This window comes from Haemaphysalis longicornis, unplaced genomic scaffold (assembly GCF_048455015.1).
Source record: "Haemaphysalis longicornis isolate Haplotype H1 unplaced genomic scaffold, Haemaphysalis longicornis Haplotype H1 scaffold_9, whole genome shotgun sequence".
NCBI lineage: Eukaryota > Metazoa > Arthropoda > Arachnida > Ixodida > Ixodidae > Haemaphysalis > Haemaphysalis longicornis.
The window spans coordinates 49746058-49815711 of NW_027526460.1; the positions used below are offsets into that span (position 1 = coordinate 49746058).

General features: G+C 46.2%; 2 protein-coding genes and 1 pseudogene across 3 annotated transcripts; 2 read left to right on the plus strand and 1 right to left on the minus strand.

Moving 5' to 3' along the window:
- Positions 1-5587: 5587 nt before the first annotated feature.
- Positions 5588-34076, minus strand: LOC144153868 (vezatin-like). Its single transcript, XM_077685598.1, has 13 exons — positions 33882-34076; positions 33538-33681; positions 29659-29733; positions 28648-28778; positions 23813-24085; positions 21094-21252; positions 18436-18577; positions 17395-17479; positions 15164-15383; positions 12048-12208; positions 9191-9303; positions 7538-7603; positions 5588-6272 (listed from the first exon to the last, which is right to left on the minus strand). Exons 1-13 carry the CDS (start codon positions 33921-33923, stop codon positions 5718-5720), a joined length of 2166 nt encoding a protein of 721 aa, XP_077541724.1. The 5' UTR covers positions 33924-34076; the 3' UTR covers positions 5588-5717.
- A 2530-nt stretch (positions 34077-36606) lies between these two features.
- On the plus strand, positions 36607-56204 carry LOC144153012 (translation initiation factor eIF2 assembly protein-like). The gene is made up of 11 exons (XM_077684635.1): positions 36607-36940; positions 37170-37238; positions 37648-37690; positions 38951-38986; positions 40728-40930; positions 41583-41719; positions 42762-42884; positions 43849-43877; positions 46210-46314; positions 47407-47547; positions 55993-56204. The coding sequence occupies exons 1-11, from the start codon at positions 36867-36869 to the stop codon at positions 56044-56046; spliced, it is 1014 nt and encodes a 337-aa protein (XP_077540761.1). The 5' UTR covers positions 36607-36866; the 3' UTR covers positions 56047-56204.
- A 1618-nt stretch (positions 56205-57822) lies between these two features.
- On the plus strand, positions 57823-58553 carry LOC144153013 (peptidyl-prolyl cis-trans isomerase pseudogene; annotated as a pseudogene). The gene has a single exon (XR_013319270.1). The product of XR_013319270.1 is annotated as a peptidyl-prolyl cis-trans isomerase pseudogene (transcript).
- The last annotated feature ends 11101 nt before the right edge of the window (positions 58554-69654 follow it).

The window sequence follows — 69654 nt, forward strand, 5'->3', positions numbered from 1 at the left end:
ACTATCAAGATTCACGTGTTTAGATTTTCCTTTAGGAAAGAGACTAATAAGTTTTCTTATCAGCTATAAAGTACAGTCGAGCACGATTTGAAGGTTATCGCGCGAGCATCGAGCGGCCAAGCGTGCTACCTGCCTACGGTTTCGTTTCAGAACCTTGAAAATCAAGATTTCGCACTCTTCTCTCACTTGTTGGCTGTTCCATGCTACAACAATGGCCCGCACGACTGAATTGCCACCCTTTAGGTTTCAAGCTTAACATTCGTTGTTATCAAGCATCACTGACTAGCCAGAGTCACTGTAATTATTAATAATGACTCTGGCTAGTCAGTGAGCGGAAGCGGTTTGGCCGGTTGGGTAAAAATCAAGACAGACTGCTCCCATCCAGTACGGCAATCCTCCCTGGTGTCGTTTTGCAACAGCAAACGGATCAGTCTGTCTTGATTTTACCCAACCGGACAAACCGCTTCCGCTCACTGGCTAGCCAGAGTCATTATTATTAATTACAATGACTCTGGCTAGTCAGTGAGCGGAAGGGGTTCGGCCGGTTGGGTAAAATCAACTATGACTGCTCCCATCGCCGCCATTATGCGACACTAATTAGACCATTGCCCCTTTTATCTACGCTGACGATTACGAAACTGGCATCAGTGGCATGGAAGGTTTGCTAAAGCTGGTGTTCTGTGTGCTTCGTTTGAAATAGTAGCTTTCCCGCGATAACCTTCGAATCGCACTGGACTGTACGTGCGGCGCATCGTATATTATGGAAGTGAAGCTAACAAACGTGCGTCTTCGTCCTTAATAAGTAATCACCTTTTCGTTATTTTTTTTTTGTGCTAGTGACGTGAATAGTACACTTACGCTTAGCGGAAAACCTTACTGCACTGCTGTTGAATGCTGAGCTTGTTGCACGAAGTTGAACAGCGCAGGGACTGAGTGCAGAGGTGACAAACACGGGCGCTGTCGCCTCTGCACTCAGCCCCGTCCCTGCGCTATTCAACTTTATGCAATGAACCAACTAGCCCAGTTACAAACCCTCCTTGTTGCACGTTTCTTAAATTTCATTCTATTTCTAGCCGTTAAATCGAACAGACATGGCTGTTTCTAACCAAGAGGGAGGTCAAGGAAACAATGGAATAGGGACAAAAAGACAAAGCCCTGCATTAAAGAGAATTGTACAGTTTTGTTGATGTGGTGGAAATACAAGATGGGGAGAGCAATATGCTTTTCATACAGCAGAAATTATGGAACCGCAATAGTCAACGAAATGCGTTATCGGTAGAAAAATAAAGATATCGAGGATTGATAGTTGACTGAACAACATACAGTGACATGCTCTGTCATGTTATTACACTTTCTACCAGTGTAAAGACAAGGACTGCTGACACGCTAAAGTCCAGACCACATGTATGCCTAAGAGGCTTCTCCTGCTGTTCCGCCATTTCCCGGCCGTGCTGTTCTGCCAGCGAAACAGCGGGACTGCCTCGATCGGTTCGCGGCAGGTTATGGATCAGACGTTGACGTAGCCCTTGTTTTCAGCTTTATATAAACAAGAATGTCCTTAAAACTGCAGGTTCCGCACTTGCAGGCGACTTCAGGCGGTTCTTTAGGCTACTTGAACCGCACCCCAGCCTGGCACGAAACATTTCGGGGGGGGGGGGGGGGGGGGGTGCTTCCTCCCCCCCCCCCCCCTCCCCTGGCTACACCCCTGCTCTCTATCACACGTTCCCACCTCTTATGCCCCCCACTACTGCCCTGGTGCGACACTCCTAACACGTACTACCCTACACATTGATCTGGATCCACTTGAAGACCCCCCCCCCCCCCCACCCCCTACTTTAGAGCGATGGGAGAGCGAGTTGCGCAGCTACCAGCTTGAAGACATCGCCTGAAAACTAGGAAGCCCTTACCTCTCAGGCAAAGGCGGCTAATAGGATGGCCATCCATCACTCATTTCACTTACCACCTCCCCTTTTCTGGATAAACATTTTGAACTAAAATTTTTAACGCAGAGTATTAAATTCCCTGTAGTGCAGTGAAGCGGGCACCGTCGGCAGCGTTGATCGTGATTGCAAAATCCCCTAGCGCCACTCACTGAATCCCTCCCGGGATCCAAAGGCGCTGTCCCAACAGATATGGTGTGCAAGCAGGAATAGAGTTTTCACCGCTCGTGGGCACAGCTAGGGGGTACAGTGATATCAGCGCTATGGTGCAATACATAGTAGTGCACTCGCAATTGGTGATGGATGCGCTGCCATATATATGTGTCGGGCACACTAGTTTTTATCGCCAAGTACTATAATGCTATCGCATCCCTGGCATAAAGGTGAAACTTAATCGTCCTTCAATTTTTTTTTGCCATTAGCAACTGCTAGCAGATCTTATTAGCTTAGTTTTCTTTCAGAAATAAAACAGCTATGAGCATGTGTCATCAGCAACTATAGGGTGCACAACGATAAATGGGACACTAAAAATTTTTCCGGAGCAAACATATTCTCTGTTCGCACTCAAACTTTACACGAAGTTCACATTTTGGGACCTATCTTGTTTAACACCAAAAATAAAGAAAGACGACGCTTACCTGGTTATTTAGAAAATAAAGATTTTTACGTATGGAAGAGCAATTAAAAAGCGGCCAGCTAAGCTTGGATGCAATGACAATCTTGGATGGGTGGTGCCTGAGGTGTCCTGAGGTATCAAGACACAGAATGTTGTTCTCAAGGCATCATGTGTCAGTGGATGCTGTCGCGTCCGCTCCTAAGGTAGTGGTGACACCAGCGAGAGTGATGCCAGTCTAATGCAGCTCTCACCCAAAAAATCCCTGACAGTCGATTTTATACGTCTTCAGTGATCCCACATCCGCCCGTGCAGCCCAGTGCATAGTACCTTGCATTGTGAAAGAATAAAGATAAGCGATAACAAATAGTCCCCAGATGGCGCCACCAGTCCAAGATGGTCATACATGGAGGAAAGAATACTGGTCATAACATCCAAGACCACCGCTGACTTTCCCATAGACTAAGATCGTTTTTTTTTTTTTTTTTTTTCAGATCACGTAAGTGCTGTCACCGTCCTTGGTTGCAGACGAAATAGCCCACAAAATGCGACCTTCATCTAAATTCATGCGGTTTGCTCAGAAAAAAATATTTTAAAAGATGCATAGTGCATATATTCTGGCACCCACTTCGTTGTTAGCGCTTTTGACGACAGTACATAAATGGGTCACATAGGTAAATACATAAATCCGTACCTCCCCCCCCCCCCTTCCAAACACGCACGTGCGCATGGTGTGCCGCCTGACTGCAAGAAAGGCTAAAAATGCAAATATTTTGTTTCTGGGCAACACAGTAGCTACAGTTATTTATTCAGTTGTGTAGGCCTTCCGCTTGTTTTTGAAAGCAAGCTTTACTAATCTCGCCGAGTGGTCTTGCCGTCGCGGAAGATTTGACCTTTATTTGACCACAGCTGCGCCGTACCCTCGGCAATGCATCATGTTACTCACCAGGCAGAGCTCCGCCGACAGCCACGTTTGCTAGCCGTCCGGCGCTTCCGCCAGTGCAGGCTTGGTGCATGCCCCTTCCGCGGCTGGTTCGCTGCCTGGCCACGTGACTCGCGACGCTCATGCGAGCTTGGCCATGGATGAGCATGGTGCCGAGCCGCCTTATCGAGCTGAAAGCTTTCCCAAGGATATCGCCCAGCAAGCTGCTTCACTGGAGGAATGCGAAGCGCGCAAAGCTAGCATGGAAGGCTGAGGAAGAGCGAGTCGTTTGGCTAGGAAAACGCCAAAAGCAGGACCACGACCGTAGACAAATGCAGGCGCTGAAAAAATATAATAATAATTGCAGCTAAATCAAATTAAGGTTAAATAAGTGAAACCAAGACTTAACCGGGCTAAGCCAAACCTTCGTTTTGCATAAATCCAGGGTTAGCTGAGCTCAGCTGCAGCCATTGTATTTTCGCGTGTATAACCCGCCCCAAAAATGGGAAAATTTCAGTGGCAAAGAGGTGCGGATAATACGCGGGGTTTTTCCTTTAGTGCAGCTTCACGGCACTGCGCGTTGTGCCGTGAAGCTCCTACGCGGTAACACTGACTAAGCCTTCCACGGCACTAGTCTGCAAGTGGATAGCCCAGGCACGGAGGGCGATTCCAGGCGAGATGGTGCAAAAAATCTTCAAAAATGCTGCGTCCCAAACAACATGGCTGGAATTAAAGATGGCCTCGTGTACAACAGAGAGGACTGCGGCTCAAGTGCCACTGCGACTCAGTGTCACTGCTCTAGCGAGAGCAGTGACACTGAGTGAAATGTGACTTTCACCTTGCAGTTAGTGCATTATACTTGCTAACTATACGATTTTTCTGTCTACATAGTAATTGTGTTGCTTGACCAGTAGCTTTGGTGCAGCCTTTCCTGTATCAAATGTGCGGGCAATGCGCGGGGATTTTTTTTCTTTTCTTTTCTGGCAGGCTGAAAGTGGGGGTGCGGATTATATGCAGGGGCGGGTTATACGTGCTAAAATATGGTACGTCTCTTTAGTTAATTACACGGCCACAATTAAAAAACCTTTTAAACTCGTGTTTCTGCCCAAAAAATTGTTGCAAAGGTTCACCCACAAGGTTACAGCATCCAAGAAAATGCTGAATGCAGTCTTAGTCTAGCATTGTACACACTGGTATGCTCGCGTGTTGCTGTCATTGGGAATCGCCAGGTAGCGCATAAGCATGCTTCACCAGTACTCGCCTTCACACAACACCTCTGCGTACCTGTTTTCCTTGGAGGCCTTGTGCCCAGCAGTCTTTTATTACATAAAGCTCCTTTTTATTAAACAGCCCGTATGTCCCACCAGGGGCGTAGCCAGGGTGGGCGTTTTGGTGTCCGAGCACCCCCAAAATTTTCTGTGCTGCATCCCCCCTCCCCCTTCTTTCAGCCCTTTTTCACCCATGCTATTTACACTCTGACTAGATATATTAAAATGGGAAACTTTAGATAAGAACACTGTCAATTTATTGATAAATGGTTCCTGGGAGCCCTGCGTGCACTCTTTATTTAGTATGTACCTGGGTATTACAGCAAATGAGGCATCTAATGCAATGGCTTCATTAAAGCACAAAATGACTCAGACATTGTTTGGACACAGGTGCTTCTTACACCCCCCGAAAAATATTTCTGGCTACGCCACTGTGTCCCACGTATACCTGTCAAGGGCATTGTGTCACGCACTATGGATGGACAGACATATTTCTGGAGGAAGTTGCCACAGAATGCTGACGCATTAAAAGTTTTGTTTTCAAAATGAATAAATGAATGAAATGTCTTTATTGAAGGATGGATCTTTGCCCTAATAGGGGGAAGAGGGGTGTAGGAGAGAAGACAGAAAGAAAATAAAGAAGTGCATACACACATGCATGTATATGCTGTACATTCGCAATCACATGCGGCAATCAGTGCCTGCTTCGTGAGCGAACGCCCAGAGGGAGAGCAGTGTTTCGCGGCTGTTGTTGTTGGGGGTGGTCCATTGGTGCAGGGTGGTGATGTGTGGTGGCAGGCACTGGGAACGGAGGTCCTGGTAGCCAGGGCACTCCCACAGCAAGTAAGTAAAGGCAATTTATTCGCTTCTGCTCACAGATCAACAAATCAACCTTTGTGTCTGAAGGACACGAGGCACACAGCACAGCAGCTGCAAATCTAGCTCAATAAATAAAGAAGTCTTTGGTAGCGCCGTCACGCCGAACATTCTCGCCCTCCTCCGTCCGAATCACAACCCTCATCGTCCTCACACGAAGAGCCACCGCTCACGTCGTCTTCGAAAGTGTTAACTTCCATCGGTCGAAGCTGCCTCGACCTGATTGCTGCCAGGAATGCGATGTTTCGCGGGTGAAGAAGATTTCCGGGGAGCGGTGCGTCGTACCCGAATTGAGCATCCGTTGGAATCTCTGCCGTGTCCCCCTGCTTCAGGGACTCCCCATCGCTGCTGGGCCTAAACACTGGTTCCTCGGAGCGTTCGTCACCCATGGCAGATCTGTGGAACGGCGTCGCGCCTCTCGCTGCAGCTTCCTCTCCGAACGGTGTTGAGCCATCTCCGACATGTGCGTCATTTCTTCCCTCGCTCTCAGGGACGACAAACCCGAGCTTGTCAAAGTGCTCTCCCTCCAGCCCTGCTCGTGCCAGCGCGTTCTTCTCCCGTTCGCGGTGTTCCTTGGCCTTGAGGACAAGTACGCTCTTGAGCTCCTTGAAGACGACAGCGGATGCCTCCTTCTGCTTCTTTTCCAAGGGAAGCTGGAAGGCGACGGAATTTAGCAAGTGTAAAAGACGCCCAAGTGGACTTCTGGCAGCAGCAATGTCTGCTGAATAGGGTTGCCACCTGCCCGGTTTTGGACCGGCCCGACCGGTTTTTAAACAACGGGCCGGTTGCCGGTCCATACTTAAAACCGGCTGCCATTGACTGGTTTTTTGGCCCTCGGGCTGCGATTATGCCCGTTTTGGCGTTTTATAAGCGTCAATTCAACAACTAAGATGAGAAATATGTGTTGGCAAGCTGCTCAAAGACACGCGAGCAGAGAAAATATGCGGGCAAGCGCGTTGCCTGAGATGGAGGGGGACCTAAGGCAGGAACAAAGCAATGAAATGCTGCCGCCGCGGTCAGCAATTGAGGTTACTTTTCAGAGAAGCACATACAAAGCAATAACCAAGCTCTCAATCCCTTTCAGTACAAACTTTATGTTGATTTCTCTCTAAGAAAATGCTACAATAATGCACTGCATGCCAAAAACATGGCGTCTTTTTTCAACATAAATTAAACATTCTATATACCCCCCCCCCCCCCCCCGGAGGGCCGGGTTTTTTTTCAGGGAAAGGTGGCAACCCTATTGCTGAAGCACAGGTTAGGTAATATGAAAGCCGCTGCTGTTGGTGCCCTTACCTATTTAACTTAAATCTGTAGTTATATTCGTGAAAGCAAGCCACTGAAGACAATAGTATGTTTGCACCATAGGTATCACCACGTTCACTCTCATTTTATATTCCACCTCAATATCCAGCAATAATACCTTTGCTACAGGCAGACCAGAAAAGTTTATTTCTGTCTTTGATGCACGGTAGCAGTGTGGTGTTAATGAATACTCGTATAGTAACTGCTGGTCTCCACATTGGAGTCATGTAGAAGCGAAACAGCGGCCATCCTAAAACAAAATTGGCCCTAGAACTAACCCGGTGAATTGTGCAAGAAGAAGGGAGGTGAAACTGTGAACTATACTCCAACCACTGTTTTGAGGACAGGAGAACACTGGTTTCACATTATCGCAGAGCATTATTTATTCCCACCCTCGTTACCCCTCACCTTTAACTTTCCCCTGCATATGCCAGTGGCCAGTGCAGGAAATGTACAGCCATTTCAGTAAGACTCATTTTCATGACCCTGTGCTGCACATTTCACAGTGAAGGACTCCATCAGCTGTGAAACGGCTAGTACTTACGTACATGCATGCACACGTACACATGTGTGGATATGAAAGCAAGTGTGTAATACAGAGAGCATTACTCACTTCGTAATCATCGTCACTTTCAACATCACCAGGCTCCATCTTGTCCGGAACCGAAGCCTCAAATACCTGGGATAACAAAAAAAAGGTAAACAGCTCAGGCATGCATGCTGAGTACAAGTAATCTGGCAGACTGCAAATGCCAATGGAAGTGATCTTGTGAGGCATTGTTTACAAAAAACATCCTAGTAACTTCATTTCTAGCATTTGACAAAAGTTGCGCACTGCATTCTAGTTGACATGCATCAATCTGCATTTATTGTTACAGTATCAATAATTTCCGAAAGCGCATAATTTAGTCCTGTAGTAGTGCCTTTCTGCAGCATCACCAGTCTTGTTTAGCAACCAGGTGCAGTTTATCGGCATATCTACGGAACCCTTTCCTGGAAGCCACTTTAACGTTGCTTTGCTTCAGTGGGTGCCTGTATCCAAATCTATAAAAATTTATTGTAGTTAGAACTCACACACCCAAGGAGTTGAAGTCACAAGGTAATGCACTCGACACATAGCGTTGCAAAATAAAATTGCACTTGCCCACTCCAAGTTTGAGGCATGCTGACGCTAGCAACGAAATACAGTGGAACCCCAATAATGTGAATTTCAAGGGACCACGCAAAAGTGTCGCTTGACTGGGTTGTCGCATGATCGCGGTACGGGTAATTGCCGCCCTAGTAGACGGTCTCATGCAACAGAGAGGCAAAGAAATTACTTAAATTACTATATTTAGTGCAAACTCACGTATTGTGTGAACACCTAACTAAAATTCAAGGTTCCTAAAAAAAAAAAAAAAAAACCCTATTTGTGCCCCCTCCCCCCCTCCACGGTGTCTGCTCTAGCCCACCAGCCCCCCGGCTTGCACGTGAGAGATAAGCTTGGAAGGCCAACGCGGCCAAGCAATTCAAGGGGGGAAAAAGTGAGTGTGGCCAGGGCTGTACGCAAGATATACAGGGCAGGGCAGGCAGGCAAGGAAAGCAAGGAGTTCGGTCATCACCGTGGGGTATTACGCATGTGTTTACACTTTTGTCAGCTCGATGGGAGTAATGGGAGCTTCAACTTAGCAGTCCGCCGGCTACCGGAATATTGACTTCTCACGGTTGGTGCGTTGGCACTCTGCTGCCGTGTGGGGCCATCAAAGGCTCCCACCCACCATGGAGTACCCACCTCCTGGCTTCAGCCTGTTCAGGCGGTTGGGCCCGTTGTGGACTGTTTACCTTTGCACATCAAGCAGTGCCAAATGGAGGTTAAGAAATAAAGGTCCAGACAAGGCGGCGAAGCTGCATCAAAGGTGGGAAAAAATCCTGCTTATTCCCGCCAGCGTCTATTGTATGAAGCGACTCGCGTGCAACCAAGCAGTGTATAATCGGGGTTTTTAATGCATTCTTTCTATGGGGAGTTTTCCAGGACTGTGGTGATCCGTCATCAGGAGCGGGTCATTGTAAAACCGGGGGACGTATGATCGGGGTGCCACTGTACAAGAATTGCAATGCCCATCGTCCATTCCAGGGATTGGGACGTTAGCTGCAGCATTACTTACTGCGTTGGACTTTTTTTGGCGTAGCTAAGGATGGCAGTTCAGAAACGAAGGACAAGTCAGTGAGAAAAAAGTCTGATAATGAAAAGGAGGAAGAGAAGGGCAGTGTGCGAGACAACACCTACCTCATCCTCCACTACAGGCACGTCCTCCTCCTTGATGACCACAAGTCCTGGGCCACCGATGCTTGCAGGTGATGGCAGCTCGAGGGCTGGACTCTCCACAGCTTCTTTGCGACCTGCACAACAGCGTAATGTACCTAACCATATATTTCTGTACACACATGAATGCTGTCATCATCATCATCATTGTAGACACATACATCTACACAGCCAATAATGTATGGCTTTACAAAGCTCTGCAATGTAGCAGACACTTCGGTGGTTTGCATTTTTGCACCTTCTACAATGCTCACTAAAACTACCTCAAAAGTCATTGAAATCGAGAATTAATTATCAGTGAACCCTGGGCCGTACATGGTACTAAACACACCGCAAGCCATAGCTGACATGCCAAATGCAATGGTAACACCCGATGTGCCATGCAAAGCTCCGTTAATTATTTTGAGGCTAACCTACCACACATCTTTTTGATTATAAAACACAGTTTAGTACAGTTAGGATGAGGACAGTGAAGGACAGGACAGGCACTAATCACAACTGATTTCAGAAATCGGGAGACATATATACAGTAAGCACACATGCGTGCACACGCACACACAAAATATAAAAGGCACCTGGTCAAGGCACACATCAAAGACACTTATTTAAAAATTCTTTGGCGTAGACAGATGAGGGCTTGCTAAAACACGTCCCCCTTTCGCTTGATACTAAACGCTAGTGCAATTTCATGTGCGGTCACATCAGAACTTCTTTTCACATTTTTTTGTTTTTTTCCAACTCATGCGCATACTTGCATTTTTTCAGTGGAACAGCAAATGTGGTCCCGTTCTGTTTTTTTTACCAACAGGACGTGTTCTTGTAGCCAGTCATTCACACATCGGCCAGTCTGGCAAATGTAAACTTTGCCACACTTTAGTGCTACCTCGTAGAGGATACCCTCATTACAGTTCATGAAGTGCTTGACATGCTTATCACATCTTTTGTGACACTTCTATTCTTGGTCCATTCGTGAGCAGAGCGTGAAAAGTTTTAATGGGGCTGAAAACCCTACCCGGACATTATGCCTTTAAGTGACCTCATTAAGATTGTGTATGATTGTGCGAGTATGGTATTATCTAGGGATGTGTCTTTTTACAAAAGCTCTGCGTTTAACCTTGGCGATACAGTTCTTGCTTTGCACAGCAGAGCTGCCTTGCCAAGGCCGTGGGCATCCATCTGTCTTCTACAAATCATGTGAGCATGCTATAGAAAGATGTTTCGAAAGGCTTCAAGCCACCGGCTTTCCCCTCTTAGTGCGTGCAGTCGTAGCTTAAAGGAACTCTGATGCACAAAACAAAAGCTGTTTCACGGCCAGCAACCTACAAAAATTAACTGCAGAAAACAACCCGCCGTGCACATCTCTTGGTTTTGGAGTTCATCTTCTTTCTCTGCCTCGGTCAACTGGCCACAGCTTGCCACATGCATATACAAAATGCCACGGAAGAATTTCATGTTCCCCCTACTTATGTGATCCCAAACCTGACATATGAATCGGCACATGCCTGCAACAGCCTCCGGAGGAGTGACATTCATTAGTAGTCAGAATCAGCAATGCTACGTTGCATGCGTTCAGCCTTCTACTTCTACAATGGTTTATATGGGATGTGAGCGAATGGGGTGAAGAACGTCGGGGGGTACAAGTGCAAAGGTCGGACAGGACTGGGGACACAGCCTTTCACTTTGTCTGTCACTCTGCAGCTGGTTAACAATGTTTTGTTAACACTGTATCCTGAGCACAGGCTTTTGCAGCTCATGTTTATAACTGTTGCCACATACCTATTATCAACTTAGCCACCTGCTTGTGCGATTCGATTCGCAGACTCGGCCTTTAGCCCCTTCATTTTCATCAAGCCTTTGCAGTTTGAAAATGCAAGCTAGCAACACTGAGTAGACTGGTTCTCAGAGAGATTCTATTTGCCAAGAGTAACAGAGGCAGTACGAAGACAGGAAAGAACATGCCTCGAAAAATTACTTCTCCTTTCCACCCATGGAAAGAAGATATTATAAGCAGCAAACGGTCACGTTATAGCCCCAGTTATGTAAGCAACCCAAACAGTTGCACTGCTTCATTTAATGCGAACACATTAATGCTATCAATGATGCATCAACACTGGAGCTCTGCAAACCTTCCGTAAAGTTCCGACTGAATGCCCACCCCCGAAACATCGCCCGCCTCCCTTTAGGGGTGAAGTATTCAATTTGCTATAAGACCCCAAAGATCGCCTGCCCCCTAAAATCGATGGCTTTAATGCCGATGAGTGAACAAAATAAATGCGAATAATCTATTCATGTGTTGATGCGGCAGCTTATTTGTCCTTTCCGCACTTGAGCTGAAAGTTCACCCATCTGGTATTTTCTCTTGGCAGCATCTCCGTAGTTTTGGCTGGCGGTGCAGCCACTTTTCTCTAGTTTTTCGCTCCTGACCCGAAAGATCGCCCATCCCGTATTTTTCACGTGATATCTGTGTACTTTGGGTGGCCGTTCTTTCGGAAATTTAGGATACCTATAATTTATTTCCATTACTCTTTTTCCAAGAAATCTGGGAGAATTGCAACATAACAACGTCAATGCATAAAGTGAATGCATAATAAAACTGACACATCGTATGCAACTAAACAATGCAGGGGTTGTATAATAGTCCTATCATTCACAGTGCACTTTTTAGAGCCAGCCAGCCCCCCCCCCCCCAAAATAAAAATGAGCCATTCGATTTTATCCCCACCAGCCATGCTCTCGAATGGTCCTCTGAAGCACACCTGCAACATTATGTACTCTTCTACAGACTATTTATACAATAATGATGGTATGCCAAGCAACACACCTGACTTCTTGTCTAGCACCAAGGAAACCTCTTCCAGACAGTTACAGCCTGACGCGAGCTCAGCCTTGACCTCGGCCAGCAGGCAGCTCAGGTTGGCCTCCAGTGGCTCAAGGTCGGCGTCATCTTCGATAGACTCTGTGATACTCTCCACAGCTTGCGCCCTGAAATGGAATCGCACGAAAGTACATCAAACTCACACTTAAAGTCTAAATGTAACTTGCCCTCTCTAGTACCTCGCAGAAACCCTGCTAAGGATTGCATTCCAACACATCCAGCCTGGAGCCACTAAATAAGCTTCGCTAGTGGCTCTAGTCCAGCCAAGTAACTACACCAGGATGTCACTCAGTCCCTTCGACAACTTACTGTATTTACTCGCGTAATGAACCCTCCCCCCACTTGTCTTCTTGAGAATTTACTTTTTGTCACTTTGAATAAAAAATGCAGCGGGAATATGTTTTTATCTCAGCATGGTTGCTGATCCCGTAGACCATCATAGTAACTTGATATCACGCTACAGTACGCGCAGAAATTCTAAAAACGCATTCCGCCAAAAAGAAATCTCAACAGTAGCAAGAGACGTGAGCGTGAATGCTGTGGCTCACAATTTAAAAATTGCGCGCTTGCGGAGCACCACATTCTGAACGCAAAACAAGCCTTCTTGCGCTGTAAAAACATTCCTGCGTGCGAACAAAGCGCAAAACGTACACCGCACTCGTTCCCTGCTTTTTGTTGCTATGGCTGGTTCTGGCGGCGTGCGAACAAAGCACTAAATGTACTCCGCAATCCTCTGCTCTTGAGGTTCCGCGACTTCGCCATTACGCTCATGGTTTTGTTGTTCAGCTGTGCTCCGACCTTTTTTTTGTGCTCCTAGTGCGCTCCGTACGATGGGCCAGTACATGAGCTACACAGCTGGATTTAAACTGAAGGTGGTGGAGCGTGCATTGATGCACATGGAAACCGCACAGCTGGGCGTCACTTCGTGTACGCTACGGGCGAAAACGAGGATTTTGGGCGGGGAACAGGGATTGCCCTGTGTTTTGTGGGTCCAAAGAAGGAAAGTTTCCCGGTGTCGGAAAAGAAGTTTTGGAGTGCCTTGATAGCACGCAAGACGGTGCGCTGTGGGCCGACAACAAACGTGAGGCAGCAAGCGACTTTACTGAGGAGGACAGCTCCATGGCGAGTAGGGACCCACTAGCATGTTGCGAATAAAAAAGAAATTTGATCACATAATTACCTACGTGTTTTTACGAAAATGGCAAGGCTCTGACAGTACTTCTCTTAGCAACTTCATTGTATGAAATTTCAACCTTTAAAACTGTTGCAATTTTTTTCCACATAATGAACCCTCCCCCCAAATTCATGCCGAGTTTTCTGGAAAAAAAGTGGGTTCATTACGCGAGTAAATACGGTAGTTTACAAGACAGTCTGCCCTGTTTGGAGGCTTTAATTCAAGTATGTGCATACAGTGCAGCTTACAGGGCGCATACAGTACTACTTGAGCTAACCACAACTGCAGCAGATGGGTTTCCTATTACAGACTGCAGGATCTTGTACCATTTTCACTCTCCATTTTAGTTCACATACACCATAAAAGACTGCTGTGCTGTGTAATTTGATTAGACAGCTCTTAATTAAACTTGCTAGGGTAAACAGTTTGAGTAAACTGGTGAATCCTGAGAGAGGAGGGCTGCCCAGCAATGTAAAAAACGTCCTTGCTTAATCTTTGTGGAGAGTGATTTCATTGTGAGCGAGAGTTCAGCTATAGGTTGTTGATGCTTTTAAGTCTCGTAGAGTCCCCGGTCCTGAGTAATTTTATAGAGCCAGCCCTCCAAAGTAGCATATTTTTCACTATAATTATTAAGCCCCCATTACTGAGCATGTATTGCAAGATAGCGGCAGTAGGCTCAAACTAGCCTCAAGGCAGGTACATAACACCCCCTCACTGTGCACGAGGTGGGGGGAAAAAAAAATTCAAGGCCACTTTGCGTTGCGAATTCAGATGACCAGTGGAGCTGTAAAGGCATATTTAAATTTATAAACAACAGCCAGAATCACAGCCTGGTCGACATATGCCGCTGGGCAGTCGCCTGGGCCGCATCGATGTAACATTTTAAGCCAAAGGTATCCAACATGAAACGCGTAAACCAGTCCCTTCTCAGTCCTGACACATCCATGTTGAAGTCATCAATAGCAACCACAAGAGAGAAGTGTCATCACAATTCTAACCCATAGTCCAAGGACACCTTAGCACTTCTTCAATGTCCTCGATGTGAAAGCATTAATGTCCAATGAAAGACACCCGAGACACTCTGCTTCCACCCCACATTCTTGAAGAGCTTCGTATTTTTGCTGCTTGACATGATTTGCTTCAAGATTTGCTTCTGCCTTAGGCTTTCCAGTGGCTTCAATCCGTCATACGCGTTGGGCTACTCCTCAATACCCTTTCGCTACAGCCGAGATAAAGCGCATGCTATGGAAAGCCTCGCAGGATAAAACGCCACACGTTTCAAGCACACGTGGACCTTCGGGGGCTTTGATGTGAGGACATCAAGAAACGTATGAAAACCTAACCTAATGCAGCTCTACTACAAAATTGCCCTTTTCCTACCACGGGTATGCCTTGAGGCACATTTGTTCTTTGAGCGTGCACCGAACACTCAAGTGAGAGTGAAATTTGAGCAGTCCATTGACAGCCCCTCAAAAGGGCCTGAGGGGCCCTTTTGTCTTGAGGGCCAACCACTGCTGTGTTGTGCTTTCGAGTGGCTCAGAAGTCCTATGCAAGCGCCTTACAACAGAGTGAGGTTTCCTCATCATATCCTTTTCTGCACCCTCAAAAGGCCTCATCATATCATTTTGTGCACCCTCAAAAAGAGGAAAGGGCAAATACAAAATTCAACACAGTACAAGGCATAAATGCGAGTCAGCTTCATAATCTAAACAGTGACAACTGAAGGAAGTAGACATACATGGAAGGAACTGCACTAACGATCCAACTAATACCAACAAATGAAAAGATCCATACTCCCCAGCTTAAATTTTAAAGGGTTGTGTTCACTGACAATAGATTAATACAGATTAGTCCCTTTGCTAGCACACTGCAAAGAGCCCCTTCTAACCTCTTTAGGGCAGCTTGCAGATGCAGTCCCAGGCTGTGAGCGGCGGTGTGGAGTTCGTGCGGCCGCGCTCGCAGTGACCGCAGCGGCCTCCTCTCCAGCTCCTCCGTCATTTGGCTGCTCTTGTAGAAGTGGTAGGCGTTGCTGAAGTTTGTTAGCTGGGCTCTGATCCTCTCAGTGAGCTCACTGACAATCGTTTTCATCGTCAGCGCATCGAAGAGGCCTGCAAGTGCGCAATTATTGGCACAGAAAAGGTGCACAATGCAGTAAAGTCGAACAGGTGTCGCCATCCAAACCCAAAAAGATACACAATAAAAACATGACTTCTGGTCGTAGGTTGTGGTGCTAAAAAAAAAGAAAAGAAAAGCTAAAATTTGTATTAAATTGGGAGGTATTCACTAAAAGAGGCTCGACGATCGAGAAAACAAAAATTCATTACTGTAGAACTTGGAACACGACCACAAGGTCCAGGCTTGTTATATGCTCTATATTTTTGGGTCAAAATACGCATTGTTTTCAATGAATATTTATTCGTTTGCTACTGCAAATATCAAGCAGACATTTTTTAATTAAAAGAACACTGTAAGTTCCAGTTGTACATTGATGTCTTGCCTCAAAAGTGCCTAATTTTTTTCTTTTTGCTCAACAATGTTGACGCAGGCGGTATGTTTCCAGACTCGGTGGTTTACAAAGATTTTGCCTATATGAACTTTTTTTTTCAAGAATTCTTTTATCTCTTGGCCGAATGGCTGAATTGAGGGACAGACATACAGACAGACCAAATTTTCAGGTTTAAGTAGCCCAAGAAAGACTATTGTCCTTATAAACAGGACAAGAAAGAAAGGTCCTCCTGCCAAGCCGTGGGTTATAAACAACTGTCCACCTTTGTAAACCTTAATGTGGGCGGCAACACTTTCTGCATCCCCACATGCTTCTAATAGCTTGAAATATGCAGTATACACACTTAATAGATTAAGCATTCTGGCACAAAGCAATTCTGAATACAGGCAGAAGACAGACATTAATGTAACAACCCTGCTGCACTGCGTTCGAACGTCATTCGACTCAAATGAGGGGCTTCGAATGCCATTCAGAATTTGCCGTGCTTCACTACAATTTCGATGGCATTTGAAAGTTTTAACAATCGCTCGCCATGCTGCGTGGCACTGCTGTTGTCAAGTTCTGTTTTTACACAATAATGCAGCAATCAAATTTAGCAGCAGTCTTTGGCAGTAAAATGATATCAAATTATAAATAATGCAAGCTTTAACACATTATTTCTTAATTCTAAATCGCAACCAAGGTTTTGTGATGCTTTTGGCTGCATGTTTTGTGCTGTCTGGCTAGACTGGTTTGTTGCCTGCCTGCACTGGTGCCGAGAGTATATATAGAATTGCTGATTGATTGATTATGAGGTTTAACGTGCCGACGCAAGCAGGCGATGAGGCGCACCGTAGTGGAGGGCTCCGAATTAATTTTGACCATCTGGGGGTCTTTAACATGCGCTGAAATCTCGTACAAACGGGCGTTTTTGCATTTCACCTCAATCAGAAAAGCAGCCGCCACGGCTGGGAATCAAACCCACGTCCTCGTGCTCAGCAGCACAACGCCTTAGCCACTGAGCCACCGCGGCAGGTTGAGTATAGTATTGCTACATCTTGATATCATGATTTAAGTGAATGAAAAGTAAACAAAGTCCCAAAATTAAGAATATTTTGTTCGTTCTAAGTACGCCCGTTATATATTTGTTGATGCTGACTTGGAACGGTGTGCACGAGAGTGCAAGAAATGGCATTCGAGAGCCCCAAATGTCTCTCGGGGTGCTCATTTGACTCAAATGTCATTTGAGCTGAACGCCACTTCAAAACACAGTGGAGCAGCCCAACTTCACATTCCAGTCAAATGACATTCAGTTCGAATGACATTTGGATGACAGTGTAGCAGGGGTATATAAGATGGAAGATAAAGTGGGTGTCATTTTTCGGGCGTGGGTTCGATTTCCGGCCATGGCAGCCAGTTTTCTTACGGAGGTGAAAAGCAAAAACGCCCGTGTATATGAAATTTCAGCGCACATTCCCCAGGAGGCCAAAATTAATCCGGAGCCCTCTGCTACGGCATGCCTCATCGCCTTCGTTGCGTCGGCGCATTAAAACCCTACAATAAATTCCAAATCAATGTGTCATTTTCCCCCTCCCAGAGGCTAGTGCAGTGACTGGCAGCATCGAAACACTCACAGCTTTTCTTTATGCCTGGCATCACGCACAGAGAGAGCCTTCGCAGGAACTCCGACAGCTGAATGTGCATCAGGTACAGCATTGCCTGCAACAGGAGCGACATTTTGCAATCTCTTTCATCAGCTGCAGCCCATGCAGTCACCTAAAGGAGCTGTGAAGACAAAAAACAAGTTTAGTTCATTAAAAAGGCTGTTTTGTCTCGATAATCATATCAATTTTACTGCCAACTTCAAACAAATGTAATCGAGATGTTGGAGAAGACATATTCAACGGTGGCTCTAGCTACTTTCCAGCAATTTTTCCATGATGTCGCGGAATCTTGTTTGTGTGATTGGCAGCTGCCAACCATAGTCATCGCCGAAAGACATGACTGCGGAGATTGCAGTGGGGCCTCCATAGTTCCATTTGACTGCATCACTTGAACCTTAACACGCAGTTAACACACTGATGAAAATGTTTTTAGTGCCAGTCTATAACACATTACTCCAGCCCACATCAAGTCACTGTGGCGCGAATTTTAAAACTTGTTTAATATTTATTGCGTTTTTCGGTTAAAAAAATGCCTTTCGAGATTGCAATGGAGTCAAGTTCAATTCTTTCAAATAGAACAAAGTTGTATTTGTCTTCATGGCCTCTTTAAGAACATCGTTAGTATATCAATTATCCGCATATATAGTTGTGTACCTTTTAATTTTATGTGTTCACTCTCTGTTAAGAGTCTGCAAAAGGCATACAGTATTAATAAATCATAGTCATAATAACATTCAAATGGTGAATTGTAACCGAGGTTAGTGCATATCGTTGCTTGGTCAGATGTAATTGGCAAGAAGTGGAGAAGCCCATGGTGACCCAATGTTTGTCAATTCTGCTGAGCTGGTTTGGTGAGACAGTTTTGCTAGAAGAACTGCCAAGACGCAAAACAGTGAAAATTTCAAATAAAACAGCATTAAAAAAAGCACCAATCCTTTTCAAGTCGCCCGCTGAAGTGAGATAATATTTTATGCACTACTGACAACGAAGGAGTTATCTACGATGTGTTACCTTGAGTGCCGAGAGGGAGAAATTGTCGGTGCCTTCGTCCAGGGCTTTACCAAGAGGTGCAAAGAGCTCTGCATTGACATCCTCGGGGGCTGTGCAGGCCAGGTATATGGTGCTCGTGTCCAGTTCACCTTCAAGTGGAACAGTGTACTGACGACACGGTTAAGGCTACTTGGGCTTCCCGCAGCGGTCACAAGTGAGCTGTGTATCAGGCGGTAAAAAATTAACTTTAACTGGAACTCCAGTTGAATGATCCCTTTTTCAAGTCTGCCGTCGAGGCACCTAGGGACATAGTGGAAGTAAATATTATTGAAATTTTTGCAATATAGATGTAGCAAGAAATATACTACTTTGCAATACACAGTCAGCACGAGTCAGTATTCACAAAAGTTTCAACAATAAGGGCTTGGAGGGCCAGAGCTAGGCCACGCAGACGAAATACAAGTTTGTTTTATTTGAAAGAATTCGTGTTTTATAGTGCCCGCAGCACTTGCCCGGCAGCAAATGATGCCGTATTCACTGAGAAATGAAGCAATTTAGATTAAAATTTTGATTCTCCTGCCAAATCGTGTGTTTTTGGGAGATCAGCAATGAAGTCATAAGTGCGCATATTCAAACGAGCTGTGTCATTCGGCTCTGCAGCCTTGCTTGCCGTCAGTCCTCCCAGATGGCGCTACCATACTGAGCCGCGGGCCGTTGTCTGCTGTTGCTTTGTTTTTGACCGTATGTGCCCCTGGCTTGTTTTCGTTACTGTAGAAAGTAATCGTTTCGTGAAACATGGGGTATCCGCGACAAACTTGGTCGCGCAAGACAACATCGCTTACACCAATTGGCCAGTGTCGTGTAAGACAACTCCAAAGCGGTGGACTGCTGCGCAGCTAAAACAAGCATAGTGTGCCCAGTTCCAACAGCAGTGCCCATCGGTACTTCTATGCTTACGTGCGTTTACGTAACTTTCATTGTTTACTGCACCATTCTTACTGCTGTAAAATGAATATGCATTACATTTAAGTTCAAATAGCTCGTTCGGCAAGCTTATAAGCCCTGCATAATTTGCATTTGTTTTGCCAGCCTCAGCCAATTGCACAGCTGGGCATATATGACATCATAGGTTCTGATGCGGGAAATGAGCTAGTGGGTCGCGTGACCATTCCCTCTCTTCCTTATTATATAGCTTATTTGAGCGAAGTGTGCGTTAAAAGTAGTGTCAGTATGATTCTAACGAGGCAACCTTTCGAATGAACCAAACTTGTCTTGTGTCTGCACGGCCCCTTTAAGTTTCACTCTCTTTTGTTATACCGTATTTACACAATTGTAGGTCGACCTTTTTTTTTCAAATTTGACAATCCAATGTTGGGGGGTTGACTTAGAATCGAAATCGAACCATCTACCGCAGTGACAGCAAGAGAAACGAGAAATCGGGGGTGCTACGAGGTGGGCACAGCTTTGCACCCTCGTTCCCATGGTTATGGTCTAAAGTGTGAACCGCATGGGGCGTTTTCTGCTCGCGAAAATGCACCGCGCTGACGCTGCTGCAAATACCACCCGCATGCTGCGCGCTACGCGATCGGCGGCGGCAACATGGCGGCGTCACCAGCCACGAAGAGGTGCGCGTAGCTCCAGCGACTGCTTATAACCGGTCTTTAAGATATCACTGAAGGCACAAACGAAGGCGTTTGTGCAGAAAAGGAGCTGATAATGTGGTCGAAAACGACACTATAAAGCATCATCGGCGCTACTAGGGAACGCCAATCAAATATCTGCCACCATGGTAAGCCTAAACATCTATGCCGGCGCCAACTGGCTGTCCCCCGAGCGTTTTCAAACTGCCGCCATGAAGAGCGCGCCTCCCCACTGGGGCAAGACATCAGGCTTCTCCCACTGCCGCGCTCGTCACGTGTCATCGCGTGCGGCCGCTTTTGTCAGCCGCCATGTTGTTTGTTTTAGTATCACATGGCAGTGGCCGCTGCCGGTTGCTTCGATGGTTGTCATCTCGCAGCGAATGTGTTCTGCCCGCTCAACCCACAGCGCATGGTTATTCCTTGTGCTTATACAAAAGCTTTTCTTTTTTAACATCTACCACGCATACCGCGAGCGCACAGCTCTTGTGGGAGCATCGATCATTGAGAGCTTGCTTCTGGGCTAGGTGGTACATTATTTCTTGTAAAAACACTGCACTAAATTGAAATTACGAAGACGAAGGACGGCGGTACACAAGATGAAGACTTCATAGTGTGTTCCGCCATCCTTCGTCTTCGTAATTTCAGTTTACCGCAGTGTTTTTACAAGAGATCGATCATTGATGGTAGAGCCACCGTGTGGCTTAACGGAAGAGCTTCTCTTTGTGATACGATTTTCTAGGCGGTGCTCGCATTTTTTTTTTTGAGAGATGCAACTTTTGGGGGTCGACCTACATTGGAATCGACTTACAATCGTGTAAATACCGTAACTACCTGCTTCAGCTCACCTCACTCCAATAAATCTTTGTCAGGCACGCTTTCCTTCTTTTGCTTTTTAACTGCCTCTGCAACTAAGGTGCAACTATGGCAAGAAAGACTTTTGCCACACCAGAAGGCATTGTCTTGGCAGATGACATGACCAAGATGAAACTATGTGCTACTCTAGAACACCAGTGAAAAGAGCCTCCTGCTGAAAGGATATGACTCGATGGCCTCCAGAGTGGCGCTCTTGCCAATGAGGAAGAGCTCCCGGGTCCACAAGAACACAGACCTCCGTAGCTCGGGGCACTGCCTTTGCGGATCCAGGTTGGGCATGAGCATGTTCATCTCGATCCGGTGGATGGGCACATTGTGCGACGCCCTGGGGGAACAGCACAGGGACACAAAAACGGACACTGGTGTTACAGGCAAAGAGGAGCACTATGCCTGCTCTTAGAGTACCCTGAGTGGCCAGTCAGTGTGAAGTGAGGATGTACCGTCAGAAGCAGTCTTCAATTACCCCTGTTCGTCCAATGAATGGTACGCACTACTTTGGCTTTGTGGCTTCCTTATGAAAAAGATGTAGAGAAGCAGGTACTGTCAACCAGTGGTAGGGATGGGTTGATTGATGGATTCATTGATGGTGGGGTTTTACGGCTCCGGATTAATTTTCACCACCTTGGGATCTTTGAAGCGCACTGAAATCTCGACACAAAGGCATTTTCGCTTCTCACCTCCATCAGAAAAGCAGCCACTGGGGCCGGGAATCGAACCCGCGTCCTTGGGCTTAGCAGCACAACCGTTATACACTGACCCAAACCCATATTTCTTTTGCCTGAGGTCTTTGTTTCTGGATCCCACCTGCCACCAAAAAAAGTTGTAGAATTTAATGGTGTGGAAAATTTTGAAGATGCTGCCCCATTTTGATAAGACACCACAGTAGTGAACTTTTCACCCCCTTTTGGAAAGCAAGCAATGCCAACAACAGGCACACTGAGTAGTAGTATTAGCCTGAACACTCCCAGCAATCATAGCAAGGGATCTATACCCAAAACGAACAGACAGCATTCACTGGTTGTAGAAAGCGGCAATATTTTTCTTGACTTCACCCTCAATGCTGCAATAAAACTAGGCAGGGTTAATAACTTCAAAGTGGGCACACACAACACTGCAAAATGAAATTCTACAGGGCACTTAGTCTACTCATGTGCTTTGAAGGCAAAAGCCTTACAACTTCCCCTGGCGATACTTATCAAATAATTTTTTGCTGCTACGTAGTGCACCGTATTTTCACGTGTATACCTCGCATCACAAATGCGAAAATTTCAGTGGCAAAGTAAGGGTGCGGGTAATACGCAAGGTTCTTCCTTTAGCGCAGCTTCACGGCAATGCGCGCTGTGCGGTGAAGCTCTTACGCAGTAACACTGACTAAGCCTTCCATGGCAGCGATTGTGCAAAACATACAAAGGACAAGGAAGAAAAACAAGGACGAAAACAAGAAAAAAAACAAACACAAACAACATAGATGGAACCGGTTATGACCTTGTGTACAACAATGAGAACTGCGGCTCAAGTGATAGCTCTAGCGAGAGCAGTGACACTGAGTGAATTATGACTTTCGTCTTGCAGTCAGTGTATTACACTTACTAAATATACACTTTTTCTGTCTACGTAGCATGCGATGTGTTGCTTGAGCAGTAGCTTTGGTGCAGCCTTTCCTGTATCAAATGTGCGGCCAATACGCGAGAATTTTTTTTTCTTTTCTGGCAGGCTGAAAGGGGGGGCGGGTGGATTATACGCGCAAAAATGCAGAATGCACCTCTTTCTTTGCTTTCGTTCGTTCATCTTTTAGTGCGAATTACTTTGACAGACAGGCTGGCGCTACTGCATGCAACAAGATTCCCAGAATCACAGTTCTCTGTGACTGGTATGTATCTGTACTACTAAAAAGGTCATCGCGTTCACCTATAACTTGACATGATGTCAGCACTGCGCGCACTGGGCTAACACATGTTCTGCCACCGGTAATGTGCGAGGGTAGCGTGGTGGTAGTGCGAATTGGAATTCTGGGGGTTCACATACCGAAGCTACACCTGGGCTGAGAGGCATGCTGTATTGAGGCGCTCTGGAATAAATTACACCACCTGGGGACATTTAAGGCGCACCAAAGTGTACAGGCACTTTTCACCTCCATCAGAAAAACGGCCGCCATGGCTGGGATCAAACCCGCATCCTTGGGCTCGGAAGCCTATACTCGGGTACGGTACAAACAGCAATACCTGATGCAGTGTGCCACTCCACCGAAGTGATGGCCCCGAATGTCAGTGCAGGCGGCGTTTTTAAAGGAGATTGCGCTTAATTAAAGCGTGACGTCGCCCGCTTTTTCTCACATAGTACGTTTGTCATCGCTGTGGTTATTCATAAGCAGGTGAAGGGTCATATTCTGAGTCCCCCTTCACTCCATTTGTTCCCTCCAATCGGCTGATGAAAGGATTCTGCAATGCTCATGCATGGGGAAATCAATTTCAAAGACCTCCTCCTCCACTGGGGGCTCGAGTGGAGGAAGAACTCAGAATATGAGGGTAAGTCTTGTGTCACGTCCAAATACTTGCAGTGACGGACTCACTGAAATGACTCAAATCACATTCAAAATACTTGCGGTGACAGACTTTTTGCATCACACGGAGGAACAGCTGACTGTGGTGATGAGGCGCAGTGGGAACTTCTGCCAAGCATAAAATTTTAGCCACTGAGCCAGCGTAGCGGATGCGTGGTGGTAACGCACCCAGCATCCACTCTAGAGACCCAGGCTTAGTTCTCATACAAACTGACAGGTTTTTTTTTTTTTTTACTCGTTACAGAGGCGGCCGTTTTTTGCGCCCGGCAACGCCGTTGCTTTTTCACAGAATGGTACTTGAGGCCTTGGACTCATAAAAACTCACAGGGTGAATCCCCGGGCAACCACTTCGGCCTCCTGGATGATCTGCAGGCACTTGCGGATCATGGCCTGCATGTCCTGCATGGTGCCCAGGAGGGCGGCCACGTTGGCCCGGTACTGGCGCAGCAGGCAGCACTTCACGACTGCCGCCCCGGCCACGAACAGCAGGGCGCAGGCCACGCAGCTGGCCGCCAGGCTCTCGCCATAGCCCCGCTCCCCTGCGGCCAGGAACCTCGCCACGAAGCACACGGCCACGCCAGCCAGGATGCTGCAGCAGCTGCACACGACAGAAGGGGAAGACACAGCAGGGTTACGCAGGGTTACGGTCGCTCCTTCTGGATCGTGTGCTGTTGTGCGTGGGCAGTGACAAAAGCTACGTTGTGGTTGTGCTGTTGGCTATCAGCATCCTGTTTGATGCTTGGAGGGCAGTGACGCAGGACACGATCCGCAACTGCTTTTGGCATGCGGGATTTGTGGTTGGCAGTGAGGACGAGGATAGTGACTCAGTCCAGAACCCCATAGCTGAGATGCCGCCTGCCGCAGCATCCGACATTTTCGATGACCTCCGTGATAGCGGTGTCGATGTGGGAGCGGCTACATTTGAAGATTTCACCAACATCGACAGTGCCATCCTGTCGTGTGCAGAGTTGGAGGATGACGAAATTGTACGCCAGGTCTTCAAACTGGCGCAGGTGGACACCAACTTTAATGATGATGTGCCATCAACGCCAGGGGCATCAAATACTAGTCTAGCGTGAGCCCTTATAGTGCTATGGTCTGCCTACAGTGACGGACAAACGCTGGTGGAAATACAAGTGGACTTAGTCGCACGTAGGCGTGCGTGTGTACAGACGCGCATATGTGCGTTTTTCCAGCCGTTGGGCCAATGGAGGTTTTTTCTTTCAGTAAATACTTTTTTTCGGACTCGCGATTATTTGGACATATCCCCGTCGAGTCCGAAAATACAGTTGGCGACTGTATACAAGTGCACTATGGGGATGACGTTTATCTAGGGGCAACTGAAGAGGCCTGACTTTGAAGCAGGAGGGCCCCATGTTCTTTTATTAAATACCTTCAAAGGTCTCATTTACCCTTATGGTGTTCTATCATTGAGCCTGTTTTAAGGTCAGCTACATTACTATACACAAATGTGTTACTGACAAGACATTTTCCCAGAGGCAATATAAGCGCCCTTATACCAAAGCATGAATGTCCTAGGGACTTTTATTGCTAGCATTTTTTTATTTGCTGAAACTGTGGCACGTCAAGCAATACTGATGGACAGACGTGTTTCCTCGGAGAGCCCACGTACAAGTGCTACGCATTTAAAAACTAGTGGATGGTTCAAGGATGGCAAAAAACAAACTACCGATAAAATTGCCTTACAAAACAGTTCTTCGAACTTATCTACTACTGCTGGAGTTATTGACATATAAATACTTTCTCTCCTGTATTCACAGCTTTCGCTCTCTTTTCTGCATTAAGAAATTCTGTATAAAAGTGCTGTGTTTTTATCTCTGATGCAACTACCCTTTACTACTCTGATGCAACTACTCTGAGCTCCATGCACGTTTCAGAGCCTGTCTGGTGCTTTATTTTTATTCTGTCGCCACCGAGTGGTGACACTGAAAAAATTGTCCTGCATTTAACAGTGTTGCTGGGTCAAGAATTCACTGTGATGGCTCGATACACATCTAACCACGGCCCCAATTTCTAAATGAGCAAGCACAAAGAAGTAACTGTCCCTGCAAAACGCATAGTAACCTCATACGTGGTCGAGATTGCTTTACCCACATATTTTTTCGCAATGGAACATGTTTCATTGTAACCCTCTAGCAATTGTGAGTTAAATGATATCCATCCCCCAAAGTCACCAAAAAGTTCTGCCTTCAGTGGTCAGTGGTCTCCTATTGTAGATTGTTTTGTCAAGGATGACGTGCATCTTGTAGCTGCTGATAAAGAAGACTGCTTTGTTGTGATGGCACAAGGCATGTTTGATAAAAAAAAGGCCTTAAAGGGGCCACGCAGACCAAAAACAGTTTTGGTTCATTCAAAAGATTGCCTAGTATGAATCATACTGACACCACTTTTAATGCACACCTGTATAATTAGAAAAAAAGGGAATGGCTATGCGACCCACAAGATCATTTCCCGCAACACAACCTATGATGTCATATGCCCTGCTGTGCGATTGGCTAACGCTGGCAAAAGCAAATGCAAATTAGGAAGGGCTTCTAAGCTTGCCAAACGAGCTATTTGCACTTAAATGTAGGGCACATTCATTTTACAGCAGTAAGAATAGTGGGGTAAACAATGAAAGTTAAGAAAATACATGTCAACATATAAGTACCGGCTCACACTGCTCTTGGTACTGGGTGCACTATGCATGTTTTAGCTGCACAGCAGACCGCCGCTTTGGAGTTGTCTTACACGACAATGGCCGATTGGCGTGAGCGACGTTGTCTTATGTGACCCTGTTTGCTGAGCATACCCCGTTTCACAAAACGATTACTTTCTACAGTAGGAAAAACAAGGCACGAGCAAATACAGTCAAAAACAAAGCAACAGCAGACAACGGCCTGCGGCTCAGTATGGCAGCGCCATGTGGGAGGACTGACAGCAAGCAAGGCTGCAGAGCCTAACAGCACACTGGAAGTTCGTTTGAATACCCGCCCTTATGACTTCATGGCAGACATCACGAAAACAACTGATTTGGCGGGAGAATGAAAATTTTAACCTAAACTGATTAATTTCTCAGTGAATACAACATCGTTTGCTGCTGGACAAGCGCTGGGGGCACTATAAAACACGAAATCTTTCAAATAAACCAAACATATTTTGTCTGCATGGCCCCTTTAAAGGCCGTTGGCTTCATTAAAGTTTCTGTTAAGCCTTAAAAATTACAATCAAAAGCTGTGGCCCTTCTTAACAAATTGAATTTGTGTCAGATGGCCACAAGTGCAAAAGGGCCGAAGGAATGCCAGCTCAGTGTTGTTCACCGCCAAGTCTTATATATAAGGAAGGTGTACCTTTCTGAGCAATTGTCAGTGAATGTGGCACTTGGCAACACCATGTGTCGGGGTTTTTGCAGAAGCGCCTGTCGACATTGCCAATTGCGGACCCTTTTATTACTCCGAGCTCATTGTAAGTGCCTGAATTTTTTACAAAAAAACAATCCAGGCCGGTATTCTGCATTTAGCATTGATGTTGAGAACCTTTTCTACTTCCTTCCGCACAAACAAGTTTTGGTTCAACGCTTGCCCTGTGTTTTCCTCCCATCCGTCTCATTCTTTTTGCGCTGTGGAGATGAACTTGTCCAAACTACCCTGGTTTTCTACGTTGCTACAGGTCATTTCTTGTTCTACGGGCTCTTCTCAGTGTTCTACTTCCGACTTTAATAACCCAGCGCTTCTGACATCCTTGGTATGGTGTGAGTAGGTAGAATTGCTTGTTAGCCTTCTTCATTCTAGGTACTTATTACTGGTGGCGTTACTACTATTCTTTAAAGGAGCCATGAAGAGAAAACACAAGTTTGGTTCATTCAAAAGATTGTCTCGTTAGAATCATACTGACACCACTTTTAACGTAAACTTCGCTCAAATAAGCTACATAATTAGGAAAAACGGGAATGGTCATGCGACCCACCAGCTCATTTCCCGCAACAGAACCTGTGATGTCACATGAGCTAAGCTCTGCGATTGGCGGAGGCTGGCAGAAGCAGACGCAAATTAGGTAGAGCTTACAAACTAGACGAACGAGCGATTTGCGCTTAAATTTAGGGCACATTCTTTACAAAGCAATAAGAATGATGGGACAAACAGTGGAAGTTACGAAACCACAGTAAACATAGAAGTACTGATGCGTTCTGCTGTTCGTACTGCGCACAGCTTGGTTTAGCTGCACAGCACTACGAGTTTTGGGGTTGTCTCAGACGACACTGGCCGATTGACGTAAGCTACGGTGTCTTCCGTGACCCCATTTGTCGAGCGAGCACTGTTTCAGGGAACGAATATTTTCTCCCAGAACAAAAACAAGCCAGGTTTAAATGCGGGCAAAAACAAACCAAACGCTTGCCATGGTATGGTGGCGCCATCTAGGTTACGGAACGTAAAGAAACGCGGGACCAAACCAACACCGCTGTACAGGGTGGAGACAACCTTTGAACGGTCCCGTGCCGCCGCAATTGGGCCAACGGGCTCAACGCGTTATTCTTTTCGTTTCCCACAAGACCTAGCAACGCAAACCAGACAATATGATTCAAACTTCTTCAGTAAACCGCGTTGCGGCGATAATTTTAGCGCGGTTTTGACACAATGACTTGCTTCGGCGGCGAGCGAGCAACCGAAAATGGCGGCGCCAGCGTATACGTGTCTCTACCCTGTACGGCGGATGCGTGAATGAAGGTACTCTAGGCTGCAGAGCGGTCGGTTCCTGTGATGTCATTTGGACCACGAAAACGCACGATTTAGCGGGAAAATCAAAATTTTAACCTAAATTGTTTAATTTCTCAGTGAATAAAGCACCGTTTGTACCCGGACAAGCGCTGGGGGCACTATAAAACACGAAATCTTTCGAATAAAACCAACTTGCATTTTCTCTTCATGGCTCCTTTAACAACAGCTTATTACTAGGTGGCACTGAAGCCCATCTTCCCGAGTGAAGCTGGACCTAAAAGTACACCTCTTCTTTACATACTACCAGCTCTAATGCAAAAGGGATAACCTCAATAGCCTCATCATTTAGAACATTTCAGCATGATCAAGCATATTGTGTGAACTGCTGTGATTAGATCTATAAACGGGGTGCCATTTCTACATCTGCCCTGCGCAGTGTACTCACAGGAAGCTGCTTCGGAGCTTCTCTTTCCTAATAGTCACATCCTGGGCCTCCAGCAAGTTTGTCAGAAATCGCTGGTCCTCTTCATCAAGGCAGGGGCATTCCAGGATTCTTTCCAGCAGAGGTCGGCCATCCTAAAACAGGCACAAGTTCTTTTATTTATTCTGAGGGGGAAAAAAAAAAAAAGGAAGAAGAAAGAAAATTACGAGTACACATAACACTCCTCGCAATGCGCTGAATTGGAAATGCCTTAGTGTATAATTACTAAACGTGTCCGCTCATTGTCATCATCTTTTTCTCTGCGTTTTTTTTTTTTCTCTCTAGGTTACTGACTCAGCACACTCCCACCTTCACATTGTCGAGCAAATAGGAGCCAGTAGCTAACGTACTTTGCTACTGGCCTGAAGGCTACTTCAGTAATGAGCATGCTTAAATTACTTCTACAGATTTCAGCACATGTCTCTAACCCATGTTTCGAAGGCCTTAACACATTCCTTGCTAGGTCTAGTCAGCTGAGGTCAGCGAGCTGCGGTAGTGTTGGGGATGTGTGCAAATCCCACGTTCTGGAGGTCCCTGGTCTGAATTCCACCCACACCAATATTCATGCAATTTTCTTTCTGCTCAATCAGTGAACTTCTTCCCTGAGAAATTTGGCATCAGTCCAAGCATTCTTTGATCTGTTCCTTATTCTTTGGGCTGCCGGCCATTTTGTGTGCCATGTGTGTGCCAGGGCCGTCAGATCTTCAGCCTGAATTAACTAGTGCTTGCACATTAAAAACACAGGCAGGAGTGTACATGCATACCAACAACGGCAATAGGGGCGGCTGTACTTACAGCCTTTGGAAGAATAAACACAGCACCAAATGGGCCAAAATCTAATGGGCCAGCATTGACTCTGGGAGAAGCGTGCCCATGACCATGTTCAGAAGCTCCATCGTGGAAGTGGTAAGGATACTGCTCAATTGTATGTTCTTTCCGTAGGACGGGCATGGCATCCGTAAAAGCAATGCTTACGTAGTTGTGAAGTAGGTGCAGTGCAACTGACTTGACTTTGGAGAGCTCGCTGGCAAACAGGCTGAGCAGGTTTGGCTGTAACAGAGACAGCGAGATTGAGACACTGCTAGCATGAGCATACTAGGCTCACACACTGGGGCGCACTCCTAATACTCACTAGATGGCAACATTACCTGCTAAAGAGCACTTACTAAACATTCACAGTGCAAGGAAGACGGAGACCGCAGAAAGATACACAACACAATGTGTATTGTGTCATGAACCTTTCTTCTTCTTTTTTTTTTTTTTTTGCAGTGAACGTTTAGTATGGATTAACAACTCGCTGAAACCTACACCATGTGGGGTGCGTAAAGGAGCCATGAAGACAAAATATGTTTATTTTATTCGAAAGATTTCGTGTTTTATAGTGCCCCAGCGATTGCCCGGATACAAACGATGCTTTATTCACTGAGAAATAATTTAATTTACATTAAAATTTTGATTTTCCCGCTAAATCATGCACTTTCCTGGTCTGCAATGACATCACAGGAACCGACCGCTTTTCAGCCGATTGTGGCACAGCCGGACTCGACTCTCCTCCTCCCACGCAAAGCCTCATTTACCGTTAGTCAACCTAGGTGGCGCCACCATACCGTGGCAAGCCGTTTTTGGCCTTTGCTTTGTTTTTGTTCAAAGAGAAAATACTCTCTTCGTGAAACATAACGCTCGCTCGACAAATATGGTCACGTAAAACACCCTTGCTGGCGTCAATCGGCCAGTGTCGTTTGAAACAACCCCAAAGTCCCGCAGTCCTGTGCAGCTAAACCAAGCATAGTGCGCGCAGTACCAACAGCAGTATGCATCGGTACTTCTATGTTTACGTGTGATTTTGTAACTTTCACGATTTCTCCCACGATTCTTACTGCTTTAAAAAAATGTGCCCTAAATTTAAGCGCAAATAGCTCGTTCGGCAAGCTTATAAGCTCTGCTTATGTTGCGTTTGCTTTCGCCGGCCTCCGCCAATCACAGAGCTGGCTCGAATGACATCAAAGGTTCTGCTGCGGGAAATGAGCTAGTGGGTCGCATGACCGTTCCCTTTTTTTCTAATTATATTGCTTATTTGAGAAAAGTTTACCTTATAAGGGGTGTCAGTATGATTGTAACGAGGCAATCTTTTGAATGAACCAAACTTGTGTTTTCTCTTCATGGCTCCTTTAACATCAGCATTACAAATCACAAGAAATGTGGTTCCGAGAAGCATATAAACACAGTGTCTAGAGCTACAATCAGGAGCAGAAATGTTTAATTCCAGCTATCAAAATCATATAAATTACTTTTGACAGCTGCAAATCATGTTCCGATCATCTTTGTTCTTGACTACATTGCGCACGAGTACACAGTCTGATCCCGGCCACGGCAACCATTTTTCTACTGGAGGTGAAAACTGAAATGCCTGTGTGTCAAATTAAAAGTCCCAAGTAGCCTGAGTGAATCTGTAGCCCTCCACTACGATGAACTTCACAGCCTAGGTGCAGCTTTGATGTGAAAATCTAGATTTCAAGATTTTAAACTGTACGTTTTGCGTAAAATTTAGTTTTTAAAGCCTGCACACAACTGATCAATGTTCTCAATGACTTGAATCCACACTGTCTGTTTTCCATGATGTATGCCAAGTAGGGATCTAGTCACTTGTCTTAACAGTTACCTGACAAGTAAAAGTCATAAGTCATACCAACTGTTCCGTGTTCAAACAAAATTTTCCTTATTTCTCACAAATAAATTCATCCTTGAATACATCAAGTCCACATTGCCTATGGTATGCTTGTGATGTCACTAGTGCCACTGCGAAGCCTCACTCTGTCACAGGCAGCTAGTAAGATAAGGGGTCGCCAAAGGTACACTGGTACTGTCAGTTATTTTGCAAATACCTTTCACACAAGGCAAATACATTTTCGGGAGATTTTAAATGCTAGCTCTGAAGTACCATTAGATGTATGCCAGTGTACAAAGTGTGTTACATTGCATTATGTAAACTACTCTCAAGCAAGTATGCTTTCTTTCAAGGTATTACCATGGAACCCTCTTATTCAATTGGCTAATTGAAATAACCCCAATGACAATTTTCATACAAATTTCGATCAAAGAAGCTTTGCAATAAAAAAATCTGAGGAAAGGAAGCAAAGTTTTGTTGTGTACACGGTCAATTAGCAAAAGTGTGAACACACACAAAGCCATGCAAGCTGTGTAAAAAAAAAACTATAAAAAGCAAGCTCCACGGTTAGATGTCTAAGGTGGCGAAACTGACAGCCAAGGATAACCCCAAATATTGTTGCGTGGTCAGTTGCCACAACAAAACAACAGTACTAGAAGGCGAAAGAGAGAGAGAAAAAAAAAGACAGCAAAAGGGAAGACGGCAAGCACGGATCACTGCAGTTCGAAGGGTTAAGTAGGCTGACAGATTTTTGTTTGTATTCCTGCACTTTCAGTTTACATTTCCAGTCTTGAGGCCCTGGTGGTACAGTGAACTAGTCTAGCTCACTGTACCGGTGGCCATCAGCGCATTGTGGGAAGTGCGGAGGAAGTCACATGGTTTTTTCACAGTCATCGGGGGTTACTGGTAACCACGACCTCGCCACAGTGCCGAAGGCTGGGCCACCAAGGCCTTGTGTCACTGCATGGCCCAGCCAGTAGCTAATGATCAGCCGGCAGAGATGAACCAGACGACAGGGGAGCTAGCAGTGGAGCAGGTGGTGAAAGCAGGGAAAGCGGCAGAAGGAACGAGAGACATTGCTGCACTGGGAAGCAAGCTTTGTGGCGCTTTATTCAAGCTTGTTTGCTCTGCTCTCAGTCGATGCAATAAGGGTGCCGGGTGAAGACGACTTATACCCTTGTCACACAGGCACTTTTAATTGCGATTGAGTCGATTCGAATCGAACGCAATCCGGGTCGGGCGCTGCTAAACGGCCAGTTTCAATCGAGAGTGGGCTCGATCTTGCTCAAACTGAATCTTGGTTTCCCAAGCGCGATTGAGGTTTCCAAGCGCGATCGGACGAAAGCGATGATACCCTCGTCCCCACAGAGTAATGGCACAGAAGGTCACAACTTCAACTAACGCCACAAATCGTATCAAACAACTTGACTCAAACAAACGGGCGGTAGCTTTATATAGTTACGTACACCTACGACCACGCAAAGTTACCAGGCGCCAGCCGTGAAACACATTTTTGGCGCTTTCTGGCAAACGTGAGTGCAACCGGTGCAATTTTTCAATCGGGATTGAAACATGCCGTGTAGCAGTGCTGATGCATCAAGCGCGCCCGAAAAGTCAATCGCACCTCACTTCAATTCCGGCTGAGTCGACCCGGATTGCACTCAATACGGGTCGAGCACTGCTACATGGCCAGTTTCAATCGCGATCGCGCCCGATCCCACTCGAACTCAATCCTGGTTTCCCAAGAGGACAAAAGCGGTGATAACATCGTCCCCACTGAATAACTGCACAGAAGTTGACAACTTCAACTGACGCCACGAATTGTGTCAAACAACTTGACCCAAATAAGCGTGCGATAAAACTTATATAGTTACGTATACCTACGACCGAGCAAAGTTAACAGACGCCGGCCGCGAAATACAGTTTTAGCGCCATTTAGAGTACGTGAGTGCAACCGGTGCAGCTTCTCGATAGGGATTGAAATGTTCCGTGTAGCAGCGGCGGTGCGTCGAGCGTGCTCGAAAAGTCAATCGCGCTTCGCTTCAATCCGGATTGAAAGTGCCGGTGTGACAGGGATATGCTGCAGCGTCAGAGAAATACACGGCGCTTAGCATTAAAACGATGTTCAAGAAAATTGATCCCATTTGCTCATGTTACGCCATGGCTAGAGTGATCAGAAATGAACATACCAGAAACAGGGTGAATTTTGAGCGAGGCAAACGACAACCTTCTTTTAACGACGGGCGTTTATCACCAGTGGGCTCGGTAAAAGTCAGCTCCGTGTCGGGAATCTCGAACCCCGCTTCGGTAAGATGGGCATACAGTGGCGAATTCTGAAAAAGAACAGAAACACTTTACAGCGATCGGGCCAGCACTGGAACCTAACTTCATCGTACGCATTTCTCGGGCCAAGTTTCGGCAAATAATAGATCAAAAGGAAGATACAAGTACTAAGTTCAAGTCGCGCGCCCAGTCCCATCGAAAGGTTCTAAGGAGTTGTGTTTGCTACGATCGGAAGAATAAGATGTCTCACCGGGAGTATGACCCCGTCGTCATCCGACTCCATATCGTTCATCGTTTTGTGGGATCGGCACTCATGCTTCTTTTTTTCTAAATTTGGACTTGATCGCAAATCTGCGCTTCAAACGTAGCGAAACCTGAGAATCTCATGCTTGCCCACAAGCTTGCCCACAAAATCCGAGCCCGGTCCGCCGCGCCGCCGCTGCCGCCGCTTGACGTGGTGTCCGAAGCCGTAAATGTTCCAGAAAGTAAGATAAATCATGGAAATTAAAATAAATCTAATACATTTTAAGCGAATATTATTTATAATTGTGTGTTATTGTAGTTAATTTTATTTCACTGCTGTAATAAAGGGCGAACTCGTCGCCTTCAGGAAACTCCCATCAGGAAGAGCATCAATCTCAATCCACGTTTCTTTTTGTTTTCAACGAAGTTTCGCTGCAGTAAATGATCCGCAAAAAACGCAGTGCCTATTCTGTGGACCAGTCCACAGGATAGTGTTCAGCTTTATTCTGTGGACCAGTCCACAGGATAGTGTTCAGCTTTATTCTGTCGACCAGACCACAGATTAATGTTCAGCTTTATCCTGTGGACCATTTGAGGCGGCGCTTGGCGGTGCTGTTCGGCGCGGTCGTGTCGTGCAACATTTTTTTTTTTTTTAGATACTTATTTCAGTTTCGTAACTGCGCCGACTGTGCCTTCCCGGGTGGGCGCTCTGGTCGCGAGTTGGAGGGACTTTAGGCGGCTGCGTTGACGGCGTGCGCCGGTCCGCTGAGCTCTAAGTTGCGGTGTGTAGTTGCGTGTCTGCTCTACAAGTTTCTTCTTTTCGCTTGCGTTTGTCTTTACCCTTGTGCGAGAACTTTGCCTCTTCAGTGCATTCGGTTGTACGACCGCGGACGAAAACGTTTCGTGACTCCGTAAACACGCTGTTTTCTTTCATGTGCTGTCTTGGCGCCCCGACCTACCTCACAGCCGGCTGTACGAGCGGATAATAATAATAGGAATCTTTATTTACAGGAACAGTACATATAATTTCCCAGCCCACTTAAGCAGCTGATGCTTGTGAGATGGCTGAGCACATGCATTGTGCATGGGGCACATGCTTATGTCTTTTACAAAATGAACGAGGAGGAAATCTCTTGCTAAAAAGCTTTTAATAAAACCAAGCAGCCTAATGAAGAAAAACCGAAAAATTCTTAATGCTATCACCGTCGGCAGGCGCGCATGCGTGTTCTGCCCCTTTCGTTTACCGCCGGTGCAACTACACGGTGCCCCTATGCGGTTCGGCCACAGCTCCCATGCTCCAGTTACTTCTGTCGGCACCTACTTCTTTTTAGGGGCCGAGCCGCTTAGGGGCTGGGGCTGGTATCTCCCGTCGTCGTAATCGTCCTCATGTCACGGTGCTACAACACCCGGACACTCGTTTACGCCTCGCGCTAGAGCGCTTCGTAACGCGTAATTAATATGCAGTGCCCGGAGCTTACGTGGTTACCAATTTTAGAAGAATTGTCTTCTTTCGATGTGTATGCTAGTTTTTGACCACCAAAGTTCGGTGAGCGGGTTTTAAACCGACACTGATGTGTTTTAAACCAGCGTCGTAGTCATTCACGTGCCTGTTTGTTCTATGCAATAAAGAAAAAAAAAAGCATAGTAAAAAAAAGAAAAACACAGAGACTCTCCTTTACGCCTCGAGCTAGAACGCTTCGTGCTTCGAAGACAAGAGACTTTTACAGCAAAGCTGTATACCTCTATCCCCTCCCCCCCCCCCCCTCCCCTCCCCGACGGTTTCAACTCCGTTAATCAGAACAGCATTCCCCTTTACGCACAGCAAGCGATGCAGGTAGCGTAATGTCGTCGTCAGGCATTTAGTACGTACACAGCATAACAGAACACACGAAATCAACAAAGACTTCCGAAGCGGCGAGCCCTACGTTCCACACCACGACGACCACGATGCGGCGAAATGCGGCCGAGTTCACGTTCACAAAAATTAGGCGGGCAAAGAAACGTCTTCAACTCCGGATGACATGATGCCGTCCGTTTTAACGCTACAGGACGCTCAGTTTGTGCCGTATTTGTCTCACGCGAACTTTGTAATATGTAGTCGCAATGTTTATTATAGAACAACAAGCTTGGCGTGCCTTCAGTTGACTCCGGGGCAGGCTTGCTAAAAAAATGTTGCAGTACGTTCAAAATCGGCATCAAAAATATGTGTTACTAGGTTCATAGCCTAGGTTTTTTGTAAACCAGATCACAAACCTGTGGACAAACCACGCAGAAAACGCTAAGTTAAGTTGGCCGCACAACCGCGCGCTGAAGAAGCAAGGTTCTCGCACGCGAAAAGAAGAAACTTGTAGAGCAGACACGCATGCACTACACACCGCAACCACCGCAACTTAGAGCTCAGCGGACCGGCGCACACCGTCAACGCTGCCGCCGACACCGCGCAACACGCGACCGGAGCGCCCGCCCTGGAAGGCGCAGTTACGAAACTGAAATAAGTATCTAAAAAAAAAAAAAAATGTTGCACGACACGACTGCGCCGAACACAAGGAGTTTTATACAACCTCCTTGGCCGAACAGCACCGCCAAGCGCCGCCTCAAATGGTCCACAGGATAAAGCTGAACATTATTCTGTGGTCTGGTCCACAGAATAAAGCTGAACACTATCCTGTGGACTGGTCCACAGAATAAAGCTGAACACTATCCTGTGGACTGGTCCACAGAATAGGCACTACCTAAATGATCAGCTGGCGTCAGCGTAGGAGCCAAACGACATTCAGTGCAACGTGTTTCACGTGTGTTTGATCGATTGTTTACTGTCCTATTTGAGAGTCACTCCGGCACATTGCGACAGCTTGTTTCGCAGCCGATATCGCGCACAAGTCAGTCCTGCGCGCCCCGCAAGGACGTATCGTTACGTGGTAATGTAACGTAACTATTCGCGCGTCAACAAATCGTTGTGCGGCAGCTTTAAGCGCTCTTCTGTAGAGTGATCATGAACGTACAAGACGTCTTGAGCTGCAGTTTTTCGTCATGGTACCCCGTCTTCAAGAACGCAACCATTACAAGGTGAGCGAAGATGAACTCAAATCTTCCACCTGTAGCTTAGATTGCACATCAAGTAAAGAAGCTACAGAGAAATCGCTTTAGTTTGCTCCTGTCCTACAAATATAATGTTTCATCGCGTTGTTCAAGCGTTACAGTTTATAATTCGATGCCACGGTGCCATTTATTGATCTTCATATTTTCACATTGCTGGCCAAATCGTGTAGCGAGCGCCTCTTCTGTATCTTTCCAGTGTTTGCATCCCCCTGACAAGCGATTTCGTAAAATACCTCCTGTCCGACGGTGTTGTGCTTCCAGGAAAGTGAGTACTAACATCTGTCGCTAAATAGAACCGTTGTTCGTGCTTGTTTAATTTCATTAGACGTTAATAACATGTGCAGCCTCGAAAGCAGAAATTCAGTTTTGCGGCTATGACTTCGTTCGTTCAAGCAATACAATCACCTAAACACTTTGCTGGTGTGTTTTAACTTTGACTTACTAATGCCGCAAGGTGGCACACAGCCAATGAAAACATGTTTGTTCTAGCACTCTTGGGGCCCAAGTTGTAATGATTGCAGTGCAGAGAAAATCGTTCTTGTTCTTCATACAATATCGGTTCGATAGACGACACGATTCTTTATTTGTTTGTGTTCTTGATTTAACACCTTTTGTACCTGTGAGCGCTGGCAAAACGGACCTTGAAACTGTCTCTGCTGAAAATTGTTTTTCAGTGCACCTTCGTCTCAGAAGTATGACACAGATTCAGAAGATGAGGTGAGCAGCAAACTAGTTTTCTTCTATTTGGTGATTTCATCATGTATTGTGACAAGATGATGCAGAAGAGATTTGTGATTTTGGGCTGTGATCTTTTTTCTTATTCACCTAATCTCAGAACACATGAAACCACATCCAGTTTCTCGGATGATTCCTTCTGTCCATTCAAAACGCTTGCCAGGTGCTTAGGCACTTAAATGCTTAATCTTAATGACAGCAACTCCCCACACGTCTACACACGTTGCCTACGTCACATCTTGAAGCCAACATAACCGGATCACTTTCGCCCCCTCATCTCATTGTGAACAAAGCTCCCGTACGGGAGCTGAAACGTCTTTTTGATTCTTATAAACGTTCATGGTCGGTGTCAGATTTTTATCGTTGTCTTGCCCGGGCAGTGCGTGCTTTGTGTACGCTTATTACCATTTATCATCAAACATCAACGGGCTTATCAGTAATGACACGAGCAAGCATGAAGAAAGGTCACACATTGAAATCACATTGCCTTGATGCTGCTGCTCGCCAGTTAATGTTGGAAGCGACACCACGCTGAAGCTGCGGAAGCCACAGTTTCGGTGTGAAATGCTGACCAAATTTCATTTTCTTTCTTTCCTCTCTCATAATCATTTGGACACCAGAAGGGCAGACAAAATCGGAAATTTTTGCTCTGCACTAGAAGGGTATGGCAGTAAATTTCTTCCACGCTCTTCAAAGCCTTGAGGTTGAAAAAAGTTTTTGTAGATTTGAGAGCTTCATCAAAATTTGGGAACATCCATCTGAATTTGTAAATGAGTACCAAGGTGCAAGGCTGACAGGCAGCTTGCATTCGAAGAGTTTGGTATTGTGCGTCAGTGCAGCACAGCTTTTCTTGTCTGTGTTGTGCCCTGATACTCCGCATTGATTTCGATGCAGGCTGGGGAAGTTTTTCAGTCAGCACATTTTAGTGCTGGACACTCTTGATTTATCAGTATTAGTTAGTCCATGGGCGGTCTGAGGGCTCCATATGCGTGGGAAATTGAGTGCCAGACTGCATCCCAGACAGTCTGGGACTGTTAATTAAGGGGACCAATCATAAGGAGACCCATTTTTGACCCTTCCTTTGTTTTAATCTTGAACAGTCACATGAGTCGACATCATCTCTATTTGCATAAATCTTTTCATTGACAGTGTGTTGGTTTGAAACACCTTAGAAGAGTTGAGCTTGTGGGTTTGGGTGTGGCTGATCTCATACCTACCCATTAATTTTTCTCTTGTTGCCAGGTGGACTGGTCGGAGGCTGATGATGACTCTACGGAGGTAAACATTTTTTTTTTTATTGACACCTTGTGGAAAAAGCTTGCATTTCACAGATGAGTACTATCACCTTTCCTTTGTGATCATTATGTATGAGAAAAGTTGAAGAATGCTTTCTTATTTTCTATTGAAGAACAGAAAAAAATATTTAGGGTAGGTAACAGATTTCTGCAAACCTCTGCCTGAAGCTTAGTAAAACTCTAGCAACCCACCCCAAGCTTTTTCAGACTGTTTCGTCTGTTTTCTGTCTAGTGTTAGTTTAGTTCTATGTTACCAACATCAGAATGGGGAGAACTGTGGCACATGGACATTTATTAGAAATGCTCATTTTTAAGTTACTAGCCAAAGCGGCCCAGTGACATGGTTTCCAAAAGATTTTCTTTTGATAACATGTTCGTGACACATTCAGACAGTCAAAGGGCCCTTAAAAATTGTGCTTTATAATGTCTAATCCCAACTCATCAATCACCCATTGAATATATTTATGATTGCAACAAGCTCATTTTTCTGTTGTAAGCTCAATTCTCAAAAAATATTTTTTATTTAGTGAGTCCTCTAGCCCCAGAGTAGTTAATGAGGATGAGTTACTTTACAGATTAGTTTTCCAAGCATGATTTCGGCATCTCTAATTGAGTGCACATATTTCTCAATTACGGTTGTGGTGACGTAGGAAAATGCTGTTATTAGAATACTCTAAGATTCCCAATAAGAAAAGGCATCTATTGAGGGCTGCTAAAGACTTGGCTTCTGCACAAAAAATAGCATAAATACATTAAATTCATGCTTCGATATTCCAGCTGTCGTGCATGTTCAGATAAAAAATAAAGGCTGTAAAGTACCCAACTGCACAGCATTTCCATGATTGACCTTGTTAATTCGGATGCCCCACTGAATTAGCACTTTAATGAGTTCAATTCTTACTTCTCTTCTGTTTTCACACATGAGCCACCTGTTAATTTTCTTGCATTGCTGGTGTCTGACTTCCGCAAATATTGTTAGACCTCTATTTCCTCAATTTAGTGAACAAACAAATTCAGATTCCCCCACAGTGTCACATACGTTTAATGCTTTCTCAATTTTGTGAAGTTCCCAGTTTAACTAAATAATTTGCTGGTTCCTTTGACTTCGTTAAATTTTTGTTCAATTGTAGTATATAACCAGCACTAGCATAATAAAACCAACTTGGTTTACGGATCAGCCTGTGAAGACTAATGCTACATGGACAACAAAAATGTAACAACACAGATTTTGTTGTCGTGCAACATTGGTTTTTGGAGGCTGACCTTTAAAAGCAAGTCAACTATGAACCAAGTAGCTTATAGTGCCTATTCTCTTTATAAAATTCATTGGTGACCTAAAATTATGCAGCTTACCAGGGTCTTATAACTTACCAGGTAAGAAGGTAGTGAATTGGGTGAGTTAGAGTACATGGTCAGCACAGATGAAAACAGGACAAGAAAAGTATGGACAGCATGAGCGCTGACACGTTCAGTATTTTACTAGGCAAAGTACTGAACAGTACCAGAAAAACTCGGTGTGAACTGTTAACAATTGGCAGTTGAAACAGCACACAGGTAGCCACTTTTTCATGCCAAAATCTTAGGAAAGAAGGTTTGCTGCTAATGCTGCTTTTGAAGGGAGGAATAGGAACATAGAATATGATTACAGCTGATAGGCGTGTATCTTATGTAATGCCCTCGGGCCTTTAGGGATGCAATAATGAAATGAAGTCTCCCTTGTGCAGATTCCGTGCTTCCCCGAGCTGGAGGATGCGGTGGCCGGTGCCATCAAGCGTCTGGGTGGCCGGGTGTTCCCCAAGCTCAACTGGAGCAGCCCCAAGGACGCCACCTGGATCGCCACCAACAACAGCCCCTGCTGCACCTGCTTCGCCGACATCTGCCTGCTGCTCAAGAGCTCAGACTTCGTCACCCACGACCTCACGCAGCCGTGAGTGCATATCGTCACGCATCTGGAAGGTGGCACGGGAGGGCGGTAGAAATTGCCCTTGAGGTGGATACTTGGGAGATAGGATGACCGTGGGGGAGTTGACTGCTTCAATAGCTGTCCTTTAGTACAAGGACTTGTCAAGCACATGGAAGAGGGGGAAAAAAAGGGCACATTTTCAAAACATGGTTTTCATCGCTGTCTGCTTCTGTGGGCAGTAATGAAAAGAAAAGCTTGTTTTGCTGCTTATCTTAAATTTTCCTGAAACCTATAAAATGGAGTAATTTTATTTCAAGAAAGAGGTTACCTATTAGGGCTTCTTGTCTATTACAAGACTTGTTTTTTACCGTAGTATTGCGCAGAATCTCAAAAGAGGGGGAAAGGAGAGTCAAAATTTTTTAATATAGGTATACATAGTGGTTGCATTGCTTACTGTGATCCATCATCTCTGTGTAAGCTTTCTTTCATCTGTGAATTGCATATACTTAAATTGTGAGAAGGTTTTGTTTTCAGCTATAAATTAAAGAAGGGAAAAATGATGCAGGTTAGCACAAAGACAAGGTGAGGCAGTGCTCACAGTACAAGCTTAATGGTGAAGATGGTCGTTTGTGTTCTCAGTAGCAAAGACCCCTAACGTGATGTCTTGTCCAACCAGATTCAAAGCCTGCGTTGACCGGGACAAAGAAACGGGCACCAGCGAGCTGCTTCAGTACGAACTTGTCCTGAGGAAATGGGTAGAGATCGACCCCAGCACCGAATTTCGATGCTTCGTGAAAGACTCTGTTTTGATAGGCAAGTCCTACTCTGGATTTTATTGTTCTCACACTGTGGCTTTCTTGTAGTAACTGTTTAAGATTGTGTACGCAATCGGTTCATTGAGTTACTATGGCAACCATGTTCAGTGTCCATCACTGAAACCTAAAGAACTCCAACTTGTACAGCAAATAATTATTTTGTTAAAGAATAACACTGAGGAAGCTCTAGTCCTAACAAAATCTGGAACCACCAACTGCAGCATACTGCAACTTTGTGTTGTCATGAATATGAAATCTTAGAAAATGTTGATCAGAAAACAAGCACGAAATACATAAAAGTAAAGGAGGTAATGGGTCGACTTCAAAGGCGATGGCATCGGCTGTCTCCACCGAATAACTTTGGAAAGCTTACTGGGAAGGAAATTTTTTGGTTACCGCATCTTAAATGAGTGGTTGAGCACACACCAACATTGCAGCGCTATTAGGGACTGCTATAGATGTTGTAGTGAACATGAGCACACAAAGAAAAAGCACTTCTCTGATTCTTATGGTGATGCTTTACTGGTAGTACGGGTGACAAGCTATTGCTAGTTCACTCAAATTCTTCGTTCTCATATAAGCTTGCTTGATCTTTTGCAGCGCACAAAACAATAGCACAAAAAGGAGGTGAAATGATGCAGTGCCATGTCTTTTATTCTTGTATTTTCGTTTTGTGTGCTGATACAGATAAATGCAGAGCAGTTTGTAATCCTACTGTGGCTTATTTGTTCGAGTGCACAACACAAAAGGTTTTCTGTGTTTTCTGCCAAGCCAGGCTGAATGCTGGGGTGAAAATTTGCTAAACTTCAGACTGGAAGTTTTTGTTCCTTGTACACGAAGGCATTTCCCACATCTTGTGTAAATATACTGTGTGCCTGTCTTAAGTGCTCCTTTTTTTACTTATTCAAGCACATCTATTTGACATGCAGTTGCAGACTTTTGTAATGTGTGACTAGTGGGATACTGCTAGACAACAATTTTTGTGTAACTAAACTTTACCGGAACGTGTCATTCACATTCTTGAATTTTTCTGCCATTAGGAATTTCTCAGCGGGACTACACCCACTATTACTACCACATCGAGGAGCAGGAGAGCAACATCATCCAAGACATAACATCATTTTTTCACGAGAGAATCAAATCGAAATTTGCTTCTACCTCATGTGAGTGTTTTGCAGCTCTGAACCACATTGAGTGCTCCTGCTACATTCATTGTGTGATCATCACTTGGCAGTTTTCGTAAGGTACAAGTGGGTGCAAATCGTGTGTGCTGTTAAGCCTGTTCTACATGGTGCGAATTTCGCCTGCGAATTCACAGCTGCAGTGCCGCTCGTGCGGCAAAACAATAGATTCTCATTCCTGTGGAAAGTTGCCAAGTGTTTGGAACAGTCGAACTTCTCCTGTGAACACCGCTTGGCATTTGGCAATTTGTCGCAGCAGCGAAGATAGGAAAGTAGATCATCTTGCTTCACGAAGGGAACTGCAGGTGCAAATTTGCAGGGGAAATTCGCACCATATATAACAGGGTGAAAGAGAGAAGTCTTGGGTGCATCCCCTGCTGTGTCATGAACTGAGAGCTGTGTCTTGTTAGTGCAATGCTTGCATGGTCACCAGATTGCTGTCACAGTTGTGATTACTTAATAGATGCGGAATGCTGAATTGTAACAGCTTTCACTTTACAATTCAGTGTACTTATGAGTTAGAGTAATGAAGACAATTGTACCTTCATCCTGTCAGGCAAACGGGCAGTCCTTTGATGTCACAGCTCCCTTGCTAAGTCGTATTATGGTGCAGTAAGTGGTTAATCTGACGTCAGTCCCCTTTAAACACTTATTTCCTCAGTGATTGCAGCAACGTTTTCCCTGCAAACAAAAGTAGTGAAGTATTGGCTGCCCAACCTTTTTAATAAAGCAAGGTTTCCTTTTCTAAGTGAGTGCTTGAGTATCTGTTTGCATTTTAAGTTATTCTTAGAATATTGTATCATTTACTTCAATATTTAAAAGTTTAGGATATTCCCACACTCACCTCTTGACCCTTCTCATGTGTGCCAGCCCCCCTTCCCTTACTTTCTACTCTTATGCCCAGCACAAAGTGTTGTTTAACTTACTCTTCCTTTAACCTTTACAGATGTATTTGATGTATATAGGAAGAAAAAGGTAAGAAACTTGGTTGCCAAGCTTGCCAAGGTCTTAACCATTGCATGCATGGATACCATCCTTATTGCTGGCCACTAAACAAAGGGACAAGAAGAGAGCAAAGTGGGTCAGAGAACAAACACGTGTTAAGGACATATTAGTAGAACTTACGAAGAAGAAATGGGTGTGGGCAGGGCATGTAATGGGAAGGCAAGGTAACCGCTGGGCATTAAAGGTAACAGAGTGGATCCCTAGAGAAGGCAAGCGTGGCAGGGGGCTGCAGAAAGTTAGATGGGCAGATGAGATCAAGAAGTTTGCGGGGATAATTTGGTTGCGGTTAGCGCAGGACCAGGATAATTGGAGAATAATGGGAGAGGCCTTTGCCCTGCAGTGGGCGTAGATAGGCTGATGATGATCATGATGATGAAACAAAGGTTGCCAACCAAAGAAAACGTTGTGAACGAAAGAGATGCTTCTTCTACCTCGCTGGAATCCTGTTCTTGTGGTAACGGGGGGGGGGGGGGTACCTTTGTCTTTGCATCAATAACCTTTACTTAATCACTAATGAATCCTCCAAAACAGACAGGTTTATGTCAAACTTTGGGCGATTGTCCAATGAATTTGTTTTGCAATGTGGGAACTTTTTTTTTACTGTGACAATGTTGATGATGTGGATAAAAAAAGCTGTGCAAATGGTTTTTCTTAAAGTTATGTTATTGACTCTTTATTGTTGTGCATTATACTGATAAAATGTAAAACCCCTGAATGCAAGCTGCTGCTTACTGTTTTCAGATCACCATGGTGGTGATGTGCTGTGGGCTAGAAAAGTTGATTTAATAAGAGTAGGCTGTGCTGCTTGTGCTAGTTACCAACATCTAATGCAACACTTACTAAAGCCAAAGCCATGCAATCGTTAATACCCCATCAAGTGCTGGTGTTCTAAGTGTTGGTTACACTTTGAAGTTTCAACATCTAAGTGTAATCTTTGAAGTCTGATCAGTATTCATCAATAGCCTGTATTCAGTAGCGAGGCACGCATGTAGGCAACCACGTGAGTGCGCCGTCACGGGTTACGTTGGGCTCCGCAGGATGGCGGTACTTGTCTGTGCTAAGCGCATGATTTGGGTTGGATGTTCCAAGCTCTAGCCTGCCAAACGTAAAGTAATGCCTCGACTCCAATGTGAGTGCGATTAATAACAACTCTTTTGACACCAGTGTTGAGAATCGGGTTGAAATGGAGCAGACGACGCACGCTGGTGTTATTTTTTTCTTCGGCGTGTGGCCGCAATGGCCAGTAGTATTAACTCTATGGCAGTGGCACAAGCCGCGCCATGTCTGTGGCACTTCGGCCATGTCCGTGGCCATTTCAGTGTTGCCAAGCGAAGAAATTGACAGCTAAACTTTTCAGTGAATACCACCTACAGCAGTAACCAAAAAAGATTTGACTCTTATTCTTACCTGTCTCGTTAGATAAGATTGGCCTACACATTGAAGAAAGATGGTAAAGTGTGGCCAGAGTCCTGTTAATTTTTTAAGTGTGAGGTGACGAGTGACTTGTTTGAGAACTTCTATTTGAATTGCTAATTGATCTGCAAGCTCATTTGAATTGCTGTTAGTTGCCCTGAATTCTCATTACTGTTACTGGATTTGTGTGACTTCTAAAATAGTACCAAGTTTGAGAGATTCAGATCATGCTGAGCGACTATACTCAGGTACAACTTAAGGATGGCAACGGAAGTTGCCTGGAACAGAAGTTGCCTCTGTGCTTCATCATCGCAGCCAGATGTTACTCCATGCGGTGCAAGTAAGGCGTTACTGGAAATACTTTGAACATGGCACGAGCTATTTCCACGACTTTTTGGACTTTATATGCTTATAAACTACCGCAGCGATGACAAACAACCTACGTGAGAAAAGGCAGATGATATCATGCATTCATAGCAATCTCCTTTCAAAATGCGTGCGCCTATTGATATCTGGGTCCGTCGCTTCAGCGGAGTGATACTGTACGTGAGCCATTGCCGTTCTTAATTTGTTCCCGAGTATAGCAACCAACCTTTTCAGCAGCTTTGTGCTCGTGTCCTAGTTTATGTCACCACAAACCACGTTCTTGTCAATGTGTTGACAGTGCAATCCAGTTTAAAAGATGTGAATTCCTTTCTGCTTGCTAAACATTCTTTTTTAAACTGGCAACATGGCTATAATTATCTGCTGCTAGAAATGAGAATTGGCAAAATTTTATTCCAACACATAGCCGGTGAACGATTTTTCAGTAATGCCCTTTGCTATGAAGCATCAAAAAAGCTGTTTTGATAATGGTTCGCTTCAGTTGGCGTAATGTCATTCACTGCAGGATGTTGTGAAGCTTCTTGACTTCAACCCCTTTGGTGCGCACACCGACTCCTTGCTGTTCGAGTGGGAAGAACTTGAAAACTTGAAGCTAGATGGACCCTCAAAAGTAAGTCCAATTCTTTTGTCTCGATCTTGCCAGATGTGTGTAAATTGAAATGCTTGAAGGTCAGCAGAGCACCAGGCTTCTTTTCTCAATGAGCTAATGCACATAAACGCTGTTCACTTTGGATGTCTGCGTCTTCCTTCACTTTATCCACCTCCACATAAAAACACATCCCCACCCATTTCTCCCCTTCCATGGCACTGAAAATGAGGTTCTGTGTTGTTCTTACCATGATGCAAGTTTTGCAAGTACAGTAAAAGGTCGTTATAACAAAATGGGATACAGCGATTTTATGGATATAACGAAGCAACCAACCGTAATTCCACTAAAAATTTCCATAGACTCCCATGTATTTAAGACCTCGCTTTAATGAAGTTAAAATTTCCTCGCAATGGGTATAACAAACTGCTTTTTTTCCACAATGAGCATTTACGGACCATTTTGGTACCCGTCAGGTCAATGTCTTCAGAGCACGATGGACTACGCCGGATGTGGCCATTCAAAACTCGCGCATGTTAAGGGTCACCAACTCTAGCTTGCTAAAATGGCTGCAAGTGCCTAGCAACACGCGTGACGGTGCGCATCTCTCGGCCTCCTGGTAGGGTGCCTGGATGTTCCTCCAGCCACTCTACCGGGAAGCGGCAGGCCTGCTGCACTGTTTCTTTGGCGCTCTCGGTAACAGTAAGGACGAACTCGAAATCGTGGCTACAGCTGAAAAATCCATCATTAGCCTGAAGAAGACGCAGCAAATATCTGAAAGACTTCTTGTCTGCGAAGTGACCAGCCAGCTTGTGTGCTGTCAAATGATCATGATGAGCTGTTTGGCATTAATAAAGTAGCAATTCTTTGCTGTAACTTTTTTTTTTTTTTTGAGGGATGTTGTGAGTTTTGGTGGTGAGTACATCCTCTCTTGCATGTAAATAGTCGGTAGAAATGGACATTTTACTGTACAGTGAAACATTGTAAGTTGTTCGTACATGCATGTTCCAGCCGTTGTCTGGTTTATAACGTCAGCATTTCGAGCCCTGTTACAACGGGAACAGGGTGGCCAGCAGCCGGTGACAATTTTGTGTGTTATCCTTCTGTGCTGTGCAGATGCAGTTGCCAATATTTCGGTACATGAGGGAAAACCGGGGTGTGCAGCCAAGCCCGTACCGCCACTACGCCTTGCCCCGAGACGTGGTAGACCTGTGTGCGGGCGAAGATGCGCACAAGCTTATTGACCTCATGAACTTGGTAAGAACCACCTGTGCAGTTGGCCAGTTGTAAGGCATCAGGATTTTTCTTGTTTGTCTGTTTGTTTTTTCCCTGTCTGAAAGTTGTGCTTCTACACACTGAGTGTTGAACTGAAATTCCAGAGTTGATTCTTCTTCGGGAGAAAATGGTAGGAACACAGAAAGTGATGATGGGTGATTTATACAGACACGAAGGCACACTCGCCCCTTTTCAGTTGTGCCCTTACCAGTGTCAAGAAGAGCAAATGACGTCCCATTGTTGTCTAAAGGTGGGGGGAGGGGGGGGGGGGCGTGTTTGTGTTGCCTACTTTACCAAACTGGGAGCCCTCGAGAGAAGAGGGACATAACGATCCTACTTCTCTTGGGGGATTGTCGCCGTTCTATATGACCACCTCTCAGGATCCTGCTTCTGCTCTTCCTTCTGATCCTGGTCCCTGACGAGTTGGGGGAATGACCTGTCAGTGCTGTTATGAGAAGCGGGATTGGCAGAAAAGGAGGTGGTGATAATGGCCCATTATAATGTACCACGTATGGATTCAGTTCTGCATACATCATGATGGATCGTCATCATCAGGACTCTTTGGTAATAGAAACTAAATGATGAGGGGGTCGTGATTCTTCTGTTTCTAAGAGGGTTACTGACGTGGAAGAGGAGAGAGGAGCGAAAGTAGGATCCTGCTTCTCGTGTGAGATGGAAATGAACGGGTATGGCACAGCATTGTGCGTCTCAAGGAGAGGTATGGTGATGCTTGTTCTTATTCCACTGGGTAGCATGTAACTGTCCGTTTTGAGGATAGAGCATTGGTCCAGACCCTGTTCCCAAAGTGTGGTGCAATGGCATGTTGTTCTGCTCTGCCTACTCGTCTGCCCCCCTGCCTGCTCCTCTGTAACATTAGAAGCGGTTAGAGATGGAGTTTGTGTGTGTACGTCCTCTGTTCATTGCAAGCGTAATCGTCATCATCAACAGCCAATTTGTGTCCACTTGCAGGACGAAAGCGTCTCCCAGAAACTTTCAACCACTCCTGTCAGAGGTTTTCATAGTCCATTCTTTGCCCCCAAATTTTCATACTTCGTCTTTCCTTTGGATTTTTGGTGACCATGTTCCCTTATGAACCTAGCAGGCATCATATTCTGTAGTTAGAACTGTGGCTGCTGAACTATGGTTAAGCGCATTCATTCATCGTAAGTTTAACAAAATTTGGGGTAACGCCTCTTTGAAAGGCATTTTAAGAAAATATAATTTGATGACTAGTGGCAGATTACACACTGCTCAGACTACACTGCTCAGACTACACTGCTTATTCTGCTGGATGACATCACTTCCCCGTGAGAGGAGAGAGGGGCCATAATTGCGTTGCTTGAGGGAACACGGTCTGCAATTCTGCCCTACTGTATGTTCTACCAACCAAGCAGACCAGTATCATCTAGAATGTGGTGTGCGTGGGGATTATTTCATGTATTGGTATTTCCTGCCCTCCCTCATTGCTCCTGTGCATAGTACAATTACTTGACTAGACCATTCTGGGGGAAATCGTCAAGGTGGAGCAAGTTTCTGTCCTCCACAAACGCAGTGGTACGGCCACAAAGGAAAGCTAACAGCTTTCTCAGAAACTTTGCAGTTGAAAAAAATTCATCCCAGATTAATTTTTCTTCAAATGAGAAGTTCCTGAAAAAGCCGCTAGCTTCCCTTTATAGCTGTACAACTTCATTTCTGGTGGATGTCAAGCTTTGTCTTGCATCTTTTGTCTTGCTTACCTTCAGTAGGACACACTAATCCATGGCCCTGACAAATTCATGGCTGAAAACTACTGGCACAAGTAGTAAGAAAGGCTTTTCAATTACCAATTACTCACTATATTTAACTCCATCTCCCACTAAGCATTGCAACGCAACGCTAATAGTAGAATCAGAAAAAGGAGCTCACAGAAACCTCAAGGAACTATCGAGCGTTAAGGGCACTTAGCTTCCAATTAGTGGCTTCTAGCTGACACTCTCACTAATTTAAAAAAGAAATAAAAGACAAAAGCGGTGGTCAGATTGTGTGTTGATTGTTGGGGTGCACCTCTCTCTGCACACAGGCAGCATCACTGACTATGTGCCGAGGCTCAGTGGCCACTATAATCCTGGACATACATCGTATCCTGGTTTATTTATTAGAGCATGCTCATTCATCCGTAGCCATCAATTGTTGATGTAAGAGGCAAACAACAGGGACTACAATGGAACTTTGTCTCATTGGTACCGTGATTTGATGTTGGAAAGGTCGCTTTGCTCTATAGCAGTAACGGAATCATCACCAACACAGCACCCACCATTATTACCGTCACCATGTGCTGCTCAAATCGCTAGCGGCGCGTGGGTTCAGCACGCAAGCTAAAAGCGCAGACCACTTGCTATTGCTGCTGCCGTCTTCAGCTAGGCTTCCATATGGCAAATAAATGCAGGAGGCCTCAGCATAGTTCACAGCTCATTCCTACAGGCTGCAGTGTCAAGTTTGGCACACATCCTGGTGATGGGGCCCGCTCATCCTGGAGTTCTGGCCACGCTATCGCAAAGGGCAGGCAGTTTATTAACCTTTGAGAGCATCTTCTGGCTCATCCTCGTCACCATCCAGCCTCTTCAGGTTCCCGAAGACACCACCAGTTGAGCTCCTCTATGTCATTTCCATTCTGCTGCCAAGCTGTAGAGTCTACTATGTCATTCGCACAGTTGTGCTTGTGCACTGCGGCTTCGAGATGACCTGCATCCGAATGCAGGGTGCACCCTTTGGCCATTAGCCAGGCTTTTTCAACACCCTTGCCAAGCACGTTGGCCATGCTTCGGTTTTAAGTGCAGAGCACTTTAGGGGCTTGCTTTGTCATCGTAGCTCGCTGTAACGCTCGCTGTGAAGCGACTGCCAGAATCAGGTGGTGCAGTGAGGTAACGGACCCAAGTAGGGCATGCCGTAACTTTGTAGGGCGTCCTGCAGAGGCTTCGAAAGCCAAGTGGTTTAAATAGTCATAACCGTTCGAAACTTGTGAACCGCTGGTGCTTGTCATAGATCTCCCCGTTGTTTAGCGCGAAGAAAACTGCAGGTACATTGGAAGCAAACTGCAGGTACATTGTAGGCAGCATATATGTAATTACCGTATTTTCCGGTGTATAAGTCGCGGTTTTTTTCTGAAATTTTCGTTGGTGCGTCTCATCCACCGGTGCGACTTATCTATGGAATAAATTGGGTTCATGGCGGCCGCGCGTGGCCAGCGCACGTTGAGACGCAGCTCTATGGTGTAAATCAATCCCGAGTCCACCGGTACGGCATTTCTCATAGCCCATATGTCGCTTCGGTACATTGCACCAAAGAATTTGCAGCTTTTTCTAGTCAAAAAGAATGATAATGGCCTGCGACAACCACGCCCCACTTTAGGCCATGCGCAGTAACTACAGTTCAGAATAAATTCAAAGTAACATTAAACTAAGTTGCAAAAACAAAATGCAGCTTATAAATTACTACAGAGATTTACTCTGAAGGAGGTAAAAGGTAAACGTGCTGCTAATTTTTGAAATGACAGCTTGCTGATAAGTTTCGATTTTCGGGTCGCTTCTGTCACGTCACTTCCGTCCGCCATGACACCTTTATTGCGGTGATTTACGACAGCACGCAAGAAGTGTGCGACCTTTGAAGAGGTGGCCAAATGGGTCTCCGACTCTTGGGACTCCATTTCTACAAAATCAGTTGTAGCCAGGTTCATAAAGGCCGGAGTGATGCGGTACGCGAGTGGTGACGATGTTGGCAAAGAAGACATCAGTGAGTCAGAGGACAACAGCGATGCGCCGGGGGAACTCCCACCTGAAGTTGCTGAATTATTTGTTAGCGAGTCTGAGGGAAAAGACTTCGATGGTTTTGCCTAAAAGCCGTCCGTAAGTACATGCCATCTGTGTGTATCCATAAACCATTTTTGAGTAGTTAGTTATGTCCAGACTTTGGATGTATGCGCGTTTCTTGCTCTGCTTACAGGGTGATGCGTTAATAGGCGGCGGCCGCCACAACCATGTACTTTCGCTGCACTTTCTAACGATCTGATTCACTATGAGTTTACCTAATTAACAAGTGTGTCTTATATACCGGTGCGTCTTATACAACGGTGCGACTTATATAAGTTTTTTTTTAGAAAAACTGTCATTTTGAAGGGGGTGCGACTTATACAAAGGTGCGACTTATAGACCGGAAAATACGGTAACCGGCAGCACCGGCGTTCATTTAGTTTGGGGCGCTCGTTGGGTTGGTTTTTGGGTGGGATACATAGTAAGCGATAAAAAGTGGCAGTGCAATGCCAGCACGTGCGGGAGAAAAAAAGGCAAGCACAAAAAGAACAGAACTCCCACTGGCGCTTTTTCAGGCAGGGGGTGCGGGAGCACTGCGGAGGCGGGATATTTGAATTGCATTTGGTGGTAGCAGTGAGCGGATAACGGCGCTACAACCCATTATAGCGAATCACTGCTCTGCACTTCCGACAGCTTTCACGTTGAGTGGAACGGCTTTAATTTTGCGTTCATCTTTGATCCCACCAACTGTTTCGCACTGTTTTACAAGCTCTAGCAACATCATCATCAGAGATTTCAAAGCTAGCACAAGCAGAGACGCCAACACATAGGAGCTTTACCACTTGCTGTGCTGCCTGCCGTACTTTGTCTAGTATTTCGTGCTGCACTGCATAACGGTATTGGCGTTTCCACAACACCTCTTCTGTGGCTGATTACCCAGCCTTGGCCATCAGAGAGGCTAGACACACTGGACGCTGTTTCGACGTCAACCTAGACTGTGCTGTTGTGACGTACCCTTCTATGGACGCAGACTGTCCTCAGACTCATGTATGACTTCAAATGCACATTGGTAGAAGTTTGTGCATAGCTGTTCCTATGGCAGCGTGACTTGTGCATAGTTTCCTGGGCGTTCATTTCCCACATTTTCTTGTTTCAACGTCGATACTTCTGCTGTTTTCCTTGACTCTCGGCGGTCGTTCTCCGAGGAAAAAATCCTGGGCCGCTGGCCTTCACCATCATCTACGCACAAGGTCACAAAAACGCTCCTGTGCTTCCTAAAAACAACAAACTTGCACAGAAGACTGTAGCACAAAAGACTAAAGACTCTAGGGGCTCGCTGAACTCTTTTGTCTATAGTGTCCTAGCGCTGGGCACACATCTCTATGCTCTGTCCTTACCTTTCCCCTTCTTTTTCTATTTTACTTTTTTTCCCCTTGGTCCCCTTTCCCATAGCCTGTTTAACATTCCTGCCTTTCTCTTACCTTTTTTCCCTCCTTCCTTCCTTTTCCTTTTTTTTTCCATCATGTACAGCATTTTTTGTCGTGCTAACAGGAGGGAGCCCTATAGCGGCAATAGAATCGTGACCTGTATAGGGTCAGCCACAAGTCGGTTGGTCACTCACCATCACTAGTTCCGCCATCGGCCGCACTTGAAATCTTGGATAAATGTGGAAGGCTGCAGCCCAGTACATAACAAATTCCTATCAGTGAGACATTCCCACCCAAGTCCACTAAATTTAAGCTGCACTTGGTTGAGTTCTCAGATTTGGGCTGTTTGTTTCTTATCTTGGAGAGAGATAAGAGGGTGGAGTGACCAGGAGTTGGAGCCTGTAAACTGGGAACCCACTTGGCTGGGTGAACGGCTGTCGGTTTTGTGGCATCGGTGAAGCACGTCAAGGTTGGTGATTAACTAGACAGTTGTTTTGTGGTTTAGCAGTGTCCTCGTTAAAGTCCTCGACAGTGGTGACTAGTGTATTGCGATCTCAATTGTGGCCAGAAACGGTAAAGAGAACAGAAACGAAGTATCGGAAGCGCAGCAAAAGACGAGGGACAGAAACACAGAAGACGACACACAGAGCGCTCTGTGTGTCGTCTTCTGTGTTTCTGTCTCTCGTCTTGTGCTGCGCTTCAGCACTTCGCTATGTACCAACTCACCCAAACCAGTACTCTGCAGAACAGGAACGTTTCTACGTTTCTTTCGCCTTGTACGTACTTTGTTCACCTACTACTTCTTCAGTCTTCTTAAGGCTGTTCTTCTCTAACACAAGTGTAATAGCGTCGTTTTTACCCTGGGAAACAGCATGAAATAACAGGGACACAAAAAAGAAGTGAACAGAGCGAGGTCATTTGTCTTTTCTCTGCGCCGCTCTTCACAAGCAATCCCATCTTCTATTTCTTCATCTGCAGCCTCGTGTTGTTGCTGTCTTTCTTCCCTAGCACGAGTACGGCTCTTCAGAAGTGCACACAATAGGTGGCCTCCACACATTGCTATACCACACACACAACACTTGATGATGTTTGACTTTTATGAGCAGAGCACTTTAGGGGCTTGCCTTGTCATCGTAGCTCGTTTGCTGGACCCAAGTAGAGCGACACGGTGTTCCGTCGTCACGGCGTAACCCGGAGGCTTCGAAAGCCAACCAGTTTATGTACCTAGTCCTAAGCATTAGAAACTCTTGAACCGCTGGCGCTTGTCCTACATCTCCCCGTTGTTTAGTGCAAAGAAAACTGCAAGTACATTTGAGGCAAAGTATACGTAATTAACTGGGAGCGCCCGCATTCATTTAGTTACGAACGCTCGTTGGGTTGGTTTTTACGATAGTAAGAAATAAAAAGTGGCGGTGCATCGCAGGCACGTTCAAGAGGAAAAGCAAGCACGAAAAGAGCAGAACTCCCGCTGGAGCAGTTTCATGCAGAGGGCACGCAAGCACTGCGAAGGCGGGAAATTTGAAATGCATTGGGTGGTAGCAGTGTGCGGATAACGGCGCTAAAGCCCATTATGGCGAATCACTGCTCTGCACTTCCAACAGCTTTCACATTGAGTGGAACGGCTTTAATTTTTTCCTCTTCAGTTTCTTGTTATTGTTCTACACCTCTTTCCATCATTCCCCCTTATTCTTCTTCTCCAGTTTCTTGTTGCTTTATGCTTCTTTCCATTGTTCTCTGTGACAGATAGTTGCGTCATCCATCATTCTTGACAGCCTGCTGCACAGGCACATTTCATGCTTTTTTTTTTTTTTTTTCAAGTATTTTTCGGTGTTTGCAGTGGGCATTGTTCCCTTGTCAGTTCCCCCGGGTGTTTGTTTCATAAGTGGGTATAAGCCGGTATGACATTTTGTGTCGCATTTTTTGTCGGTGTGCAGACACGATTGTGCCATTGGGGAGTAAAGAAAAACAGCTTCGCTGCAAAAGTTTCTTTGGGGCACTAACTGACTACTACAATGGTGGCCCAATCACATTTTAAGTTCACGGAAGGAGATGTGTTTTGAAGGTGGACACATCTATCATCTCAAAGTGGCAGATATTGGTAGCCAGAAGCTGAAGAAATGTCATTGTGGTAGGTCCCTTGTAAATATATGAGGAAGTTATAGTAACACTGCAAGACAAATAAACATGGAGGTAAATACGGGTACCTCTACAGATCAACAACTTCTCAATGTATCTTCAGTGGGAGCACTGTCAAAAAACACAGCATGTTTGCATTGGTGTGAGATGATTGCCAAGTTGTGGTCTTAGGCTGCGGAGAAGCACTCGTGGAACGGGTGTTGTGTTCCGGAAACATTGGTGCCAATTTGGAGAACTGTTGTTCCTGAGGGTAAATTTGAAGTTGCTGTGCACGCGTTCTATGCTACACATAAGACTGAGGAAGTCAGCGCGTTGCTCACCCCTACTGTTTATAGGTCCTCCTTGAACCTACAGATTTAGTAATGAGAGACCGCAGGACGTTTCCGCAGCGTAGGTTCAATGAGAAAGGAACAGTAGAAAAGCTAGATGATGATGGTTGCCTGCTCCCCGAGGCAAGGCGTCTTCTTCTTCTCACTTCTGTTGCACGGGAGATCCGCTGATGATGATATTCAACAACAGAAACTTCAAGACTTGAGTTCTTCCATCACTGAACAAGAGGGCACTTGTCTTTTCGTCACTTCGAGCTAAGATATGCACGTTGCTTTCAATTTTTGCATTGATTTCCAGATTTAAAATACAAAATACATTATGTTTCAGGCATTTCTGCAAAAGTAAACCACTCTGTTGCACATTATGATTAAAATTGCCAGACAAGACGAGTAATGCATTGCATTATTCATTGCTGCTAAAATGATGGTTGGCCAGATTTGAGGGGAAACCCCCAAGGTAGAGGAAGTGTCTTTGAAGGAAATTTTCCTTCACTGTTAAAATGAGTGTGCTTACAGTAAGGATGTGTTAAGAAAAGCTTTTTTCCCTCTTGTGTAAATAGCTTCAATGCATGTAAAGCACTATATTTTAGTGGTTATTTTGCACAATGCTTCCTGCCTTACACCTCTTAAAAATGGGTAATAAAGGGGCATATTTTTACTGCATTACACGAAGCTTTCTTTTTTTTCTTTGCGTTGCTGAAATGGCCGCTTGTTTGTGTGCTCACTCAGAAATTGTAATCATTATTACAGAAACGAGGCGAAGACTCAACTGACGAAGACGACTGCAACCAGGAAGAAAGTTGACAACAATGTCATAATTGCTATGCAACCGAGTCTATAGAGAGACTCACATCTACTTTTTTTTTCTTTTTAACAGCTGCACCCGAACACTTCTGCATGCCAGAAGACATACTATTGCATTAAAAAAAGCTCACGAATACAATAAATTATGGCCGAAATTATACATTTTCACAAAAGGTTCTCTTCTTCTTCTTCTCCCTTTTTTTTTTTTTTTTTCCTTTCTTGAATGTGCTTTCTGGCCAAACGAACTTTTGAGCCAGAAGTACTTCTCATTCAAGGCTGGTGGCCAGAAGCACTGAGTAAGAACAACACAGGAGTCGAACTGCTGCTTGCTAGGACGGCCAGATAACGGCACAAGCACTTGACCTAGGTTAATTTAGCAGCATCTGTCGTGGGAGAAGCTTCATGGCCGCCTGGAACGGCATTTTACTGCATAGCCCTGGAATGAGTTGTGGCCACTCATTTTGTCCAATGAGAGCCCCTGTGCCATCTCGTTCACCTCCGCTATGTAGTCTGCATCGGCTTTCATTGTGACATCTGCTCCCTCGCCTGAGCTTGCTGCAATGGGCCGTTTCCCCTCTTGTAGGTATTCTTGCTCCGTGCCAAGAAGCAACAAATGTGGTACCAAGGGGTGCCAAAAGGAACACTCAGTGGAACTAGACATAAGTTCCACTTACCGTGGTTTCACCAAAGAACAGTGAAGGAAGAGGGAAGCAGTGTCGTAACGAAACACGAAAGTGACATCAGCAAATTTATGACATTGTCAAGTGATTTTATTTTGTAGCGTGAGCTACACTGGCCGAGGTTGAGCAGTTTCGCATGGCTCCTGGAGAGCCGTGCTGCGCATGCAAGAGGAGCAGTGACGTCACACGGCGCACAGAATGTTGCTCGCTGCCCGGAGTCTCTTGCACACCCCACACGCCCAGCGTCTTCACCGACCTCCGTTCTGCACGTGGCGGCCCGGTCCACTTGATCATGCGAGGGGTGCCCGGGTGTGGAACCGATGGCTCGTGCGTCGCAGCAACACTGGCATGCGCCTGTGGAACCATCTTAGCTCTGGGGCGATTGGTGACGCTGCGCCGGAGCGGCTTGATAAATATATATGTGTCACATAATGTGTATATCATGTGTGTGTCAATGAAGCAGTAGTGAGCATGATAATCAAGCTACCAAATCCTGGACAACCAGGAAAGCTAAGAATAACCAGCTGAACCTTAGCTCACGCTACATATATCCTGGCATAGCCGAGCTAAGCCACTGCTAGGTATTTTTAGTTTATTCGCCACCGGTGAAGCCCAGAATAGGGCACATTGTGAAGTTTTTACCTTTTAGAGCGAAGCTTTCTATGCCACTGATGGTGTCGACGTCAGAGTAAAACACACTGCAGGAAAGCCAACTTTACACAATGGGTTTAACAAAGGGTACATCAATCACACACAACTTGAAATAACAATGGGATTTCTTTGCACACCTAACGGACCTCCCGGCAAAATATAGTCTGGCAGTACACGGTTAATGATAATGATGATGCATTCTCTAAGCAGGGTTGGACTCTTGCTTTGAACCTCGGCCGTTTTGATTTTGGACTTTGGCTGTAACTCAGGTTGCACGGTATAAACTTCGCGTTTTAATCATCTTTCTCTGAAGAAAGGTGCTATGATTTTTTATTCGCGTCAGCGAAAACTGCTTGCAGACGTGGCATCACGCAAACGCAGCCGCATCCATACTCATCCGAAGCTGAAAGCCAAAAGCCAGCCGCCATATCGTAGCCGTAGCCGTCACCGTAGCCACATATTTATAGCGTCGCCGGCGTCGTTCGGAAGCACCTCGTGCCCAGTCCAGTCTTTGTGCCTCCCAAGGCATCGAACGTTGCTTTTTCAGAGTGTTAAGGCGGAATACCGTTGAGTGAAGACGCACACATGGCGAAGCCGAGGGTGTTCTTCGACATGGCGGCCGGCGGTGCCCCGATTGGGCGGATCGTGATGGAGCTCCGCAACGACGTGGTGCCGCGAACCGCCGAAAACTTCCGGGCCCTCTGCACCGGTGAGAAAGGATTCGGCTTCAAGAACTCGACCTTCCACCGGGTCATCCCCAACTTCATGTGCCAGGGCGGCGACTTCACCAACCACGACGGAACCGGAGGCCGTTCCATCTACGGGGACGAGTTCGAGGATGAAAACTTTCAGCTCAAGCACACCGGCCCGGGCATCCTCTCCATGGCGAACGCGGGGCCCAACACCAACGGGTCTCAGTTCTTCCTCACCACCGCCAAGACTCAGTGGCTGGACGGGAAGCACGTCGTGTTCGGCAGCGTCGTGGAGGGCATGGACGTTGTCAAGAAGATCGAGTCCTTCGGATCGCAGTCGGGCAAAACCACCAAGAAGATCGTCGTCGCCAACTGTGGACAACTGTGAGCACTAACAGAACTGCACCTGAGAGCACTGCTCCACCTGACATGCTCATTCTTTTTTTTTTTTTTTGACTTTTCAATAAAGTCTCATTCCTCTGAATATCTGCCGCTGCATTCTTTTAGTATTGTAACGTAAATAAAATAGCCTCAGCTTTCTGGTAAGGAAGGCTGAATACATAGAGATAATATACTGACTCTAGAGGGAAAGCGCGCCGCTGAGCCAATGCATTGGAACCGTACGACACACAGTGGCAGACATGATACAACGATTTGAAGGTTGCCAGATGAGCTTTTGCTTACTAAAAACGGCGAAATCGATGGGTTGTAATCTGGCAACGTGCTACTCTGGCGTTTCCGCGTCCGGGTAGCGAAGCATGCCGGGATTAATTGTAACATGGCGGACCGCTGGCCAGGCCATGGAGCCAGGCGGAATTTGTGTAGGCGGCGTCGACAGCATTGCGTAGTTTATCTCCTGTGGGTAGGTAACCGACGTGTTTTCGGCTTAGCGTGACTTATATGTACTGAGACTATTTGAGCAAGATGTGGCAACGCTCACACAGCACTTTCGCGCAAGCTCGAATGCGACTGATCGCATGCGCGAGGACGCCGAGGGATCAGCTGATCCGTACTGGGGCGCACAGAAAAATGAATCTCCGTCATGACCTCCGTGCATTTTTGCGCTGTGCCGCTTTATTGGCCATTCTGTGACATTTTGCGAGTCGCTCAATGCTTTTCAAACGAAGTGAACTGTGGCTTTAGCTGAATGTAAAACCTTTATTGACACAAAAGAAAACAAAAAAAAAAAAACGTTATCGCATGGGCTAACGCTGATATTGCTGGTGAGTCGCGGCCCTTTGAAGCACAGGAACGAAAGAGCGCAGTCGATCGCAGGCCAACGGAGTGGCAGGATGCATGCCAAGGGAGTATGCGAAATACAGTCGGCGGCGAGTTCCGCTTCCCTTTCTGTCTGTATTCGTCAGGTTCTAGCTGCTTTACAACAATTCAAAGGGAAAGCTTGAGGGACTGAGTGGGCAAATGGGCAGTAATTTGTCGCACAGAGCGCGCGAGGAGAGAAGATTGACTTATTGTGACTGATTAAAAAAGAAACCGTATTTCGTTGCTTATTTTTTCGTTCTACCTTCCCGAACGTCTGCGCGAAAGTTCGAAGCACGGAGAGCTGTAAGAAGTTCCATGAATAAAACAACTGGAACCGAACGATTATAAAAGCTCTTTTTTATTTTTCCAACGGGAACGATCGCTGACTGCCACTCCGTAGAATGTAGTGAACTCGCGGTAGTCAAGGTCAGATCGGAATCGCTGTTCCGGCGTCAGTTCAGGGGCAATAGATAGGGTGCTTAACGTGAAGAAACGAATGACAGCCTCGCAAGCTCCCGGGGAGGCACTTGCTCAGCGCGTGCATCCGAGTTGTACCAGTTGTACACGTTTTGCACGCACGCAGATCTGAGCTGGAGATTGCACACACACACTGCGCAAGGCTTGCGGAAGGGCCTTGCCACAAATCGAAACCAAAACTGAAGTACGCAATTACTCTTTGTTCGCTAATTACAGCTTAATTACACTAAACAATTTTTATAGAGCTGGTTTCAATTACCGAGGCAATTATTTGTAACAGTTTTGCTTCAGTTTTTTGTTTTAGTTAAATAATTGCGGAACAACTTTTTAGAAGGCTGAATACAATTGATCTGGCAACCATGGGAATTGTATCATGTCAGCGCCCACGATTCGTACGGTCTCGGAGCTCGCTTTATCCCCCTGGCTGAATAAGCCTGTAGCGTGGTTAGATGAGAAAAAAAAAATGTTTAAATGCTTGCTTTAGAAGAAATGGCGTGCCGTACCGCGACTTAGCACGTTACGTTAGAGGGGCGTGAGCCTGGGAGGAAAAGTTTGGCACGCTGTGTTTGTGCTTGCCGGTCTTGACGCTACGCGCCATCTTGTCTGTCAATTTCGCGGCTGATGTTACCGAAGATGTCGCATGGATGGCGCCACCATTCCATGCGCCTAGCTAAGAAACTCTATGGCGCCTCGTTCTCGTGTGCGTGCAACTTTCTTCTTGTTCAAGATAAGTTCAACCACTTGGCACCACTTCACCACAGTATTTAAAAGAATGCCCAAGCCAACGGCAACATGTCCGACCAGGACCGGCTAAATTTTGTGCGACCTGCGCACGCAGTTGCGCATGCCACCGCTCCCAACTATAATAGACAGATTTAGTTGGGCGCGCGCTCCGGACGAGCGTACGCCCCGGCGGGGCGGCTCGCGACTGCGCATGCGCAGTACGCTACGTAAACGCCCCGGCGATGCGGTGCTACGCACGCAACGGCTGGGAGCGTATGCTCCGGGGCGCTTGCGGGGCGCTGCGGACCTGCTGGGAGGCCCCTTGCTTCCAAAATGGCTGCTGCCTCGGCGATGTCGGCGGCCGGTCGTGGCAGGTGGTTCCCCGACAGAAAACGCGGACCGTCGCGTGTTTTTCTCGTTAGGCGACGACGTTGCAGTTCCAACAGGCATGCAGACCAGAAATGAGCGACCAAGGACAACCTGGACGGCTCCCGAAGCGGGCGGCGGTGTTTGTGTGCGTGTCGCGGCGGTGGAATGCGCGCAGTGTTAGTGCAGATCGGCGGCCTCCATTTAGGGAATTAAAGAATTTTCGCCTGCGCCGTCGTCGCGCCCTCGGGTGCGAGCCGAGAACGTTGCGCTACCGTGTGAAACGTGAAGGATTTGTAGTTGTACTCCACGAATAAGAGGAAGTGAGTAATAGGAACGCATAGTGTATCTTATTGAGTTGCTACACCCGGGTGAAGTGTATCACCAAACCGCCGTGCCAGCCTACCCGCTGTTTCATTTTGCGTGTTGCATTAGCGTCGCATGCCATGCTCAGTTGTATTTGTCGCATGGTCCTGCCATATTTCAGAGCTGAATAAAGTGAGTATCCCGAGCACTGCGTGTTGCTTCAAAACTTCGGCGTCGCGCGGTTGAGCAAAACAATCGCGACGGGTGTATCATATTTTTCCCTAATACTGCATCAAGGTAAGAGGGTATTTTTTATCGTACTTGCAAGATCTTTACAATCGAAACCAGCATTAACGCATTGAAAAAAAAAAAAAAAAACGCCGTCCAGCTACAGTTTGCTTTGGTTAGCCACGTAAAAAAGTTAAATTTGGGTACTTTGCGTTGGGTTCAACAGGTGGCGCCGCAAGGTTAAATGTGGGTACTTCGCGTTGGGTTCAACAGGTGGCGCCACAAGCGTTAGCGCACGCTACGAAAAACGCTGTACTAAAACTATCCATGGGCGCGTCGCGACGAGCGTACGCTCCGCTTTACGCCCAGCAATACGCTAACGCCCGGAACGCCCAACTAAATCTGTCTAATAGGGTGTCTCGAGGAGCGGGCGCGTACGTACCGCTCCCCCACGCGCGCAATTTTATTTTGCTTTTTTTTTTTTTTTCGCCGGGGCGCCATTGCGAGCCATGGCGCTGCGTTTTTTCTCTCTTTCTTTCTGGTTGTTTCGGTCCGACTTGGCCCGGCAGTCGTGCACCGCAAATTTTAAATTGTTGATTCAAAAAGTTTGCTCATTTTACTCCTTAGGTTAAATGAACACACACACACACACACACACACACACACAAAAAAGCCGAAAAGCGAACTGAACATCAGCGCGGCGGGCTGCATCATGGAAGCAAGACAGGCATGTCTGAAGAATTAAAGAACTCTCTATGCATAGACAGCTTTCCTTTCTCCACAAAATCATATGGAAGGAGAGTTTTTCCGTGAACAGATCAAAGAAAGGTGCAATGCCTGTTCAATAAATGCATAAATAAAAAGATTAGCCCCTTTTCTCAAAATCATTTAAAGGAGCCTCGGTGTGCCTTCAGTTCGAAGACTGCCCGTCGCAAGTCGAGCACATACTTCGCCTAGATTCTCGAAAATACATATTCTGGATAATTTTTCAGGATATTTTTGTTGTACAAAGCTCGGTCCAAGTTTAATAGAAATTTAAATCCCATATACTTGCCGTATGCTTACGTTTATATTTAAGACCGCAAATTAGGGGCGCAGCCTCTCAGGGGGCTTAGTTTGGCGTCTTCGTCTCATGTAGTCACGGTACTAAAACACCGGGAAACTCGTTTACTCCTCGCGCTAGAACGTAACGCGTGCTAAAAAAACAAAACAACACTCGTTTACGCCTCGCGCTACAGAGCTTCGTGCTTCAAAGACAAGATACTTTTACAGCAAAGCTGTATACCTGCACCCCATAACGGTTTCATCTCCGTCGGCAAAAACGCCAAGGCGCCAACAAATTACACTGATACTGCTTCGCCCCTCATAAGGTTTCACATTAGTGGAGATGGCCCGGGATTTTGTTATTTTTCACGGGCTCATCTGACAAGGGCTGATATTTAAAAATAGTCTGGCGGGCTTATTTTACTACATTCTGTCAAGCTCGGGACAGACCAGCGCCATATTTTAGAAATTTGTCGGGCCGGGCCATGTCAGCCGGGCCGTGCCGGGCCTAGAAATCGCAATTGCATTCGTGCACTGCTCTGTATATAGGAATTGTGCGTGGTCGTGTTGTTATTTCACCTTTCTGACGACATCTTTACACCACTTTTACAGCAAAGCTGTCTATGGCTAGGATCCAGCAGATCGGCTCCGGAAACAGATCCGACAGAGCAATTTTAGTGCCTAGAATATTATATCCTAGAATAGTCCTTTTCACCGTCCGTGTCTTTCGCTGCGCTAAATCTTATTTCTGTCCCTAAGGAGTTTGAATGGGCACCACACTCTTCCCAGAACGATGAACTCTCCTTAGGCATAAAGAATTTCTGTACCAGTCCTCCAACTTAGACATTTGTGGCAGTCAGTCCACTAGTTCACCTGTGGCGGATGGGCCCACCCCAAGTTTTCAGACAGACTCTGATCCGTCAGAGCTCTCTTTAGGTGTAAGGTCTGAATCGGTTGTTCCTCAAAGAAACTTCGGGTTGTCAGGACTCTCTTGAACAAACCTCTTCTAGTAGCCAATTAACCAATACATCAATGGAGAATGAGAGGACGTCTGGGTGTTCAAAGTTGACCGACATGGGTCACACTATACCAAGTTCCTCCTCCAATTCTACGCGTCCACGCCGTAATACAAAGCGGCCTCAGTGGCTTAGCGAATTTGTGCCCTAGGTCGCAGACGTAAAATTTCTTATGATGCCATGGCTCTATGTAGGTCCCCGCCGTGACATCACGGGAAATGTTTTGTGTGTGTTTTCTTGCTCGGTTTGTCATAAAGATGTCTTATGCTGTTCCGTGTTCTTGTGCTGCCAACATGTACAAGATGTAGTCTTGCTTCTACTCCTCCTCCCACTGGTTGTGCACGAGTGAACCTTGTGTGTGGACCATGAGACTGTGCGCGAGTGACCCAGCGCTTTTGTGTGGACTAGGGGACTGTGGTTGTGGTGACGTTCATGTTGACGGGGGGATAATGTGGTGCAGGTCAGTGGCGCCCTCCTCTATTGCACGGTGGCACGCCTCTGTGCTGTAAAGTGTGCAATAGATGTCGTTGTCGAACAACACACGTGATTGGAGTTAGCCAATCACGTGTGTAGGCGTGCCGTCATTGGTCGTCGGGAATGAATGAATGAACGACTTTATTTAGAAATTGGCCTGAGGCCCTGGGGTGTTATTGGAAGATGAGGGAAGGGGAATCGAAAGTCTTAATGAAAGTCACATGCACCCTGTTAAACACAACTTGTCCGTTTGCAGGCCCTACTAGGGCTGTCAGTCCGTTCTACACTGCTTTGTAAAGACCACTGGCAAGTGAATAAATTCCTATGCGTTCGAGAAGAGTAGCATCGGAGCGCAGGCGCTCCAGGTGCTCCGTATTGGTAAGTGGTGGTGGGCAATAGGCTACCAGCTGTTCTCGGCCGCTTTCGAAAGTCGGACATGACCATATAAGGTGAAACAAGTTCGGGACGGTATTAGCTGCACCGCAGAAATTGCACGTAGGTGCGGATGAAAGGGATGTGCTGCCGTAGTACCATTTGCGAACAATGTCCGGGGTGTAGGCGGCATCCGCGCATGCCTTGTTAACGAAGATTTCGCCCTGCCGAGAAAGGGATATCGAAGCAGGGAGAAAGCCTGGGGGGGGGGGGGGGGTAGATTCTTGGAGCCGCCGTTGACTTTGTTGCCGCAGTTGCCGTCTTTTCTGATACCAGGCTAAACATGTAGGTGAGGTTTCGTCAGCGGGCGTGGTAGCCAGGGGAGGAGTCGAAAGAAGGCACTCCCTAGCAGCGTTGTGTGCTTGCTGGTTTCCAGTCGCTCCAGCTGTGTGACCAGGTGTCCAAGCCAGACGAATATGATACCTTGTCCGCGCAAGGATTGAATTGTGCTTATAATGTGGTTGGCGGTGAGATTATGGGTATAAGCCTTGTTGAGTTCCTGGAGGGCAACATGTGAATCGGTAATGATACGGTAATGGTGATATTCGGATTGCTGGGAGGTCTGAATTTGTTGGAGTTTTCCAAGAATGGCGAATAGTTCGACATCGTCAGTAAGGCCGTACGTGTTTCTGATCTGCCGAGATCCATTCAGGGTTGGGTCTTCGGGGCAAGTCCAGGCTATTGCTGCGCTCATGCCGCTAATAGCTGCGTCTGTAAAGATGTCTAATTCCTCGGAGCCTTTGTCGTGAGCCAACTGGGCAATGTACTGCTCCCGTACAGTTTTTCGACGTCGCTCTATGGGGCGGCGACGAAGTATGCCAAGTGGCGGGCGTTCCCATGGCGGAAGAGCAGGCAGCATAATGGAGAGATCTGTGTGGCTGTTTTGATGGTCCCATTGTTGGAGAGCTTTCCCTTGAGGGGTAAGGTCAAGGCGTTGCTGGTGATGCAATTTTGCCTCTTCCACGAGGATAGGGAGGGGTGGAAGCGGTGCAGCCTTCTCCAGGAGGTCGACTCTGGTGTGTCGCGGGAGGCCCATAATGGCACGTATAGTGGCACGATGCAATACACCGAGGTCTTTCATATGTCTATCTCGGAGGTTGTAAGTGGAAAAGCCATAGGCCATTCGGCCTATTGCAACGGCTCGAGCCAAGGTGAGACAGGAGCGCTGTTGGGTTCCACCATACTTGTTCGATATTCTCGTAATTAAATGCAAAGTTTGCCGCCAGGTAGTTCTTAGTTTACGGATCCATGCATTGGGGCTGTTGCAGCTGCTAACTTGCAAGCCCAAGAGCCGTATGGTGCCATTCTGGGACATAAGTGTAGTGTTACCCATGTCAAGCCGTAACTGGTAAACTTGATTTGTGGCCTGGCGGCCATCGACACTAAGAAATTCTGTCTTGGTTGGGGACGAGTGCAATTTCAGGGCTGTGAGGGATCTCTCAAGGCTGAACACAGCTGCTTGTAGTTCGTTTGCATGTGCGCAGTGTCTGCATAGTCCACTGCTTCCGTCCACACCACGACGTCATCGGCATAGATAGCAATAAACCAATAAACGTCCTCTTGTCGGGCCAGTCGATTGTTGGGCTTCAGCGGGTCCGGACTTGCACTCCTTGCTCGTGCCGCGGTTTCGTGGGCCGGCGCTCCGTTGCGCTCGCTCCAGGTGCCGGGCCCTTGTCATCGGTCACCCCCGGCAACACAACAATAATGACAATGATGGTAGTGGTGGTAGTGATGACCATGTGCTCAGGTCAGCTGTCACAGAAACATAGCTGGCAGTATAAGTGAAGCACGGGCGAGCACACACCGCGAGAAAAAGAACACAAGAGTAATGACAAGATTTCCTTCTCTCTTGCAGCAAAAGTGTTCAGCTTGTGCAATTTGTATACCCACTGACTGAACCGTTATTCATTGATCGGCAACGAAGCGTTTTTGCAGCCCGTGTTCATTCGCAGTGGACCTTGAAGCCACGAACAAACTTGCCTGCAGCTGTGCTTGGGCGCTATGCAAACGTGGCGGCCCCTCTCAAACATTCTTGCTCCGTGCTCTCAAACAGCCCTCTTGCGCGAAAGTTGTATCTTCCACAACCTCGCGCTCACTGGAAAAGCCTTCTGTGCCGATCAAAATACCATATCGTCTCTCATCTGCTATGACATCGCCTGCTTCCACCGAATGTCTATGTTGACGCCGTCTCTGGTGAGATCTTTCAATCCGTTTCAAATTATTCAGCGTTTCCTAGACACCAAAAGTCGCTAAAGCGTGAGATGGCGTCTTTGTATCCCTTGTGCATAAAATAAATGCGTGTTACCACCAATAAAGACAGAGAGAATTATCGCTAGCGATAATCACCTTCATCTTTACGAAACACCACTGTTATGTCCTGACGAAATAAAATCTCAACTTGGAAGCAAGGAGAAAGAGGTAGAATAAACCTCAAGGGAAAGTTGCGCCGCGGACGCCGCGGACTTGCATCTTGGTTGCAGGTTTGCAAAGCAACAATGTGCTTGCTTTGCTCATTTATGCCAAACTATACGCCACAAACTTGATATGGCAAATAAATATTGAGCATAGCCGTTTTGAATTTTCATCGCCTCAAGGGGACGAAGTTTTCGGTGTCCATGTTTTCTCAATCTTTTCTGCACAGCACTCAACTTTGTTTTTTGCATATCTAATTGTCCCCACTCAATTCAGAGCGGCATTGCGTGTGCTTGCTAGGTCGCGTTTCAATCGGCATCAGTGTAGTGCATGGAAACGCTCGAGGAAGACGAAGGCACACGAGGCAGCGCCATTTTGTCATAGCACGACCGCCACGACCAGCATTTATGAATCGAATGTTCATGCAGGTTATTCTAATCTTATGCATGGTAAGTACTCCAACGTTTTAACATCATGGCATGGAATTAACCCGCTGGATGCTTCTGGTAGCTCCTATTACCTGCGGAGAACGCTTTTCGTGATAAAGGCGGCGAGCTCACGAGTGTGGTGTCTTGTGATTCCCCTCATGCGTATTCGTCAGTGTGAGCTTCAAAGATTCCGGCCACCTCGACAGTCAGTAATCTGAGTGCTCCGGAAAGGAGGTGTTTGGGAGTGAGTCTGCGTTGGCCACTAGTAATTTCGTAGGGTTGCTTGAGAGTGGTCATTGGGTTCCCGTAAATGTTTAAGCGCGTGAATTAACCGTGAATTAACCTTTATCCTCCGCCGAGACAGGGGGCGCTTGTACCCTTTGAACTGGTGGGTGCCCAGGAGTCCCAAACCCCGCCCGAAGGGGTTCGAGGGACCTACCACATGGCCTCCCATGGCTGCTTGTGGTCCCATACGCACGGTACAGTTGTGCCTCGGCACAACTGTACCGTTTAGCGGTAGGCTCTAAACTCTTTGCTAAATCTTTCAATATCAGGTCTGTTGCAACAGCCGCTCTTCTGTAGCAGGACTCTGGTGCGAGTTACTCGGTTTATGTTCACGAGAAGTCGTAACAGCGCGAACAAAACGGGACGGAGGAATAGAGACACGTGGGGCACAAACGGGTGCTGACTACCAACTGTTTATTTTTCGGGCGTGGAAGCAAATTTGCACCAAAAACAACACAATATTTCTAAGGCAAGAAGAATCTGCATTTTTGCGGAAATTCCGGCGGTTACACGGTTCGCCACTTTTCGTGATTTTTCTCTATTTTTCTTTTTCTTTTATAGGCGAAACTCCTTAGGGGCTGCGGCTGTTGGCGTCTCCTGTCACCATCGTCGTCGTAATCATCGTTCGTCTCATGTGGTCGTGGTACTAAAACACTGGGAAACTCGTTCACACCTCGTGCTGGAACGTAACGCGTACTAAAAAAACACCGGGACACTCGTTTACGCCTCACGCTAGAGAGCTTCGAGCTTCAAAGACAAGAGACGTTTACAGCAAAGCTGTATACGTCTAGCCCCAACAGTTTCATCTCCGCTGGCGAAAACGCAAAGGCGCCAAGAATACACTTATGCACTGCATGCTTCGCCTCTCCCCAGGTTTCACGTTAGTGGAGATAGCCCGGGTTTTTTTTAGCAGGAAGAATGTTTCGCCAAATAGTGGAATTTCCAAATGAACATTAAACATCGCAGCACTACTAGTGCGCGTGGTGTGTAAAATGCCGGCGGATGCTTCGCAGCCGTCGAGCGTGTTGAGCTTGCCTGGCAGGACACTGGGCAAATGGCACAAGCGACACACCCACTTACGTGACCCTTCCTATCGAGTCGTAGACAATATTTCACGGCACGATTACTAGCAGCTGCAAAAATAAGCTATGCACAAGTCCGGTCGTCACGCACACACATAAAAAAAAACCGTATGCAGAGTGCGGTATCCTTGCGATATCTCTGAAGGCAGACAGAAATCAGGATAACAAAATTTGCCGGGTACGGCAGCCTTAACAACATACTGACTTTTGTTTTATTGTAGCCTTCTTTGCCGAGTACCCCACAGCCAAGACCGTGCAACTCCCAGCATTTCCACAAAAAATGCAGATTTAGCGAAAGCTTCACCTGTAATTGTTAGAACAGCGTAATTAGAGATAATTGGTCGAATATAATTTTGAAAAAACAAAATAAAAAAAAATAGCGATAACTGCATGGTGCACCACACGGTGTAACGCCATGCATTTCCCAAAAACGCTGATATGGCGGAAGTTCTACCTGTATCCGTTATAATAGCGTTAATGGAAATAATTGGCCGAACACAAATCTGAAAAAGGAAAAAAAATCCGGGGTCATCTCCACTAACATAGAACCTGGGGAGGGGCGAACTTATGCAGATTATAAGTGTATTCTTGGTGCCTTGGCGTTTTTGTCAAAGGAGATGAAACCGTTAGGGGGTAGCTTTGCTGTAAATGTCTCGTGTTTTTGAAGCGCGAAGCTCTGTAGCGCGAGGCCTAAACGATTGTCCTTTTTTTCTTTTTAGTACGCGTTACGAAGCGCTCCAGCGCGAGGTGTAAAAGAGTGTCCCGGTGCTTTTTAGCGCGCGTTATGTTCTAGCGCGAGGCGGAAACGAGTTTCCCGGTGTTTTAGTACCGTGACTACATGAGACGAACGACGATTACGACGACGACGACGACTGCAGCCCTAAAGATTGTGCACTAAACGTCATCGCCAATAGCTCGTTCTGCAAGCTCATAATCCCAGTTTAACCAGTTTAATTTGGGTTGGATTTTGTCGACCTCAGCCAGCCGCAACAAACTGCCCGTGATACGTCATAGGTTCAGGGCGAAGAGTCACTAGTGGGTTGCATGGCTAT

Coding starts and splice junctions, on each gene's coding strand:
- LOC144153868 (XM_077685598.1), bottom strand. CDS start 33,923: ATGAACGATATGGAGTCGGATGACGACGGGGTCATACTCCCG. Junction 18,578..21,093: donor ACTCTGGAGGCCATCGAGTC/ATATCCTTTCAG, acceptor TCGTCAGTACAC/TGTTCCACTTGAAGGTGAAC. Junction 17,480..18,435: donor TCTCCCTCTCGGCACTCAAG/GTAACACATCGT, acceptor CTCCTGTTGCAG/GCAATGCTGTACCTGATGCA.
- LOC144153012 (XM_077684635.1), top strand. CDS start 36,867: ATGAACGTACAAGACGTCTTGAGCTGCAGTTTTTCGTCATGGTACCCC. Junction 37,691..38,950: donor ACACAGATTCAGAAGATGAG/GTGAGCAGCAAA, acceptor TCTTGTTGCCAG/GTGGACTGGTCGGAGGCTGA. Junction 42,885..43,848: donor GAAATTTGCTTCTACCTCAT/GTGAGTGTTTTG, acceptor TAACCTTTACAG/ATGTATTTGATGTATATAGG.